Source organism: Artemia sp. Qi Xiang Cuo, chromosome 3, assembly GCF_049724085.1.
Source record: "Artemia sp. Qi Xiang Cuo chromosome 3, ASM4972408v1, whole genome shotgun sequence".
In the NCBI taxonomy this organism is placed as follows: Eukaryota; Metazoa; Arthropoda; class Branchiopoda; order Anostraca; family Artemiidae; genus Artemia; species Artemia sp. Qi Xiang Cuo.
Genome location: NC_142796.1, coordinates 42,116,917 through 42,179,550, shown reverse-complemented (window position 1 = coordinate 42,179,550; position 62,634 = coordinate 42,116,917). Strand labels below are relative to the sequence as shown.

Genomic DNA, 62,634 nt, shown 5'->3' with positions numbered 1-62,634 from the left:
CATGCCGGACAAAAACCCGAACAAAAGAAAAACACTCGAAAAAAAATATAATATTTTCTTTTATTATCTTTTATTTCCTCGGACCCTAATATAACCCAACCCAAATACCAATAAATATCTTCTCTCGCCTTCCTCTCCCACTCCTCCAACAAAACAGCTTCTTTATGTGTGCAGTTGATAGTAAGTACGTACTAAAAGAAACATGTATATCATAAATACATATTTAGTAGTTAATCTGCATGGGGTAATGATATTTGTAAAACTTGGAAAGTAATAAATAGGTATATCTAAGAGAAAATTGCATTCAAACGTTGAAAGAGTCATAGGGGACAATAGCCAACTCTTATTTGTGAAAATTTCTACTCGTCCCTCCTTGTATGAGTTTGCCTCCTAGTATAAGTTAATTTCTTGTTAAAACAAACCTGTAAATAATAAATACATAGTTGGTAGTTAATCTGCATGTGGCAACGATATTCGCAAAACCTCGAAGGTGACAAATTTGGTCGTTAAATCCATTTATCAGCCTAATTCTGTACCTATCAGGTTGGTCATTGATGACAAAGCTGTGAAGGGTAAACCTAACGTCAAGGAGGCATTCACTTCCTTTCTCGCTAAAACTGGTGAGATTTTGCTTGAAAATATGTCATTTATATATTCGCTAATATTGCTTCTACTGTGTCCTCATTACGGTCTAACTATGACTTTAGACTTTGTATCGGGCCATCTTGCTCCACGTCGTTGTTTCTGAAGTCGGTATCAGACAGGAAAACTACTGACATTATTACTGGCTTTAAAAAACTTTAATCAGATCAAAATCAAGTCATTTATTTTAAACAAAATACACTCTCATTGGCAAGCCTAAGCATGGTATCTCTTAGTCAATCAATTAGTTATAAAATAAAACTAAAACAATTAAATGACGGTCATGACCAGAAGATTTGTCATCAAGCACAAAAGTTGGAGCACATTGTTAAAACAAACAAGTTACTTGTTAAAAACACGAGCAAAACTCGGCACAGAACTTCGAGGATAACTCTATGACCTGGAGCAAACTGGTGACAGTTTTGAAACTATCACAGTCTGCTTCTCTGGGAAGCCAGGATCTAAGAGGGATGGAGGGAGATGGGAGAAAGTTTCTATAGATGGGATGAAGGAGGATCGAGCCAAAGTTCAGGCACAGTTCCTCATGATTCACAAAAAGGGGCTCTTTTCAAATACTTAAAAAAAAGAGTAAGGCAACGGAGAACATCCGTAGATTACTCGTAGCGACTCTTCTGATTCCGTTCAGTCTTGTTACTGCCTTCTTTTGTTACAGCGAAATACCAAACAGGACATGCATATTCTAATAATGGGTGGATGAACATACAGAAAATTAATTTTAGTCTACCCTTTGGAACCAGGAATTTCTGTAGTTTCCAGCATTTGGGAGCACCTGTGAAGGCAGAGTACTATCAAGATGGAGGAAATCACTGGAGGGACAACTGAAAAGGAAAGAGAGGAGTGGCTTGTCACTGTCCTTGAATAGCCTTGAAACCTTTTTCTTCTAAATATTATAGATAAGTTGAATACAAAGAGAACGAACCGTGCTGCCACCTGGACCACGTCCAGGGTGATCGGCGGAAGCCAAGATTTAGCTGCGGATGATAGCGTTACTGCGTACGGGAAACCAACGATCTGACGACTTCAGACGATGATATGTAATCTCAGCAGCTAATGACGAATCCCATAGACGATGAGTGTGCTTTACCAAGAGAAATTCCTATTCTAACCCAGAAAACCCCGTGCAACATTGGTACCTTAAACGTACAGACTTTGGCAAGGCCTGGAAAACTGAGCTAATGTCCAAAGAACTTGAGAGGTACAGAGGAGACCTTATTGGCCTTTTAGAAACATAACAAGCTGGCACAGGAGGGCGACATCATACTCTCATACTCGTGAAAGACACGATGGCAAACAATGACAAAGCGTTGGCTATCTGCTGACAAGAAAAGCACGCACTCATAGCCGAAAAGTAAATTTCAGAGCGCCTAATGGTGATTCGTCTGCGAACGAATATACAAAACATCACAGTCATACAAGTGTTTGCAATCGACTCCTCTAGGATGGATGGGCAAGTTGACACTTTCTACTAAAATACTTTCTCTTTATAGTTATGGGTGACCTCAATAAAAATATAAGAGAAGCAACACAGCTTGAGCGTGATGTTTCAGGCAGATTCGGTTTTGGGAGACAAAACGCATCCGGCGAGCGTCTATTTTAGTTCTGCAGGGATAATGATTTCCCTGTTACGAACTTCATGCTCAAACATAGTCCCCAGCGTTTACCAAGTGAGGTAAAAGAGGTCATTCCCAGTCTCGAGAACAATAAAGCTCCAGGGCCTGATGGCATACCCTGTGGTGGCACAGTGTATTGGTGCTCTGCTAGGCAATACGAGGCGCAGGGATCGATCCCCGCAGCGGCAAGGTTTGGCGACAGGCTTGCTTGTCCCTGTAAAAAACCAGCAACTGAAACATCGATTTGACGCTCTAGGCACCGGAAATGGCCCTGGAGCAAGTTATTCTTTATCCTTTTCTTTTTACCCCCGATGGTACAAAGTCTGACTGTACAAATTCAAGAGCCAATCAAAAGCTTTGACATTAAATTTAAAACTATACAAGATATGGAAATTATCACTTCCTATCCAAGAGGTTCACACATTGGAGGACTATCTAACACTAACCTAATTCACTAAGGTGTTTTGTACTATTTTTCAAATATGGAAAAAACCAATCAACATCAAAATTACATACCTGTATTGTTTCATAAGATCAAATTTTTCCCAAGGTTTCTCATGTCTAGCAGCCTGCATAAGCATTTTCTCAGTGATATGTGAGTTGACATCTTTTACTCCCATAAGGTTTGCTCGCTCCCATCTTGCATACCAAGGTCTAGGCTTCAATTCAACCTAGGTGAAATAACTACGTAAATAACTTCATATTATATACTTTTCTCCACTCATACAAATTCCTCGTCAATACAGCTCATCTGGACTGTTACTGAGAAATTATTATAGATTACTATTTTGAAAGGGGATTCGCTTAAAAGAAGAAGAAGAAAATTGTAAATTTGTAACTAGAATTGACAAACATTATGCAACTTCAGTCCCTTAAACCGGGAGCTCTTGGTCTAAACACCTCCTGCACAACAAATTTCTGGGTCAATCCATGTGCATAAGGTTATGTTGAAAATGCAGTTATGTACGCACAATAATAATGATTGTTGTTTTCATAGCTTTAGAAGACGGCAGGAAATACTCAAGGAGGGGGGGATGGAGGCCTCGGTAGAAAAGAACTAGTGATACCCTAAACCCCATCTCCGCATGCATTTTTTTTTTATTTGAAAAAAAAAATCAGCAGAGCTTCTTAGAGGGTAAGGTATTCCTAATGTGTTCTGTCAGGAGGTATGATTGGATTCATGGCTAAGATATCAATTGAGCATAGAAGTTCTTACCAGCAAAATCATATTATAAATATATTATAATATGATAGTTATAATTGCGACCAGACGTGGCTGAAACATAAGAAAAAATCTACTGATCAATAAAACACCTAAAGATCTAAAGTTATATTTTTTAGTTTTAGCTTCTAGTTTTTTTTTAAGCTGAAGACACATTGTTATATACGAGCGAAATATTCGTTGGAATTTTTGTTGTTTCTCTTCGCTTTCATTTACTGGTCATAGACCCGTTTGTCGTCTTTATATTCATTTCTTTGTTTTTGTCTACTGATGAATACAATGTGCATCTACAATGAGTATTCTGTAGCATTCACTGCTTGAAGTGATAAGTACGCTTTCCCTAATTTAGGCCTTTCAACACGTTTTCAATTTTATCCTAGAAAAAAAAATAGAGAAAAAGTGAAAGAAGTAAATGAATCCAAAAGTCAAATGGAAGAACAGTTAGAAACTTTGGCTGATGATAAATGGATAAGAACGGTTTGGTTTGACTAATAGGGACAACAACAATTGATTATCTCATAATTGTATAATTAGCAAAATAAAAGTCGAACTACTTGAAACTGCAGATGGATCCGTCTCAATAATTATATCCTGCCACCTACTACATCAAAGTTAAAAATGTTCTTCTCCATTAACAACTAGACATATTGAAGTCGCAAATAATTGTTACCAATTTAAGTTTTGAGTCTTCTTTTTGTTAAGAGCTAAATTCGTTATATTTAGTCATGGGATGCACGAAACATTTAGGCCTTTCTCTTTTTAGCATCCAACTCATTCTGTTTGCTCATTTTTCACTCACTATTTCACACTAGCTGACTCGAAGGGGTCAATTTTCCAAAATAATATAAATATCAATCTATACAGCTTTACTTCTGTTTGTTTGGTCACTGCCAAACTTAGCAGGCTTCTGGCACGTATGGACACGCTACCTACTTCTTAAGGTTTACTGTAGGTCCCATCTTTACTGTTTTGATCATGTGGGAAGCTTGCAGAAGAAAAGCAGATGATTAGAGATTTCGTTACCAGTCAGTCAAAACTGGCATGTATGTGCTTGAGGGGGCATACCATTGCTGTTAGGTATTTGAGACACATGAGTGTGCTTGTTAAACACTCTGGCATTAGCTCTGATTCTGTAGCAGGAATTACTTTTATCCTCGCTAGTGAAAAGGGCTATTTAACTGGTCAATTGGGGCCAGATATTCTTACAAAGAGGATGTCTTGAATAAAGCTTGATCTTCCACTGGACGGTGTGGCACGAATCATCCTTTCCCTGCTTCATCCGCTCTGGTGTCTCAAAGTTCCCATGACACTAGGCGTATTCGGAAAGGTCGAGTTCAGGTTTGCTATGAGTGATAGTGCAGATTTTGAGTCTGGGAATACGGCATAGCTGTTTACTACCAATGTATTACTTAGTTGGGTTCAAGTACGAGGTTGAAGTTCAGGTACATAATTTTTGAACTACTATATTTGTCATAAATACAAATAATACAGAAAAAAGAAGAAAATTTGCTTAAGGATTATTTAATTTAAAGGTCAATCAAATAAAATTTGGCTTTTTATGTAATATGCACGAGTATTTTGTAGATACAAACATAACATGAAAGATTTTTTTTTATTGATATCCTTTGAATGGAATTTTCAGGTTACTTTTTTTCTTTTTTTTGGTTTAAGTCATTTGACATAGCTAGGAGAAATCGAGTTAAAAAATTCTTTAGTTAAGTTTCACCAAATTTTCATATACAAAACATATGAGCAACTGCTACCATATGTTGTGCATCTGTGTTCTTGTACCTTTGACTAGAATGAGCATATTTCGTCCTGGTGTTTTTGGGAACTGATGTCCCTTATTCAGCTCTGAACACTAGTAATGGGATGATATCGACATTTTCCCAATTCTGCTGTTTTGATTCCACTTCGTAGTCAGTACCGACATGATACCCAATTCTCAAGACCTAAACCTGCGACTCCCATAAACATGAGCTTTGTTGTTCCCGTGTGACCAACATAACCGTTTTTTCTCTATGAGCTAAGATATTCAATAGTGGGCACACTAGAGAATCTGTATCTCTACCATTACTCGAATAAATGAAAACGTTTAAGAAAAGCTTTGTAGATCAAAGTGAAGGAAGATAGTGAAATCTGAAACGAACAGAGATAGTAACAAAATAAGTCAAAAAACAACAAGGAGAAATTATGATTGGATAAATGAAACCTAAAACAAACAAAAATTAAAATTAGCTCAAAATCGAAACACCAAGAAATCACCTTACATAACTGTTGGGTGACATCTCAGCATTTAGCCTTTAGGAAGTTATCAGTTCAACTTATATTTATTGAAAGACCCTTCGTTTTAAGTTTTGCCAATTTTTAATTTATATTCATTTTGGTTAATTATTTTTTTTGTATTGATATTTGTCGATTTATTCATTAAAATAAATTTCGGTTTGTCTTCTAAGCATGACTTACTGCTTGCTTGTATTTGCTGGTTTCAAGTTTCAATTGCTCTTTGCTTTTCTTGGGGATATTCTTTTTAAATGTTTTTGAATTTTCTATTTGTTTTTAATATACATTTAATAATCCTTAAAAATAATGTTTTTTGAATTACTGTCTGTTTTTTAATATTCATACCTTTATCTTGTGCTAATTATTGTAATATTTGAGATTTCTTCTTTGGAAACTTACTTCGCTTAAGAACTAAGATGTTGGATTGTAATTAAAATTTCATAATTTTGTATATGCGATTGAAGTGAAAATAATAAATTTATGGATAGGAATTGTTTATATAAATATAAAAAATAACTATAAAGGTGAAATAACTGAATAAGAAAACTAGTAAGTGGTCAGAAATCACAATAATGTTTTGAGGTGCCTGTCTTGAGTTTCAATAGGTTTGGAACAACTGGACTACAGACTATACAACTACTCTGTTGAAAGTCAAACAGTATTTCTGAATGTGTTTTGGTTTTGTACATCTATACTGGTATATTAGCTCAGATTTGTAATCGGCACCTTCAGAAATCCTCAGATACCAACTTTTGTGAAAATCAAACACTGTTTCTGAAATATTTACGCAATAAGTATAGACTTTGCGGTTCTCTATTACAACATTAGCCTCAGATTTGTTATCGATAACCAGTTAAATCGTTATTTACGAGCTTTGGAGAAAATCAAACGTTATTTGTGAAATGAGCATTCAATTCAGGACAATAGTCTCGACCAAAGGGGGCGAGAAACCCACCTTCGGGTCAGTGACCGAAAGGGCTCAAAGATTAAATTTACTCTGGGTGGGGCTTCACCTCAGGGCATCACATTCTATTGATCATAAGTCTTTTGATGAGAATATGTTAAGCTTCACTTTAAAGGTACTATTTTTCTTATATTTTATTATTGCCCCTGGGACTATATGTATCCTTTCGCCCCTGGAGGCACTTTTTTATACCCCCTAATTGTTCTGATTTAAATGTTAAGCAATTTTGATCAGATACCATATGGGGCAGATGGGTTGTTGAAAGGGCGTGAGGTTGGCTTTTGATTGTTTTTAGCCCTAAAAGGTGTGTTAGAACTATTAATATGCAATCCAATGAACTCTAGCCAGTTTCCACCACCATCTGTTCTAGATGAAAAAAAAAACGACATGAAATGAGAAAATATTGAAGACTCATCACTCTTTGTCAACAGTGCTTAAGTTGGCTATGGTAATCCAAACTAGTTTTATTGACAAAAAAAAATGCTTAGTGCTGGGTCGTAGTTGATGAATTCAGTAACATGTTACTTATCAAAGTTACAGTTTACTCAGACACGTCTTTTATATTTAGATCAACATAATGTTTTTCAGTTAATGAATATTACTCAGTAAAAAATACTAAGCAACCAGATCTATTATGTTAATTTTTTTCATTGCTAAATATTTTTAATAACTTTATTTTTCTGCTGAAACATTTTTGAGTATTGATTTTGTTACTATAATGATTTGTTAATACCATAATTGTTTAAAGGACAATTGTAGCATTGTGATAAGGAGCATTTATGGGCAAGTCTAATCCAAAATAATCTCCTATTCACTATAAAGAAAAAGGAAATTAAGATGTACTGCATATGTTTTTGACCCCCTTCCTTTTAAATGCAAATATAAATGCGTGCAGCTGACAGAAAAATAGTAAACAGTACAGATCTTTTGCAGAAAAAAAGAAAAAAGTAAAAAGAAAAAAAAATTGCTCGAAGGATAAAGTTGTAGTTTTTCAGTTACGTTTTCAAATGTTACTATATGCGTGTATATGTTTGTATGAATATATATATATATATATATATATATATATATATATATATATATATATATATATATATATATATATATATATATATATATATATATATATATATATATATATATATATATATATATATATATATATATATATATATATATATATATATATATATATATATATATACATATATCTATATATTTATGATTTACGAGTACCTCCATAGGAGCCACGGATCAAGGGGGGACCTTGTTCCTGGGGTACCCTCACCCGGGGCCATAAATACAGGTGGAGGATGGGCCCTCAAATGTACACAACCGGGCCCACCGATGTGTGCACACGCCTTGTGTGTTACAAACCTTCTCCCAGTAATGGGTTAAATTGTATGATGACGCAGAACACCATTGCGGGAGGATCCTCTATTGGAGGATAACTGCGGCAGAGCATAAGATCCAGATTTATGGACAACGGCCTCTGCAAAGGGCAGTCTCGACCCTTTCCAGGTACCTGCAGGACCAGGGGACCTTGCGGTCAACTTTATCCTCACTTGAAGAGTGGCACCACTCGAGGAAATTTATACCCTAGTTAACGACACAGCATTCGCACGGGATTCTGATTAATGGATAATTCTTCTGGGCTTGGCTCATGATGAATAAGGAAGCTGCTAAGTCTTGTTTAGACTGGGAAGGTATTAATAATAGAATAGTAATCGCTCATTTTATGACTAAAAGTTCAGGGTATCAGTTATAGTAGTATATGCTCCTATTGAACCGACTGACGGAGATACTAGTGACTCAGTTGAATTTTAATTACAGTTATAGGAGCAAATAGACAGGGTCCCAGGAAGGTAGAAATAGGGATAAACGGTATCCTAGCCTAGGTAAATTTGGTGTAGGAAAAGAAAACAGTAATGGCTACATACTGCTGCAATTTTGTAGGTATAACAATCTAGGTATAACAATCTAGGTATAATTAATACGGTGTTTGGTCATACAATGGCTCATAAGTTAACATGGTATTCACGTGATGGTGAGACAGCAAACTTTATTGATTATATTACTGTAAACCAAAGACTGGCAGGATCAAAAGAATATACTAGGACATATAGGAGTGCTTTTATTGATGTTAAAAGTAAAGATCATCATCTAGTAGTGTCTAGGGTTAATTTAAAGCAGAAATTTCGGAAGGGTAACTACCTCCCGGGAAGTTATGATGTTGGTAGACTCCAAGATAAGAATTTGAGAGAAACTTACCAGGAGCAGTTAGATACTAAACCCGACAGTTAAATTTTGATAATGTGGAAGATGGATGGAATAATTTTAGGAAAACAACTTGTGAAATTGCTGATAGTGTCTTAGGGAAGAAAGTTAGGAGTGCAGCTAGGAATATTAGTGAAAAAGCTTTATGTTTAATGGACAGAAGAAAGGACTTGTACAAGAAGTATCTGAGTGATAGATCATATGAAAACAAAAGGAATGTAAAGAAAGTGGAAAAAACATTAAAATATGAGCTAAGGAGGTGTGAAGTGGAGGCCATAGATAAAATTGCCGAAGAACTGGAAGATGCACCGAGACAGCATAAAAGTAAAATATTGTACTGGCATGTCAATAAATTGAGAGGGAGTAGTCACTCCGGACTTGTCCCAGTTAAAGATAGGAATGGGGCCACAATTAGTGATAAGGAAAGAGTTAAAGAGAGCTGGGCAGAACATTTTGAGACTGTGCTAAACCAATATACAGTTGCAAGAAATGATATGGAGGAAAATGAAAAAGTTTGTGATACATTGGATGTGAACTAAGTTTTGTTTTGTGAGGAAGAATTAGCGACAGTACTAAAAGGATTAAAAAATAATAAGGCTCCAGATGCTGAGAGTGTGGTAAATGAGTTTCTTAAATATGGTGGCTCTGAGGTTAGAAATACGTTACTGAAGTTGTGAATATGTGATTTTTGAAAAAAGGGAAGTACCTAACGATTTTAGGAAAACTTTAATTAAACCACTGTATAAGAAAGGTGATAAGAATGAATGTGGTAATTATTGAGGCATTAGTCTGGTCTCTGTAGGTAGCAAATTACTTAGTAATATGCTACTTTTAGACTGAGAGATGCTGTAGACAAAGTTATACGAGAAGAACAGTGCGGTTTTGGAAAAGGTAGAGGATGTGTCGACCAAGTTCTTACTCTTGGGTTAATAATGAAGAAGTGCCTGAGTTATCAAACACCTTTGGTCTCAGTTTTAGTGATTATGAGCAAGTGTTCGATTCTATTGATAGAAGTTTTTAGCAAAGATCTTATCCTTGTAAGGTATACCAGACAAACACATTAAAGTGATTAGTGCTATGTACGAGAATAACACTGCTGTGGTTAAGGTACGAAATGAGGTTAGCAACTGGTTTCGTATTAAATCAGGAGTTCAGCAGGGTTGTGTTCTACCGCCCTTTATATGGATCATCTTGATGTACTTTGTCTTAAGGAGCAGAGGAAAGACAATCGGAAAATACGGACTCAAATGGAGAGAAAAAACTCCTGGACTTGGTTTATGCAGATGATTTAAGAATCTTAGATGAATATTTGAGCGAAATGAATGCACGTTTAGAGGTTTCCCGATTTCAGGGTGCTAGAACAGGTTTAAAAGTTAATGTTAAGAAGACTAAGTAGCTAAGGCTAGGAATAAGTGAAGATGAAAAGGTGACATTGGGTAACGAAAAGACGAATTAAGTGGGTACCTTTACTAACTTAGGTAGTATTATTGGCAAAGACGGTGGGAGCAGTGAAGATGCTAAACGTAAAATACCCAAGGATCAGGGTGTTTTTTTACAGTTAAAAAGAGTTTGGAAGAATAGCAAAATAAGTCCACAAACTAAGATTAGAAGTTAGGAAGCTACAATGAAGAAAGTAGTCAAATATGGCTCGGAAGCATGGGCGCTCCGAAAAGCGGATGACAATTTGCTAGATGTATTCCAGAAAAATTGCCAACGGATTGTATTGGGTACCTGACTGACTGGCCGTATTTCGAACAGTAAGCTATACGAAAAGTGTGGTTCTATTCTGCTTTCTAAGGATATAATGAGAAAAAGGTTGAGATGGCTACGGCAAGTTCTGTGTATGAAGGATGACAGATTGCCAAAGATTGTCCTTTTCGGCCAACTGTCTAGGGATAAACATAAAATAGGTCGTCTGCGGTTGGGGATAGGAGAATGTCATAAAGAAAGATTTAAACAAAATGGGAACTTCCTGGGAGGGTGTAAAGAGGGAACTAAACTAAACTTCTCTAAACTTCTTTCTAAGATGCCCTATCTCTATCATTTTTATTCTATAGTTCCTGGAAAAAAGTTTATTATCCACATTTCTTAAACTTTCCATCACTTTTACCTTTTAATCTGGTCTTTTCATTTTCGAAGCACCCCATCTCTAGATTTTTTGTATAATTGCATATAATGCATATTCCAGCGAAACACCATTTTCTAACTTGCGAGGTATTTCGGAACGGCAACTATGTATTCTACAAGTATATGGACAGATCAAGGGGGAGACACTTCAAGAAAAAAAACCTCCTAAGATGTGTACACCTGTATAAATGAATTACTCTCTTTCTGACCAAATTTCCAAAAAGATTCCTGCTGGAATGAGTGAAACAGAAAGAGCCTACATACATCCTAAAACTTGTGGGTTGGAACCAAGGAGTACCAAGAGACCCATTTATCATGGAGCTGTTCCCAGCACCCATTGTAACTGACAAGGTAGATGGATCGCGTTATTCTCTGACCAAAACCATCTGTAATAAATAGCCATTTTCTAAAAAGATATATTTAAGAAAGAGAGAGAGAGAGCGAGAGAGAGAGAGCGAGAGAGAGAGAGAGAGAGAGAGAGAGAGAGAGAGAGAGAGAGAGAGAGAGAGAGAGAGAGAGAGAGAGAAAGAGAGACAAAGAAAGAAAGAGAGGAAGAAACATAAAAAAAGAAAATATATACATACATTAGAATAACACGAGTACTAACCTGTTGAGGGTTGATAGGAATAGGTGCCCCCTCTATCCTTGGTTCTGGTTCCATATCAAAAGAAAATGTAGAATATTGTGGAAGTGCGTCTCTTAGATAATATAACGTACTGTCAAGCCGTTTCTCAAGCCTTAGGACTTCGATACGTTTTAGTAACGGATTATATAGTTCGTATTTGATTTCAACACCTATAAGAACAATACATATTGTAAAATAGTTAGTACAAGAAAAAGGTTGATGGCTTTGCACCTTAAAATTCTTAGTTGTGAATTCAAATTGTCAAAATCACATTTTCATGCTTCCCAACCGGTATGTACTTGATTCTTCTACTGGGAGGGGGGGGGAGAAGGAATAAAATAAATATAAACAAAATAACTTCATTAATAATAAAAAATAGGCGATAAATCTCATATTATATAGGGTTGCTTACTTGACAAAAACAAAGACAAATTTTATGGAAAATATACAGTCAGATGGGATACTTCACAAAACTCCGAAGGTTACTCATATGTATCTCTTCCCATCTGCGTACATACCTTCTTAAAAATGTGTTTATTTAGAGTCTAGTCCACACACTTGGATTATAAAATCCCCCAGCCTTCTCTACCCGGAGCATGTGCCGACAGAAAATTTGGTAAATTATGACTGTGCAGTGAAATTCCATCAATGAAAATCTAGAAAAGCTATAGGTAAATCTCTGAATAGGTCTGAGATATTACCCGTTTTCATTAGTTTTCCTTACTCTTTCATCTAACCTACAATATAAGATGGTCAGGATACTACTAGTGGATGATGATTTCCCTTTTCCCCTTCTCTCTCATTTTAGTAGCTGGATTGGGTGGGCACCACTATTGCGCAGTCCGTCGCTAGTTCTTTACCTAGTATAGACCTAAAGTTTTATGCAACTGGCAAACGTTTGCTTGACAAAAATCAGCAGATGGCTTAGATGAAATAACCTCTTGAAGAAGACATTTCAATCCCGTTCCTTAATTAATGTGAACAGAGCAAGGTGTGTTCCTGCTTAGAGACTTTCGGTAAAGCACGATTAATATTAAATTCAAATCTTTGTAGCAAACATTGTAACATGGTAAACATAATAGTAAAGGCAAAGATCTATTAAAATCAATAAAATAACGAAAGCTAATGATTCATTCACATACATGGAATTTTTACTACACTTGAGGTACGAATGAAAAATAGTTCAGTAAGACAACAATAGAATTGATATATATGAAGGCACAGCCACTCAAGTCTTTTTTTGTACAAGCATAAAGATGGAAAGGCAAAGAGTTAAAATGAGACTCCTGAAAGTATGAACACTTTATAGGATGTTAATAAAGATATAACTGCTATTTTCTTTAAGGAGTATTGTTGTTTTTTACTTTTTAATACGAAAATTCATATTGTTCTTCCAGGTACAAATTGTGACACGCGTATGTTCAAAATCTCTCGTAGAATTTTTTTTTCAAATGTGGATACATGGCGATTTGCATCGATGTTATGATACCTGATGAACTTAAAAAGGAACTATCCACACGCAATAAAATAATGAATTCTTTTTGTAGCCCCCTTGAAGTCCTGGAATGGATTCAGCAAAATTGGGATCTTAAATAATCAATCATTTCAGCTGAAGCTTTTTTTTCTACCTTCGTTTTTAAAACTGGACAGCCCTCTCACCCCACTGGAATTTCAAATATACTTTATTTTGTATCTTGATAAAAGATACCTTTAGAATTTGCATCATTCGGATCCTTTTTGCCAAAATATCACTTCAGCAAAATAGCTAACTTAGTTCAAGTGTTTCTACTTATAATGATTTCAAATGTAAAATAAATATCAAAATGATACCCTGACATAACTTTCACTAGTTCATTCATGTACTTCATGTCGAAGCTTCTTATTTCAGCTAGGTAAAGGAGATACAGGAGGCCGTAGGATAAAAATATTTCTTTCCACCTCTTTGGCGGGGAGCCTCTGAGACCAGAACCGTGAATTTGCTCATCGAAGGCTAACTCCGGGAGACAACTGCCATTCATTTGTTGTATGGGGCCCAGCCATCTAAGATGTTGCGGTTTTGTTTTATCCAGTATTGCATATTTGCTTTCAAATTGTGCAGAAGTTTAGAGTTGAAGACTCTATCGTGGTAGGTGATATCAGCGATGTGTCGTAGGGATTTCGTTTCAAAGGGAACTAAGCGACATCGACCGCCTGTTTTAAGCGCCCATGACTCACAGTCATAGATGGTGATAGGAATAATGAAGGGTTAAAAAAGTCTCATCTCAAGAGCAGTTACTGTAAGAAACTCAAGAGCAGTTACCAAGAGCAGTTACCTCCAGATGTGTATCAAGCCTCTACAACCGAAATTCGTAAGTGACTAGCGTCCCTTGAAGAATGGATTGGTTATAACCAGAGGAAGGTGAAATCTTCTACCCACTCAATGACATCCCCGATAAGCCTAGGGCTGAGATTTAGCTGTGAATAGGACTTGCGTGAGCAGTAACTGGCTTTCATTTATGAGGTATTAAAGGAACTTGGCAATTAGGTCAACAACATCGGCATATGCTAGAGTATCTATCAATGCTCCTTTTACTCGTACTTTGTACTTGTGGCAAGAATCAAGCCCAGCATCGAGGATCTTCGAGAATTGTCAGGACTATGAAGTGTGGTCTGCTGCCAGCTGCTCTGCAAGTTGAAGCCAATGGTTTTCCATTTGTTTTAAAACTTTTTGAACTCCCCGATAGGTTCAAGATCTGATCTAGTCGGGTTCCACCAGTTTTTTCGATGCCCTCCTTGGCGTCTCTTCCGTGAGCTGAGGCACACCTCCAACCTCCAATCTAGGCAACGGGAAGGTTGTCCGTGAGTGAAAGGATACCATTTGGGTAGAGATTGAACAGCTCTGGTGACAGTAGGCAAACACTAGTTGAGGGTCCGAGACTTCAGGTAAGTACTTCTCTAGTCATGGAGCGCCTGCTGAACTTTTTTATACATGTCTTTAATGAAAGAGAAAAAGTTGAATGAGATTTCAAAGTGAAGAATGATGTGCCAAAGACCTTCTCTCTAGGCGATATCAAAAGCTTGTTTAACTCTATGAAAAGGTGGCAGATACAGCGGCTAGTTCACCATACTTTTCCATGATCTGGTGGACAGTGAATATCTAATTAATTGCCGATTGTTTAAGTTCGAAGGCGGCTTGGTATTCCTAAATGACCATTGAAGAAATGGCTCATATCGGCTCGAGCATGATTCTTGTGAGAAATTTTGTGGCGTGTCTGGTAAGATTTATTGGGCAGTAGGGACCATCATGGCTCTCACGCCAGGGAGAGGGAAAATGACACTTTTCTCAATCAGCAGTGGCGATTTTGTGGTAAGTCTACAAAGAGTTCACAGTTTATTTTCAGGATTTTTGGCTGGATTCTACCAGGGCCAGTAACTATGTTTTTTGTTTTTTTTCTGATGGCTGCTTATATTTCTGAGCAGAAAGATGGAAGACTTCGGTTTGTAAAGGTTACAGGAAAGTTGTCAAATATTATTGGGTCTAGATGGACAACCAAATTCAGTTTATTGTTAAAATGTTTTTTTTTTCTTCCATGGAAAGCAGATTCTGACAGTGGATTGCATTTAGTTTTCGTATTCGTCAAGAAGTAAATGCTTAAATGTTCCTGTAAATTAGGTTAAAGCCACCAGGAGGACCTTTTTTGGGCCAATTTCCGCACTCTTCTGTATATAAAGAGAAAATATCCTTCCTGGAAGGCCCATTCTCATTTTCTGAACTTCCCATTACTTTTTCTCAGACAAGACAAGGGGATTATTTGATAGTAAGTGGAAAATAGTGTATTGCAATTTACTTAATATACTACTAGATCTTGTAGCTCACACAAATTTTTTGGCCCTTCTATTCAAGGGGTAAAGATAGATAGAATGTCAAAAACGATACCAGGGAGTCATGATCCTCCCTCAGAAGCTGGAAGTTTTAATTATTAAAATGAAGTATCAGCAACTACATGGAATTTGCATCACAAACAGCATATTATCATGGGTTAACACAGGTCCAACCCTAGATGACAGGATAACTACATAATTATATATTACCGAAGGGGTAAAGGGGAATTATAAGAAATAGAACGGTACTCCGGAAAATATTTAGAAGGAATTCCTCCCTCCAGTGTTTCTCTGGCAATTATGGAAACAAAAAACTCATCCTCCTTAACAAAGGAACACAGACCTTAACTACAATGAATCTTAAATCTTAAAATCTAAACTACATAGATTGTAAAAATACTCCACAAATTTTACATGAAGGATATTTGAACATTTTCTCAAGAGAAATTTGATGCTTCAAAAAATAACTTTAGGACCAACTGTCTTCCTAGGCTTAAATATATGTACCCCTTCTGTGTATACATGGAATAACAAGCATTAACATTTCCAAACGAGTGTTAAGAATACATTCCCTCTCCATTCTGAAAATACAAACTAGAGATCATCGCTATAATTGAAGAAACCAATACGACGTAAAGGATCAAACTTACCATGACCATCGACCATATTCCTTAAAATACAGCTCGTTCGTAGTCCACAGCCAATTCTGTCAATACAAATTCCAACAAATCGGTTATTCTTTGATGGTGAATTAGGATCTGCCACAGTAATTGCCAGTATACTACCTAAATACAAGAAACATACGTATATATATATATATATATATATATATATATATATATATATATATATATATATATAGAAAAGTTGCTATTAATCTTTACTGGCCTATTTCAGAAGAATTGTCTGAAAATATGGCAGCAGGAGTATGGGTTTATTGATTTTGAGTGAAAAATTTAATCCTCTACTGCATCACTATTAACCATTAGCCCTGTCTCAGAGGGATGGCCAAAAAGTTCACTTTTTCGTAATCAATCACCCGTCATCTGTAAAACATGGTCTAATCATCTAAACTTTTCAGTCTTTAAACCCTCAGAATGCGGCATCAAACCAGATTTTTCATTCAGTTTATTGTCTTTTATACAGTTAATCGAACAGATACAAGAAAATATCCTTAGAGAATTCCCTACAAAACATCCAGCATATCTTCTTCAAATTTTCAAATTCCCCGTCCTTCAGATATAACCACTGTTATTATCTTGGATTTCAATATTCTATTATCAGTTACGACACTTGTCTTCCTATATTTCTAAATTTTTTTCGACTACAAAAAAAGCAACAAACAACCAAACACCCTGCTCCTCGGCTATTCTGATTTCTCACCTTCAATATATACACCATATTTACTGATAGTGCAACTCAAGTAAATGAAACTATCCCCTTCACTAATTGTCTTGTTATCCATAATCTACTCTTCATCCTTTTTTATTCCTAGTCTAAACAACCCAGTCTTTCAAACAACAGCTTTTGAACCTATTCGCATATCTTGAACACTCAAAACCTCCAAACATTCATTAATTTTGCTTATATTTTACCTTTGACACCCAAATTAGCTGCATAATTGAAGTTTAACCTTCTCATTGGATACCAAGTTCTCCCATAGCCTTTGCTGTGCTGCTCAGGACAAAATACATCAAAATAATCCAGGGATAAAGCCCAAAGGAATAAAGCCCAACCTTGCTTATGCTTATTTCCCGATTCGACAACGAATCAAATACCAACCTTAATTCCTACCTCAATCGCAGCAATGCTATTTTCGTACATAGCACCAATTACCTTAATGTACTTATTTGGAATACCATACAAGGATATGTCCTAGACTAAAGCTTTACTATCAGCTGAATCAAATGCCTGTTCATAACCTACAAAACTCAGGGACTAAAAATGTCCTTGCATGTGTCTTTTTTTTCAGGAAAATAGCTTTTCCAGGAGCTAATTAATTTGTTTTTATCAGTCCTAGGCCTTGGACCAAACACATAATATTTTAAATCTTTTACCCAATTTAGAAGAAAATTGTAAAATATCTTGAATCCATATTCAATTTTTCTGTCTTAGGCTCGGATATATTGGAGTATTCTAGGTTTTCAATGTGAGCAGTATAAACTATCACCTTATCAGATTAAACTGTTGAATATATATTTTTATGAAATCCCATCACTCTCTCTTCCCATTAACTTTGAATCCCCCTCCCCCTTTATAGCCTATGGAGCCTTTAAGGGAATCAGCTCTATTTGTCTTCTGTTTAGATAAATAAATCTTGTCTTAATCTTTCATTTTTCTATAAAAAGGCAATTAAGAGAAAATAGACTTAGATAAAAAAAAACACAAGAAAACGAAATAAATAGAAGAGAAAGAATAAATAGAAGAATCAGATAAAAATAAGTCAAGTAGGGAGTTGCACAGGCTCACAAACTTAATTCAACTAACTTAAAATGGCACATATTAGCTTTCGAGCCTTAGATAACAAATTGAAGCCAACCAATCGCTTTGGTTTCACATGGCAACTTTCCTTCATTGAAAACCAAAATAAACTGATCAATATACAAATAAATTCCAACTGCATACAAGGCAGGATATTATCACAAACAAAAAAAAAAAAAAGGAAAAAAAAATCCTAACCAAACAAAAGCCCCACAACCTTTTAAAATCCATGACTTTAAAATAAGCATAGCACAAAAAAACTGAAACAAACGTCTCAGTTGTGTAGAATGTAAGATATTGTCCACCACATTTTTAGAGGACACTATGGCCCAAAGGCTCTCTGGATGCGTACCAACCTTTTTGCAAGAGAGGGAGGAGGAGGGCAGTGAGTTTAAAAATGCTATACTGTCTACTTAATCAATACAAAAACTTATTTGATGAAAAAGGAAAATACTAGTGAATATTTAGAAAATTTCATAATTTATAGGACCGCTAGTCTTGAATTACCAACCAACTACGAGAAGATAGATAAAATTTCAGCTATATTTCACTAGGATGAAAAGCTGATTTAATTAGAAATATCAAAGCAGATGATTTCTGACAGTCTCCAGTTAAAAGAAATCAAAGTAAACAATGTATACCGAATTAATATATATACCAAACATGAAATATTATGTATATAATATGTAATACATAAATGGTATGCATAACATGTAAAACACATAATATATAATACAAGAATATGTAACACCTTACAATCACCGTCCCTTCAAGAGCGTCACTTTAGCTTGATTTGCAACTTTGGCTGATTTCCAACCAGCACCGATAAACTAAAACATACTGCCATTACTCATGAGGATGAAAGTAAATCCAAGATTCAGACCCCCCTCCATTCAAACGAAACACTTTTCAGATTTATTTGTGTCATATCATAGGTCATTTTTTTTTATAAATGGCAAACCAGTGTTTTCTTAATTGTTAAAGTGTAAGTGCGAACACCATTTAGTCAGAATTTATTCTTGACTGTGACAGCTTATGTAGATGAAATGATTCTGATACTCAATTAGAAGGCATCTATCCAGAAGTATGTTATGCTGCACATCTGAAGTTCAAGACATCACAGATTTGGTACAATAATAAGTTGATGTTCGATTTCTTACATTATATTTGCAGCATAAAACACTTTACTGCGCCAAGTTTCGAGGATGTAGCTAATAGTAAACATGTATTTTAACTCTTATCTGTTGCAGACACATATGTATGAAGGCTATTAATTCTAGAGTACTCCCCTTTGGAGGGAGGGGGTAAACATAACAGCTAAAAATCATAGAAATCAAGGAGAAAACTAATAGTAATCTTTATATTTAGAGGGACATGTGCATACATAAGCAGACATGTATGCAGGAGTTTTTCAGATGAGAACCCAACACTTTGATTATAACTAAAAATAGGAAATTAGATAGAAAAATACAAGGGGCAATAGAAAAAGCACAAGAATCACCAGATTTTGTTTGGAAGGGGAGGGGGAACGAATCCAAGGGCCTCCTCTTGCTTGCGTACTCGATATTATTAGTAGCTATGTTGATTATTCAAAAAATCTAATATTGTTGTACTTTATCAAAACAAAACTAACTGTTGGATTTTACAGACCCTGTGACCGATTCAGGGAGACAAGTACTAATCTTAGCCTGGGTCTGGTTTCGTTTTGTGCAGTTTTAATTAAATTCTTATTAGTTTATCAGGCAAAAAAAAAAAAAAATAAAAAGCAGGTTTGGAAAATGTAAGCCTATGAACCTGACAAGATAAAAAAAAAGAAAGAAAAAAAGATATGTTCTCGCCCAGGCCGCCATGAGAACTAGGCCTTGGTATTTTCCCACCTTGTCGTCCCCCTTTTTGGGGGGCCCTGTATGTGGCTCCATATGTCCGTACAAAAAAAAATTGAAGAATAGTAAAAATATTTCTAGAGGAGGTTCAACGCCACCTAATCTTGCTGGATAAGCAATTTAAGGTAATCTAAGGTAAAATAAAATTCAGGAGCACTAATGGTTGAACTTCTCTCTCAACCATGCCTTTCATAAGTACAGAGCACAAGTACACTTAAGTACTGTACAAATATACTTAAATGCAACATCCCAAGCATGTCCATAGAAAAGAAATTTAGGAATGTTACCAAAATAAAATTCATGGATGCTAAAGTTTGATACTACCCTAAGCATGTGCAGATATTGTGCAAGTACGACACGCATATATATTAAAGTACAAACATACTTAAATACAATGTCCTAAGCATGCCCAGAGAAATAGAATTCAGAATATTTTTACCAACATAAAATTCAGGAATACTAATATTTGATCTTCTCCTAAGCATGTCTAGTCTCTCCAATTTTTCTCTTAGCTTATTTCTAAATGCTGGATTGGGATCTGGCAAGAACTCAGGGTAAACAAATCTGTAATCTGGGAGACTCGTTCTTTCTTTAGTTGGCTGATTATATTTAGTTGTTTCAGCTTTTGGAAATACAGATGTTGAATACTTTCCTGTAAGAAATTTGCAAAGTTAGACTAATAATGCAGGAACAGGTTCCTTATTAAAACTTCTGGTAACACTCTTGACTTTGTCCCCTTGTGAATCAAATATTATGATAACAACATTCTCGTTTTATAATATGCAAAAAATGTGTTACATGGATTTTCTTGGTTACTTCTAGTTTAACCTATATTTTGTTAATTTTTAATCTGATTGTTACATCTTCTGCACGCAATTTCATTTGAAATATTATTGATATTAAACTCACACTATATCTTTTTCACTTTGACAAATAATTTCAGAAATAACAAATTAAAGTTAAAAAAAGCCAGCACTTATACTTTATACTGCCTAACTGAATATATCATCAAAAAAGCCTTTCTTAAATATAACAATCTTTGAAGCTGATGTTTGCAAATTTTTGCTAACACAGAAATAGATGACACACACCACAAATATTTAAACACAGGAACACACAAAAGATTAAAACAGAATAACTACATTTTTTCAAATAAAACATAAATATAGAAAAAAAACGCGAACTAAAATGGAAACAAGCAATAGGACCAGTTCAATATAATTTTTGTGTACACCATAATGTAAAAATATTGTTATTAAAGTGTTTTCTTTAGAACAAGGCAAAGACAAAAGGGTTACCGTGTTTGATTAGGTAAATACTTAAAACAGCATTCTATTCTTCATATCTGCTTTGCTATCTGAAAAAAAGGGGGGGGGGGAGACTTTTATAGACAGTTATTAGCAAAAATTACTTTGCTTTAAAGTCCCATTTATTTTCATTTTTCTTCTAAGATTTAATGTATCATACTGCCTGTTTAAGAGTAAATCTCGTTTTTTAGCCTCACCCCTGTTTTAAGTATATGCTGTTTTCTGCCACAAAAAAGTTGACTCTGTAAAAACAATAATTAGTGGATGAAGGTATGAGATCGAAAACATATCCCTGGGTTCTGGTAATAGGTATATCTCTTTCTAAATATTCAACTGGTATAGTGCAATTGATAGCTTTTCCTATCAATAAGGCTTTTAATTATGCAACGTATACTTACTTATGAGCACTATCCATCCTCCCTGCAGACTATGTTTGTGATATATTAGATGCACCTAAGCTAGAACCTGAGGACGTTGCATTATTTTCTTTGTTCAGGGTTCGAGTCTCAAACTCATATAAAAAAATTGACACAATCAGATTCTTGCTCAAATAAACTTTTAGCTGGTTTGAGAGGCTGCTGCACTTCAAAATATCTAATAGTCTGTTGAAGTTAGTAAATCTTACTCAAATATGACAAGGTGCCAATTCAATTGTAACAAGTTAGTTCTGAATTCCAGGAGAAATCATCAACAGTTTGCAGATCAAGGAAGGTGGGAAAAAGCAGTAACCTGGACCTAAGGCTAACCTAGAAAATCCATAACTTCCTAAGAGGTTCAAAAACGTATTTCAACTGCAAGTGTGATTTCTCAAGAAGCTTCTATTTTGTGATTTTATTGATGGAAGAATTGTGGATAAGAAAGACTCATTTCCTGCATTTCTAATACCTCAATTTTGAAATAATTATCTCATATCCTTCCATTACAACTAGTGCTTGTGTGTGTCTGTGTAATGGAAAGCCATAGTAACAAGCTAAAACCCTCTTAAAGCAAGTAAATGATTGATGGAATACTAATTTACTGAGAAGCAACCGTCAAGCTTACATTACGCATGCTTCAGCCTACTAAGGTAAATAATCCTTTGGCAAGCCTTTGCACTGCAGATGTCATGATTTTAGGGACGGTTCTGGCATCTCTTCCGCTGGGGTAAAATATTGATTAGCACCCCCTCACCTGTCTCCCAGAAATCCTCACGCTAAATTTTAACAAAATTTTCACTTATTAACAAATTTATTTTCAATTAATTATTTGAATTATTAAATTATTTATTTACTATTAATTATCTTAATTATTATTGTAAATTATTCTTTATTCTATTCTTAATTAATTGATAATTTATGAATTGTTTTCATTTATTAACTGCACCCTCTACTTTATTTTAATAAAAATAGAATTTCAAAAAATATAAAATGATAATAACTGCTAAATTACTTATTTGAAATTTTGTGCCCCTAAAATTTCCATGCCTGGTGCAAGTGCATCCTCTGTCCCCTCCCCAAAACCGCCTCTGCATGATTACATCCCTGATAAGTATCAGGATTTGTTATGCTTGGTAACCTAGAACAGCTGGTGGCGTCTATTTATTCTTTAAGATATAACATAGAGAAAATGAAGAGTAAGGACTTTCAAACCTTTTTTTTTTTTTATTGCAACCAAATACAGTAAGCAAAAAAACAGCTGAGAGGAATAAATAAAAAATAAAAGGGGAGTTGAACTAGCCAAAAGGCACTATGTACATACTACCACTGCTGCTGCTTCACTAATGCTAAGGCAAAGGATGTGAGGGGGAAAATCTCAAGAAATGTTGAACTGAATCAAAACATGTTATGTGCATGCAGGTTGTCAAAAGGGCATGTCAGCAAAATCCCAGTATGTGTATACTACAACTCTTACTACTACTAATGCTGCTATAGGTATATACTAAGGGCAGTAAAGCGAAACTTTCAGGGAGTGTTGACCTAATTAAAATACATTATGTACATGAAGGTTGTCAAAAGGGTGTATCTGCAACATCTTAGGAACATAGCTTAGATAATTAAGTTGAAACTTTTTTGCATGTTGAACACAACCACTGTGCATACTACTGCTATACTACTACTGTTAACACTACTACTACTACTTCTACTGCTACCACTACAAACAAGGCAAAGTCTATTAAGGTTAAAATTTCAGAAAATATCAAGGAGGATTTTGAAATAAATGAAAACACAATATATGCATATGCAGACTGTGAAAACAATCCATCAGCAAAATCTCAGGAATAGCTTAGAGTATTAATTTGATACTTTTAGGGTGTGTTGAGGACGTTGAAAAAAAAACAACAAAAAACAAGGTGCTATATGCATAATACTACTAGGTCAATATTACTAGGTCAAGTTTTCAACACTCTGGATCTGATTATTCCCAGCAATCCAAACCTTCTTATTGAGAATGTAATAACCACACCTGCTGGCAATAGTGACCATGTTGTAATTATTTCTTGGTTATGTTTGCCTACTAAACAACTTTCTTCTAAGTAACGAAAATATGTCAAAAACAAACTAGTCTCCAAAAAACTTGCCGGGAAGAATTCAATCTTCGATACCTTTTGTTGTATGAGCTTTGTACGTATCCCCCATCCCTTTTTGGATCCTATGAAGTTATGTGTCCTGCTGACAAACCATCTCTGTCAAACGCAATCCGAAAGGCGTCAGGGGACTATTTGGATGAGCGCTTAGACTCGTGCCACTATGTCGTTGATAGCAGCTGGCTGCTCCAGAAATTGAATTGGCAACCCAACTCTACATTTGACTTCATTTACGAAAGTTATGTCAAGTATGTCACCACTAGATTTGAAAAGCCTCAGTAGTTTTTAATGGATATGACAATGGTCCTTCAACGAAAGGTATGGCTCACCTCAAACGTTCCAGGGGTAAACAGTGCCCAGTGGTAGAATTCTTTGGTACAACAAATTTAACAAGAAAGAAGGAAGAGTTCTTGCAAAACTGCACAAACAAGCAGCAGATAATTCTTGCAATAGGAGAAAAATTGTCCTCAGAAGGTTGTTTGGTACAACATGCCTCTGCTGATGCAGATGTCCTGATTGTAACTACAGCCATTCATAGTGCAAGAACTCAGTTGACGTCCCTCATCGGCAACAACACTGACCTCCTTATCCTTTCATGTCAGTGCCACCCAGAAAGGCCTGTATTTCAGATCCGGGACGAAAGCTTCAAACAGACATAAGCTATGGAATATTTGCTCCATCAAAGAAAAACTAAAGGACATGTGTGGTGCAATTCTATTTCTGCAAGCATTCCTAGGCTGTGACACCACTTCAAGATTACAAGGAATTGGTAAATCTGTTGGACTGTCATTGTACCGGTCCGATCCGTCTTTCCGTGAGGTCGCTAAGGTCTTTATGGACTCGAAGGCTACAAAAGACGAGCTCATTGTAGCTGGTGAACAAGCTCTTTTGAGAACTTATAAAGGAAAGCCTGAAGAAACTTTCGTGTCCTTGAGACAATGTCTGTTCTTGGCCAAGCTCGCTTCCTCTTCCGCATTTGTCTGCCCTCATTGGATGCCTCCCACACCCTCAGCTGCAAAGTTTTATTCTTTTGGCGTGTATTTGCAGGCAATGGAATGGAAAAACAAGGCTGCTGCGATGAAACAGGAGAACTGGGGATGGCGACTCTCTGCTGATAGTTACATCCCAGTAATGACAGGGAAGAAACCAGCTTCCCAAAGTCTTCTTCAAATTATCCACTGCAAATGCAAATCAGGTTGCAATACGGCCAAATGCACTTGCCATAAGAATGGCATGCCCTGCACACTTGCTTGCAGAGAGTGCATGGGAAAAAGCTGTAATAACTCTGAGCCTACATCTCTAGAGGCAGAAGAATTTTAGTGTTTTGCAATAACAGTGGTTATGCTCTTTTGCAGTGCTCATTGATGAACTAATGATTCTCAATATTATGTGATCTAAAAATGATGATTACCAAAACTGTGATTTATATATAGACGTGTTAATGTTTTTGTTTTCCAACTGTAAAAGAAGCCAATAATAAGAATGATTTTTCAAGTTTCTGTGTGTCTATGCCTAAAGTTTCCCTTTTTCTTCAGTCTGGTCTTCACACAGTTGATTCTCGTTGGATAGCCAGGTTTCCAACGATTAGCAAAGCAACAAAGAGTGGGGTACTTCTCTGCTCCTTTAAATTGCAGTTCGAGATTTTCCTGTGTAGCTGTTTGAAGTATTTCAGGCTTCCATTGATCTGATCTTTCTAACACTTAGTAAGAAAAGCTATTTCCTTTACTTTTGCGATGGAGTTACTAAAATCTTATTTATAGTTTAATCTATGCTACAGACGTGTTACAATAAAAGTAACATCATTTTGGTTTCAGCAAGTTGATTTATACCAGAATTGAATCCCCAAACATACAAAAATAAAAAATTTGAAAAAAAATCACCCCTTTCACCCTCCTTTAAGCAGACCCAGAAGGTTTTCCTGGCGGGCGATTTTGGATATGTTGTTCAGCAATTTTTCCTGAACATTTTAGTGTAAAAAAACCCTTCCTAATTGTCAAAAAACAAAAAACCGATTTTTTTTTCTCTTCCACCCCCTTTAAGCAGCCATAGAAGATTTTTTCCGATGGGCGATTTTTAGCAGATTTTGGATGTGTTGTTCAGCGATTTTTTCTGAATATTTTAGTGTAAAAAAAGCTTCCTAATTGTCAAAAAGGAAAAAACCATTTTTTTTGTCTCTTCCACCCGTTTAAGCAGCCGTTGAAGATTTTTTCGATGGGCGATTTTAGCAGATTTCGGATATGTTGTTCAGCGATTTTTTCTAAATATTTTAGTGTAAAAAAAGCTTCCTAAATGTCAAAAATGGAAAAACCTATTTTTTTGCCTCCTTCCACCCTCTTTAAGCAGCCCCAGAAGGTTTTCTCGGCAGGCGATATTAGTGGACTTTGGTCTAAAAAATACCTTCTGTTCCGATTTTGCCCCAGTCAAACCTTACTTTTACTGGACTAAATTAAGTTGAAACTTTCAGGGCATGTTGAAGGAGATTATTGATTAATATTCCTCTATGTTTGCTAACCTTTCCATAAATAGGGACACGGTTAATTTAAATATTGACCCAATTTATGATAAACTTCTAAAGAGTGAATCAATTGTCAATAAGGGAGTAAACATTTTAAATAATCACCAGGGGAATATTTTACCTGCTAGACCAAAACGATTTGCTTCAGTAATAGCTAACGAAAGGATTATTTCGCATCTGAATAATTAAAGTAATTTAAAGTTTTTTTATTTTTCCTCAGTTACTCTGGTGTCCTCACTGAAGTAACTCTATATTGCATCTTTTCCCTACGTGGATCAGTTTGCGCCGATTGTACATTTTTTTTTTTTTGGTGGTAGTTTTATTGGTTTTTAGTTTTATATTGTTTTTTTTGTGTGTCTTTCGTGCTGAAGACGCCTTGTTTGTATACAGGCGAAATATCCGCGTTGTTTTGTTTTTGTTGTTTTCTTTTCTCTCCACTGGCCACAGTCTCGTTTGTTTTTTTGTTTTTAGAGATTTTTCTCTTTGTTGGTTTTTTGTCATGGCTGGCCAGTTCGGCTTAAGATCTTTCATACTCAAGATTGTAACACAATGGGGGTCAGAATTCCTTCAGACCTATGTAACTCCAAAGGTTTTGTAGGTTTTCAACGCATTTATTTGGATATTATACCTGATACACATTCATCCAAAGCATTATGATACAACTATTATTAAATCTTGTTGCAAAATTTTGTCCAAAACATAAAAAGTAAGCCAAAATCTTGATTTTTATGGAGAAAAACCAAAAAGGTTTAAAATATTCTTTTCTCGACCAATGAAAATGACTATGTCAATTAAAAACAAACTAAAATGAACCTTAAAGTTGTTGAGATTTATGTTTAGATCCATAGAAACCACAGGGGGCATTAGTTCTTCTACTCTTTGGGGTAGTTTCTGCTTGTTTTGGATTTCTTTTATGTGCTAATAGTGACTTTTAATTATTTTAAAATGAAAAAATCATTTGACTTTGTTACAACTTTATTATTTTACTTTCCCTTGAAAAACTTCTCTTACCCATGCCAAACAAAATGGCCATTTAAAAATTTTGATTGTAAAATCTTGGGAAAAAGAAGGGTGGTTGCCCTCCATTCTTTTTTGTTCCTTAAGAAGAACAATAGAACTTCCAATTCCCATTTGCATGAGACTTTCCCCAATCTCCTAGGACCATTGGTTCAATATGATTACCCTTGGAAAAAAAAAATAAAGAAATAAACGCACACCTGCAATCTTTCTTCTAGTATAATATACAACCTAAATTTTTTCAGAAGGGAGTTTGAAACCTTCATCTTTTTAGATCGTTTTAGTGGCCAGATATGTCAATATACCAGTTGAGAAAAAAGAACTATGTAGCCTATTTCAAAGCCTGGCCTCAGCACTCAGCAGGTGGTAGGCTTGTATATATTGATTCTTGTTGTAATTAGCAACCTCAAAATGAGTCAGCTTTGTTCAGGTACTCGGGAAAATGGATGACTCTCCAGGGAATACATAAAACTTTGAAAGTTTTTGTCATCTAACAGCATAATTCTTTGTTTTTCACTCCATTTTTTACACATTCTGATACTTGATTTCTCACAATTGCTGATAATTCTCATTGCCACTTATTCTTTAACTGCATATTCCCTTGTTCTTGCTAGAAGCAATCTAAGGATTTCTCCTTGTAGAGCTCCAGAATGATGACTTGAGTTGTTTTCAAAGTTCTTTAGTGACCAGGTGCAGTTGGATGATCAGTAGCATCCCAATTGAATTTACATTCTCTGGAGGACCACTCACCATCCAGCATTTGTTTGAAAACCTCAACAGATTCAGCAGTAACTGTTCCTTCAAATAGTTTGTTCCAACTGTTGACAGTTTGTGAGGAAAAGAAACGAGTGCTGAAACTGGATATGGTAGACTGCTTGACAAGTTTCAGGTGATGACCTCTAGTTCTTGAATTGGGACCAACAGTAAGGAATAATACTGGGAGACCTTTAGCCCTCATTAACTTATGGGCTAAAGTGGCATCCCCTCTATTTCTTCTGTAAACAGGTGTAGGCAGATTCAGCTTTGATAGTCTTGCAGAGTAGCAAAGCTCCTGCATGACAAATATCACTTTGGTGGCATGTCTCTACACATCTTCAAGACTTTTTATGTTTTTCTTTTAAATAAGGGTAGGCTAGAGACATTCCAACTTCAAGCTTAGGATCCACAAGTCCCTTATATACAAGAATGATGACTTTAGGGGAACAAGTGGAAAGAGTACACTTATTCAGTCCTATAATTGAACTAGCACCAGCAGCAGACCTCTCAGCATGAGTGCTGAATTTTAGTTGATTGTCAATAGTGACACCAAGATCTTGCTCATTATTTACAGGGGAGAGTGGGTGGCTTAAAAAAAATAAGAAAAACAAGGATTCATTTTGCCAAAGTGAATGATATGGTATTTGGCGCCATTGAATTCAAGAAGCTAAGCCTCAGCCCATTGACCAAGCAGTCCAAGATTATTTTATGGAATTCTTTTTTTTTAATCAGTAACAAAAAAGAGTAATATGATTTGACTCCCTTTATTTCCAGATGCAACAGTCTCAACTATGAAAATTATCCATCCCCTATCTCTGTAATACCTGGGTTACACACAAAACAGCTGTTTTGTTGGTGTACCTTTGCTTATATCTTGTGAGTAGTCAGTTCATAAAGCAAAATAATGCAAACTTGATATAAACAAAAAATCAGCAAAGGTTTGTATGAAACTTAAGACTATAACTGGCCCAATTAGGGGAAGGTGGCTGGGGCACAATTATCACAGAAGCAACCATCCTAGATAATGTTCTTGTGGATGTCCTCTCCCAAACTAAACAGCATAATAGCAAAAGAGTAGCTCCACCAGTCTAAATCTTGACAAAAACATTTTAGGCTACAATTAGGTTTTCAGTCCCTATTTTATTGACCTTAGTTTTGGAAAAGCCATTCCTATTATTTGAGCAGGATTTTAAGCCATATTTAAGTTGTGTTCCTTATGAGGCTTAAAACACTTTCCTTGTGCTACATTTGAGGTGTAGATCTGTTTCTTGAGGTTTTGCTTTTATAACACAAAGAATATGACGTGTCACTAAAGGTCACTACCCTTTAGAGGGAGAAGAGGTAGAAATAAGCACTCTCAAAATATCTTCCCAGGGAATTATTGAGACTTTGAATGTGTCCTTAATAATTTCATTCACCTGACACAGCTACTTTCTAAGATAGACATAAGGCCCTCATCTAGAGTTTACATTCTGTTTTAGCAACAGTCTTGAGCATGGCTGCTTCTAAACTAAGCATTAAAATAGCCTAACAAGTACCAATCAATTCCCTATTTAGACCTAAAACTGTGTATAAAAATAATCATCATTGCCATGACAATTGTGTCCAAGCTATGGCCTTAGACTACAAAATTTATTTTGTTACTAGGCCATATTGCTTTCTTCAATAGGTAAATGAATGTGTACAATTACCAAAAAGAACATAATCATCAAATTATGTATAGCTTAGGGCTAAAGCTAGCCTCATTAGAGGGGCAAATTTTCAAGGGGTCTATTTGTAATTAATGTTAAAGATGCAATCAAAGGTAAAAGGTGAATAATACAGCATTGGACTTTACAGTCCCTACTGGCAGTGCTGATCTCTGTTTCTTGGCCCTTAAGCCAGGAAGTGCAATGGGAGGTTGGGGCCAACCATCCTGTGCTTTCGCGCACCCTTCCTCTTTACCTTCCCCAGATTTCTCCAGGTACCCATTTACAGCTGGGTTGACTCTGGCTAAGCTTACAGAGTCACACCACTGACCTATCCCACATGATGCAATTAGTTAAAAAAAGACCAAACATCAGCAATAGCAAGAAGGAGAGGATTTATTAGGCTATTTTATAACTTAGAACAATGAGCTCTACTCAGATACAAAACGTTTGAGCCAGGGATGCACAAGCATGCCAAATCTTACAAGCATAATTTTTCAGTACCATGTTTGCAGTTTATTTCAGATTTGCTCAAATAGGCATACCCAGGTAAGTAAGGCTGAAAGCAAAAGCAACTTCAGAGCAAGATAGACTTATTGAACTTCTGTCTACTTTACAGTTGAATGGCAGAACAACTCTTTTATATGTGTTGAAGTTCAGACCAATGTGGTCATACTCTTCTTGGAGAAGCTTGAAAGTCACCATCTTTGGAAAGTTCAGTAAGTCACTTACAAATGTAACTAGCAAGAGATCAACTCTTTTGAAGATAAATATACAGTTCAATTAATCCTGAGCACTAGTAACACAATTATTGAACAAAACTGGAGAAGTCAAAGCTCCTTGGCATATGCCTTTCAGGATCCAAAATAGCAGATCACCATATTTAATTTTAATTTTCAGATTTTTCTATATATATCCCATACAAAATTTACCATATCTCAGCATCAGCACCTTTCATATGAGACTCAAGCAAAACCTGAACAAATGTACACAAGTCAAAAGCTCTTGTGACATCAGGAGTACCTAAAGTTAAGAAATCACTTTGGTTTTCAATATCTTTTTGCAAATTAACAAGTCAAAAGAAAGCATGCTCTCTAGCTAAGCCTTGCTGGTGCCCAAAATGGCAAGGAGGAGCAGAACATTTATCTTCAATGTTTCTTATCAAAAATGACTTGAAGAGCTAAAGCACAATGCACAAGAAAGTAATAGGACAACAAGAACTGCACAATGAAGTGTTTTTTTTTCTCGTTTTAAGGATAGGAGTTATTTGTCTGACACAAAATTGCATAGGAACTACACTACAGACCAGGATTATCTGAAACAGTAGGACTTTACTACTACTACTACTACTACTAACAACTCATTGCAGCACCAAGCCGCCTGAGGCCAATACAGCTACGCACGCTCCTCCTCCACCCCAATCTATTCAAAGCCTCCCTTTACACCCACCCACGAAGTTCCCATTTCCTTTAAACCTTTCCTTATGACATCCTCCAACCCCAAACGGGGACAACCTGCTTTCCGTTTAGCCATAGATGGATGGCCGAAAAGAACAATGTTCGGCAATCTGTCATCCTTCATCCGCACAACATTCCCAAGCCACCTCAACCTTTCTTTCATTATAGACCTACAAAGCGGTATTGAACCACATTTGTCGTATAGCCTATTGTTTGAAATACGGTCAGTCAGCCGGGTACCCAGAACAATCCTTAAGCAATTTCTCTGGAAAACATCTAGCAAATCTTCATCCGCTTTTCGGAGCGTCCATGCTTCAGAGCCATATTTGACCACTGTCATCACTGTAGCTTCTAAGATTCTAATCTTGGTTTGCAGACTTATCTTCCAATTCTTCCAGACTTTTTTTAACTGTAAAAAAACACCCTGAGCTTTGGCTATTCTATTTTGAACGTCTTCACTGCTCACACCATCTTTACTAATAATACAACCAAGGTAAGTGAAACTGCCCGTCTGGTCAATCTTTTCATTACCCAACATCACCTTTTCATCTTCACTTATTCCTAGCTTTAGTGACTTAGTCTTCTTAACATTAATTTTCAAACCTATTCTAGCACCATGAACTCAAAAAACCTATAAAACTTAATTCATTCTGCTCACACTTTTCTCTAGGATCCTTAAATACTCACTATAACCTAAGTCCAAGTGAGTTTTTCCGCTCCATTTGATTCAGTGATTTCCCACTATCATTCTTATGTTCTTTAAGACCAAGCCAATCAAAATGATCCAAATAAAGTGGGATAGAATAAAACCCTGCTTAACTCCAGATTTAATATAAAACCAGCTGGTAACCTCATTACCTACCTTAACCATAGCAGTGTTATCCTTGTACATAGCACTAATCACTTTAATGTATTTGTCTGGTATACCATACAAGGATAAAACCTTTATTAAAGCTCCTCTATCAACAGAATCGAACTCTTGCTCATAATCTATAAAACTGAGGACCAAAGGTGTTTGAAAACTCATGCACTTCTCAATTATTAGCCTAAGAGTGACAATTTGGTCAACACATCCTCTAACTTTTCTAAAACCGCACTGCTCTTCTCTTAAAACTTTGTCTACGGCATCTCTCAGTCTAAAAAGTATAATATTACTAAGCAATTTGCTACCTACAGAGACCAGACTAATGCCTCGATAATTACCAAACTCAGTTTTATCACCTTTCTTATAAAGTGGCTTAATTAAGGTTTTCCTAAAATCGTTGGGTACTTCCCCTTTTTCAAAAATCATATTCATAATCTTCAATAACTTATTTCTAACCTCAGAGCCACCATATTTAAGAAACTCATTTACTGCCCTATCAGCACCTGGAGCCTTATTATTCTTTAATCCTTTTAGTACTGTTTCTAATTCCTCCTCACAAAACAAATCTTCCTTCACATCCAAGGTATCACAAACTTTTTCATTTTCCTCTATATTTTTTCCTGCAACTCTATCTCGGTTAAGCAAATTCTCAAAATGTTCGGCCCATCTCGCTTTAGCTTTTGCCTTATCGCTAATTGCCACCCCATTCCTATCTTTAACTGGGACAAGTCCGGATTGACTACTACCTCTCAATTTGTTAACGTGCCAGTACAATATTTTACTATTATGCCGTCTAGCTGCATCTTCTAAATCCTCGGCAATTTTATCCATGGCCTCCACTTCACACCTCCTTAGTTCATATTTCAATGCTTTCTCCACTTTCTTTACATTTCTTTTGTTTTCATGTGATCTATCACTCAGATAATTCTTGTACAAGTCCTTTCTCCTTTCTATTAAACTTAAAGCTTTTTCACTAATATTCTTAGCTGCAGTTTTCGCTTTCTTCCCTAAGACACCTTCAGCAACTTCACAAATTATTTTCCTAAAATTAATCCCTCCATCTTCCACATTGTCAAATTTTAAAGTATGCAGTTTAGTATTCAACTGTTTCTGGAACGTTTATCTCAAATTCTCATCCTGGAGTCTACCAGCGTTATAACTTCCCGGGAGGTAGTTACTCTTCCGAAATTTCAGCTCTGAAATAACCCTAGACACTACTAAATTCTTATCTTAACTCTTAACCTCTATAGCGATTCTTCTGTGGATCCTAATATTCCTTATTTATCGGTCCAGCCCTTAGTTTAAAATAAATTAATAAGTAAGTGATTCTGTCCAGTCGTTACATAAATGTCATGTTAGCTTATCGGCGATTTTATGACCAAACACTTTTTTGGTTATAACTAGATTGTTATACCTACAAAATGGCAAAAGTCTGTATTCATTATTGATTTCTTTTCCTAAACCAAATTTACCTAAGCTGGGATACCATCTATCCTTATTTCTACTGACCTGGGCGTTAAAATCTCCCAGCAATAACATCATATTTCTACCTGGGACCTTGTCTATTTGCTCCTGTAACTGTAAGTAAAATTCATCTGAGTCACTAGTATCTCCATCAGTCGGTTCTACAGGGGTGTATACTACTATAACTGATACCCTGAGCTTTCTAGTCATAAAATGAGCAATTAGTATTCTATTATTAATACCTTCCCAGCCTAAACAAGACTTAGCAGCTTCTTATTCATCATGAGCCCTACTCCCTGTCTATGCACCCCATCCTTCCTGCCTGAGTAAACAAATTGTATATCACCTATTTTCAGGCTTCCTACCCCAGGGATATGAGCTTCTGAAACTACTAACATGTCAAGCTCGAATTGTCTGAATTTGAAAGTCAAAATGTTAATACGATGTTCATTTTTTAATGTTGTAACATTCCAAGTTTCAATTTTCATGTTCTTTAAATCATTGAATTTTTTTTTGCTTCAGGAAAAGCAATGATCCCGGACAGTAGGACAGTAGGACTTTAATGTTACTTAATTAAAGGAAACAAAGAAGATGAAGTAAACAATGATTCAGAAGAGGAAGAACTCAAGCTGGCTTTAGTCTCTGGGGATTGTAACTGTATCAACAAAGATATGTTTCCCTTTTTTTATTCAGTTCATGATTTTTTTTGTAGTTCTGATAATTAAAAAAATATTTTTATAATTCTGTCAATTGATGCATTGAATAATTTAGCTTCTTTTCTATCATTTTTGAGGAAGGACAGCAATTGGTTATGTTTTGCTCAGTTTTTCTGTATGCTATAGTTATGTTACCACAAAGTATATTGCACAGAAAATGCACCCTTAAATAAGGTCATTAGATCTATATTAAAATTTTACCTTTGTCAACTTTAGTCCTTTTTTAATTAGATTGTATACATTTTCAATGAATCAATGCTGTTTGAATATATTACTTCAAAGTAATAGATTCAATAATTGAACTGTGAGTTTAACTTTATACCAAACAAAAAGAGTTCCAAATAGGGACAGGTCCTTATATTAGGCAGTGAAACAAAAATATATACAAAGACTCTAGATATTTTGATGACACAGTTGGTCACCGTCATCAGCAGAGTTATTAACGTACATGTCAAAATTAAAACAAACTATATTTATACTAAACAAAATAATCCCTTCAGGGTCAAAGCAAGTTACCTGTCCATCGACTTAAAAAGTTAACTAACTGTTCTTGAATTTTGTAATACTGTGTTGAATAAAAGTGAACATTTTTAATAAAAAGAATATTCAATACAGTATTACAGAATTCAAGAACAGTTAAGAGAACTTTTTAAGTCAATGGACCAATAACTTGCTTTGACCTTGAAGTGATTATTTTGTCTAATGAAAGGATGTGTCTCTATTTGGAACTCTTATTTGTTTTGTCATAGAAAAGGCAGTGTAGTCTTTGAGAAAAAATAACTTTACACCATTGTCTAAAAACTATAAACAAGTTTGGAATATTCCCCTGGAACAATTATTATACTTGGAAAGAGCATCAAGTGATGTATTCACTTCCTAGCTAAATTATATGAAAAACCAAATATTACCAAATCAGAAATCTAAAACTGCACCTTTTTTGTTTTAGCATGTCTCATTCTTGAAATTTGCCACTCTGCACCTTTAACTAGACAGCATGGTAAATTTTTGGCAGTTCATATTATTGACTTACAAATAAAGTGAACATACCACTCAATTCCTTTTTTTTGTGGTCTTTACAGATATAATAATCACTTCTATTGGAAATTCAAAATTACCCACCCTCACCCACTTAATGTGCAAATATATACCCTGAATTGGAAAATTCTATGAATTGATGATGACAAGTTTCAAATTGCAAAATTCAGTGCTATTTTTGTCAATGGCATTCAAAAAAATTGAAACAGTAGGATAATGTTTTATATTTGAGTTGCCTAATAAATGAGATATGAACTGTTATAAATAAGTATTTTTGGAATATGTTACTCATGAAAAACTTATTTCTAAACTAGTTAGACTGTGTTTTAACCACTTTTCAATAACTTAACTAGTATTGATAACTTCTTTGTGTGGTTACAATTCAGGGTATTTATTTGCACATTAGGGGGGGGGGGGTGGGTAAATATGGATTTGTGATAGAAGCTAGTATTATATTTGTAAAGAGCATAAAAAAGGCATCAAGTGGTATGTTCACTTTATTCCTAAGTCAATAATATGAACTGTCAAAAACTTACCAACAACCTTAATGGTGAAACAACCTAATTCAAGTTGGCACAAAAGGGACTTTGCAGTAGGCCTAATTTAACTTTAAAAGTGACTAGACCTACTGGGTATTTTACCCTAGCCTGTGTTCATCATTTTACAAGCATAATTAACTGAACATCAACAAATATAGCCCATTATGTAAGAAGATAGCCTAGCATTTAATGGAGAATCCACTGGTAGCCTAGGTCCTTTTGGTATTAATGTTTAGCTCAAAGAAGACAATGTACACAGCTGTTACCTTTCAGTACTAGGCAGATTTTCTGAGATACCTGCATACATATATCCTTATATTAATAGTAAATTTCTACCAAATCATAGCCTAGTATTGACTTATGCATAAAGTGAATATACCACTTGATGCCTTTTTTTTATGCTGATTAAAAATATAATAATAATTTATATCGGACAAGATTTTCAGCCCCCCCCCCTAAATATGCTAATTCAGGGTTTATATTTCTGCACTAGGGGGGGGGGGTGGGGGCTAATTTTGTTTCTGATGTAAATGGGAGGTAAGCTTAAACTTTACCCCCACCCCCTCTAATGTAAAAACATATACCCTGAATTGGCATATATAGAGAGGGGGGGGGGGCTGAAATTCATTTCTGATAGAAATGATTAGGCCTAGGCTAGCCTATTAGGGTAAGACACCCAGTAGTCGGACACTTTAATCACTTTGAAAACTTTTTGACATTTAAACTACTCTAATTACTGTATTATACCTCCTAGAAACTTAATTTTTTTACAGTTAAAATTCTGTATCTTTTGTGAACAAGTAGGTTACTAATTCAAATAGTTAAGCCTAGTACAGCACTGCCTATTTTTGAAATACTAACAAGTGACAATTCCGCCTAAAGTCGGACATACAAATGGCTCATTGTAAATAGTTATGACGCAATATTGCCTAGTCCCGACCAGCAGTCTCCCTATTCACGGACACCAGCAAAAAAACTGGTTTTCCCAGTCTTGTTTTCTATATACTGTAATCTGGGCCAAGCTACTTTCGAAAGAGCTGCAGTTTGTAAATCAACATTTAGCAAATGACAAATTAATTTTTAAAGGTTTATTACAAATTTGTATCACTAATTTGATTTTTAGAGAAGATAATAATTCAGATTTGACTTATTGATAAAAGGTTTTATCCGTGTTATGAAATGTGAACATGTGCTGATCAGGGATTTTTTTTTTTGGGGGGGGGGGACGAAAGAGGACAAGATAAAAAAAAAAATTAATGGGTGCAAAAGAGGTTGTTCTGATACATTTTGATTAGGCGTAAGTTTAATTCACGCAAACTTGAGTTAATTAAGTAAATTACGCTCTTTAATGCTCTTTTTTATGCTCTTTAAGAATATAGCAATTATTTTTATTGGAAATGAATTTTAGCCCCCACCCCTATATATACCAATTCAGGGTATATATTTGCACATTAGGGGGGTGGGGGTAATTTTATTTCTGTGTAAATGAGAGGTAAGTTTCAACTCCCCCCCCCCCCTAATGTGCAAATATATACCCTGAATTGGTATATATAGGGGTGGGGGCTAAAATTCATTTCCAACAAAAATGGGTAAATATATACCAAATCATATTATTAAGTTAGGAATAAAGTGAATACACCTTTCGATGCCTTTTTTTATGCTGATTACAAATATAATAATCATTTCTATCGGAAATGAATTTCAGCCCCCCCCCCTATATATACCAATTCAGGGTATACATTTCTACATAAGGGGGGGGGCAAATTTTGTTTCTGATGTAAATCGGAGGGAAGTTTAAACGTAAGTTTAAGATAAATATTCAGATTGAAATTATTGAGAAAAGTGATTTTCTTTGTTATTAAATGGAGACAGGTGCGGATCAGGGAGTTTGTTTTTTTTTTGGGGGGGGGAGAATAGGTGGATACAAAAAAAAAAGTATGTGGGCGCAAAATATGCTTTTACCATAAACTTGCATAAGGAGTTAGTTTAATTATCGCACACTTGAGTAAATTACACTACTTAAGGCTACACTAGGGGGGCGTGCGCCCCTTCGCCCCCTCTCCGCTGGATCTGCCACTGAATGAGGGGAACTGGTATTCCCCTGTACAATGTTTTCAACTATGCAAGATTCCAATGGTGCACTTTTCATATTGATCTGACACTATTTTTGATGTGTTTTAGGCTTTTTTAGAAATCACCATAAACTTTTTTTTGGAATAAACTTTTACTTTTAAAACGAACCAAAATAATAGTTATCATTCCTGAATCAATGTTCCATGGCAACTTTTTCTTAATAGTAATTTTTTTTCAAAATGTTTTTAACTTTTGGTTACTATGGGCTGTTGTTTGTTCTTTACTAGGTTACACCTACCTCTGCAACCATGACAGTAGTGGATCCAGAGGGGGGAGGGGGTTCATCCCCTAGTCAGTACCTCACTCTTTAAGCCAAATAGTCTTTAGTACTTTTAAAAGAGCTATTTGCTCTACATAAGGGTCTTCGTGATTATGGGATCATTTTTAAAGAATTGGAACAAAATTCAAACTTAAGCTTAAAGAGCGAGGTATTGACTAGTAGGCGAGCCCCCTAATATAGGCCTACATAATAAAAATATATGAATGTAGAAGTTCGTTAAGTAAGTTAATTCGTAAGTTATGTATCTTTATTACTAATAAAAACGTTTGTAAATAAAATTAAATAAGTTTTGAGAAAGCCATTTAACCAAATAAAAGTAAAATTGATATGCAAATTTTGTTTTAATTATTCATGTATGGTGACCCAAGATCAAAACCTGCATCAATTCAAAAACATTCAAAAATTAAATAAAAAAACAAGTTTTTTAACTGAAAGTAAGGAACAACGTTAAAACTTAAACAGAAATTATTCCGTATATGAAAGTGTCTGTCCCCTCCTCAACGCCTCGTTCTTTACGCTAAAGTTTGACTTTCTCACAACTTTTATTTTTGTTAAAAAATAAAAAATTCGTTAATCCCCCTCCGCGTCAGAAGCTAAACCCAAAATATTCTTTTTTTGATGGGTTTTTTTTTTTTGCTCTGGCATTCTTCAATACAAATATTTAACTTTATAACGTGAAAAGGCGCCTTTGATTATTTATTTGCTTTCAATCTTTCATATAAGTGACTGAAATATAGCCCCGTATAGTAAAGAATACTCCATAATCCTTCGTCCCGATGTCTTAATTTAGCTTAAATTCATTTTTATTATCGGAATTCAATCAAAATTAAGTGAACATGCCCCATCAATATTGGTCAAACATGTCACTTCAATACCTGACAAGTCTCACATCAATTTTTCTAAACGGCAAAAATAAAGAAAAAAAGGAATCGATATGTGACTTCTCAAACGAAAACAGCTGTCAAAAGCAATTAAGAAATCCTTTCTGGTTTCAAATGATTTGCATAACCCACTTTCCGAATTTTGTACCGCAACAAATGACCATCTTTGAAAGTATTAGCCTATTAAAGATTTTGAGGATTCTATGGAGGGGCATAGTCTTGTCAACTTGTAGAAACATTGGTACTGGTGCATTATGTGGGCACTGCTAAAGAAATCAAGTTTGGTTCATGCTAATGAAATGAAATAAAATGAATATGCAATAATTTGTTAACAAATTTGGGCTATATATTTCGGCTCAACGGACTTGTTGTTGTCATTTTAATGACAAAAGATATCATTTTAATAGCGGGGAACTTGATTTTAATAACCCAGTAATGGAAAATTTTCTGCGGGAGCACATGTGTACTAGGGGGCCAGTTATTTGTGGGGAAACTTCCAAAAAGGATGGAATTTCTGTTTTTTTTCTGGGGGGAGATGGGTTAAACAAAAAAAACTAAAACTCTTTTTTTGAAAACAATTTTGAAGTTTTTGCCGCAATATCAGCAATAAGTGTTTTCAGCTATGGGTTCAAATCCCGGGCTGTGGCTCTGGATCTAAAACCTATTTTGTAAAGGGCTTGATTTACTACGCAGATACAAGCCCTACTTGAGCCTGAAAACGAAGCTAACACCAATTTTGGCTCCCAAATTTTCGCAACGAAATTCTATTTTGTTTTTCCACGAAAAATCCCCGAATCTTGAAGACTTGTCCCCGAAAACTCTCCGAATTGTGAAGACTTGTCACCGAAGTTAAATTTTCGAGAGTGAAAGCCCTGTATATTATATCTGTTTGAGCCAAAAACACAAAAACTTGTTTACCTACATTTTTGTTATATTTTTTCAAGGCAGACAACCATTTTGTTTTTGGGAGGGGGGGGGTGTTCCACTCCCCCCCCCCTGGGTACAGCCTTGTCCAAGGAAAAAAATTTGCTATTGTACAAGCAAACCAGTAACGAAAAACCTGTCAAATAGGCTATTTGCAAGAGACCGCTATAGATAAAACATTGCAAAGCTGTGGTTTCTCTTGGAGTTACAATATTTAAACGAGTGTTGTTTGGTTTTTAAGGGGGGGGGCGGGCCCTAGGTTAGGTTAGGTATTTAACCTAAGTGTTTATTGTTTTAAAAATTAAGTTGTGTAACAGATTAAAAATTTAGCGTAAAGAGCGAGGCATTGAGGAGGAGACAGTCCCTTTCATATACAGAATAATTTCTGTTCGTTTTAAGTTTTAATGTTGGTCCTTACTTTCAGTTAAATTTTTTTTATTTAATTTCTGAACGTTTTTGAATTAATGCAGCTTAGATTTTGACTCACCGTACATGAATAATTAAAACAAAATTTGCATATAATTTTACTTTTTTGGATAAATAGCTTTCTCAAAATTTTGCTCTGACGTAACTTACGAATTAAATTGTGTAACGACATTCTATATTTATTTTTCTTCATTACGTAAATTGGGTAGTTTACATCCTAGACAATATCTTGCTCATTAAACTAAAATTCGGGTTTTGTTCGAATCAAAAACCCATGAATCACAAAATACGGTTGATAAGAATATATAGCTCTTTTGAAACTACTAAAAAAAGACTAGTGAAAAGGGTGAGGTCTTGACTAGGGGGCGCCCCCCCTCATATACATAATAATTTCTGTTTGTTTTAAGTTTTAATGTTGCTCCCTACTTTCAGTTTAAAAAACTATTTTTTTATTTAATTTCTGATCGTTTTTTAAATAATCCGGCGCTCCCTTAATAGAAATGTCCCTTCCCCCAAGGACACATCGTCCATGGACGAATCCTCCCCCGTAACCCTTTCCGCCCCCCCCCCATCAGAAAAGAATCCCTCCTGAAAGCACAAAAATTCAGCTTAAAACTTCCATAATGCATACTCTACTGTGACATCTTCCCCGGAAATTAATTTTTAAACCCTCTCTCTTAAATAAAGCTTTTATATGCGCCTAATTTGACAAAATTATATTCTGTCTTGAAACTTCAAATAAAGTATCATCACCCTTTCTTTATCATACGTTTAAAATTATTAAAACATCAATGATACCACTACCTAAAACGTAACACCCGGGATAGCTACGCGAAAATTTATCATTCTTTGGTTTTTACTTCGAAACTTCATATTTACACAAGTAAATTATTGATACAAGTTTTTTTCCTTGTTATTCAATCAGGACAGGTGCGGATCAAGGATTTTGTTTTTTTTTGGGGGGGGGGGAATAGGGGGATTAAAAAACAAATTAATGCCGGTAAAAATAGGTTGGCCCGACAAAATTGATTCAGGAGTAAGTTTAATTAACGCAAACTTGAGTAAATTAAGTAAATTACACTACTTTCGGCTACACTAGGGGTGCGTGCACCCCTTCACCTCCTCCCTACTGGATCTGTCGCTGAATGAGGAGACCTGGTTTTCCCCTGTACAATGTTTTCAACTATGCAAGATTCCAATGGTACACTTTTCATATTTATCTGATACTATTTTTGATGTGTTTTAGGCTGTTTTTAGAAATCACCATAAACTTCTTTTTGGAATAAAATTTTACTTTTTAAACGAACCAAAATAATAGTTACCATTCCTGAATCAATGTTCAATGGCAACTTTTTCTTAATAGTAATTTTTTTCAAAATTTTATCCTTTGAAACGAGGCGGGATTTCTTAATTGCTTTTGACAGCTGTTTTTGTTTGAGAAGTCGCATATTGATTCCTTTTTTTCTTTATTTTTGCCGTGTGTCAAAAATGGAAGGTTGTATCAAAAAGAAATCAAGTTTGGTTCATGCTAATGAAATAAAATAAAATAGGATGAATATGCAATAATTTGTAAACAAATTTGGGCTATATATTTCGGCTCAACGGAATTGTTGTTGTCATTTTAATGACAAAAAATATCATTTTAATAGCGGGGACATTGATTTTAATAACCGAGGACTGGAAAATGTTAGGCGGTAAAAAATTGGGCCGCGGGGGCCGGGTCGGTGGGTGGACCCTGCCAGACGGGAGGGACTGTCGGAATGGCTTGGGGGGAGGTGGGTTAAACAAAAAAAAAACATAATTGGGTACGTACGCATTATGCGGGCCCCGCATATTTTACAAGTCTGACCATTATTTTTTTTTTTTTGGGGGGGGGGTCAAACCCCTAACCCCCTCCCCCCTGGGTACTACCTTGGCCAAGGGAACAAATTTGCTATTGTACAAGGAAACCAGTCACGAAACCTGTCAAATACGCTATTTGCAAGAGATCGCTATAGATAAATGACTGCAAAGCCGTGGTTTCTCAATGAGTGTCAACATTTACACGATTGATTTTTGTGGTTTAAAGGGGGAAATGGTACCTAGGTGAGGTTTGGTTACGTATTTAATATATGGTATGATTCCCCCCCCCCCCCTAATGTGCAAATATATAGCCCAAATTTTTTTCTAAATTATTATAAATTCATCCTATTTTTTTTTACCTTCGTCCTATCTAATTTGGGCGGGGGGCTGTCCCCCGAGATGTGTCTCTCCGTTTTGCAAAACCCATACGCTAACGGATAACAGCTAATGGTGGCGGATCCGGGCAGTGGTGAGGGGGGCACGTAACCCCTAGCGAAGTCTGAGCATATAAGATTCTTGATGCTCTACTTGAAAGTCAAGTAAAGTTTATTCTAAATAAAATTTATTTTAAAAAACAAAGTTTTCCCAAAGGAATCAAAGAGCAAAGTTGAAACTTAAAATGAACAAAAATTATTACTTCACAGCCTATCTAACATATATCAATAAAACTAGCACAAATAAACCAACTAATTAGGTTTCTCTAGGCTTTTAGTATTATAAAAAACAAGCGCTTTACTGAAAACACAAAAGGCAAGGGTTTTAAGGTATCCCCCGAGGGCATATATGACACCGTCATTCAGCCAGGGGTGGGCAACCACCCCCTTGACCCCCCCCCCGCCCTTTATGGGTGCCCATGTAACAAGATAATATTTAACAAGTACCAAAAATAATTTATCGTTATTGTTATGTTGTATTACAAAACAGAGATCAGGACCGCTGGATGGGCCCTAAGGGTCTAGTGCCGTCATACTTACATATACTTACTTATTTTCATTTTGGACTTGTTCTCATTATCGCTTCCACTTTTCAAACAGTTCGTGGTAACGAACTGTAAGTAAGGAGCGACCCGGCTCAATGGTAACCGAACCTCTAAAAAACGGGATTTTGATACCAATAGATACATCAAAACAAACAGATTTTAATTCTGATTTCAAATATATAAGTTTCATCAAGATTAATCTTAACCATCAAAAGTTACGCGCCTGAGAAAATTTGGCTGATTTTCGTAAAAAGGTGGATAGGCCCCTTAAAAACTATAGAACCTTAATGAAAATCACACCATCATATTTAGCGTATCAGAGAACCCTAATGTAGAGGTTTCAAGCTCCTATCTACAAAAATATGGAATTTTCCATTTTTTGCCATAAGAAAGATCACGGATGCGTGTGTATGTGTTTGTTTGTTTGTTTGTTTTTTTTTTTGTTTTTTTTTCCAGGGGTGATCGTATCGACCCAGTGATCCTAGAATATCGTAGGAGGCCTCAATGTAATTAGAATTGAAAGCTCTAGCGTCCTTTTTCAGTGACCAAAAAAAATGGAGTGCAACTAGGTTCCCTCCAACGCTCATTTTTTTCCCAGTGATATAATTGAAAATTTGAGAGTCCGTATGTTTAGCCTAGTCGAAAATATTATAACTATTTCTTTTAGGATTACTTAATCATCCAAAGTCCCCAGGGGGAGGGCTGAAAGTTATGAACTTTACTCAATGTTAACATATAGTATTGGTTATTGGGAAGTATACAGACTTTTTCAGAGGAGATTTTTTCTGGTAGGTGGGGGAAGGCGCGTGTCGGGGGCGATAGAGAAGGATCTTTCCACGCAGGAAGGTTTCATGGGGGAATGGACATTGCTATGAAGGGGGCGCCGGATTTCCCAGAATTATTAAAGAAAAAGATCAGGAATTAAATAAAAAAAAAAACAAGTTTTTCAACTGGTCAACTGATTGTGATTAAGAAGTCATTTTTAAAGAACTGGAAAAAAAATTTGAACTATAGTTTAAAGAGCAGGGTATTGACTAGGGGGCGAACCCCCTAATATACGTGTTAAAAATTTATGAATATAGAAGTTCGTTACGTAAGTTAATTCTAAGTTACGTATATTTATTACTAATAAAAACGTTCGTAAATAAAATTAAACAAGTTTCGAGAAAGCCATTTAACCAAATATAATATGCAAATTTTGTTTTAATTATTCATGTACGGTGAGCCAAAATCAAAACCTGCATTAATTCAAAAACGTTCAAAAATTAAATAAAAAAACAAGTTTTTTAACTGAAAGTAAGGAACGACGTTAAAACTTAAAACGAACAGAAATTATTCCGTATATGAAGGGGCTGTCCCCTCCTCAACGCCTCGCTCTTTACGCTAAAGTTTGACTTTCTCACAACTCTATTTTTTTAAACAATAAAAAAACTTTAGCGTAAAGAGCGAGGCGTTGAGGAGGGGACAGCCCCCTTCATATACGGAATAATTTCTGTTCGTTTTAAGTTTTCACGTCGTTCCTTACTTTCAGTTAAAAAAACTTGTTTGTTTTATTTAATCCTCTAAAGGTGCAAACTTGGCTCTTCACTTTCATTTTTGAAATGTTCTGATACTCGATTTTGCATGCTTGTTAACCAGACAATCATTTACTCTTCCCTTCCCTTTCAAACCGTTGACTTAATTATAAATTCATATTACGGGAGTTCTGGGCAAGTGAAACAATTCTATCATTCTCGAATGAAAAATGACAGTTGACCAAATTTTAAAACCATCGGTGAAACAAGCCATTTTAGTCAGATAGCAACAGTAAACATTTCTTATGGCCTAATTTCATCATGAATAAAATAGTAATAAATTAAGGGGAAAAGTTGAGGTTCGCCTATAATAGGCGATAAGGGGGGGATTACTGATTACTGATACATCTGTATCAGTAATCTGTATGTTATGGTAAGTGACCAATTGTTAAAATTTAAGGTTTTTTCAAACAGTTCGTGGCAACGAACTGTAAGTAAGGAGCGACCCTGCTCAATAGTAACCGAAATTCTAAAAACCAGAATTTTGATACCCATAGATACATCAATAGAATCAGATTTTTACGCTGAATTCAAATATATAACTTTCATCAAGTTTAGTCCCACCCATCAAAAATTACGTGCCTGAGAAAATTTGCCTTATATTCGAAAAAAGGGGAAAACACCCCCAAAGTCATAGAACTGTAATGAAAATCACACCATCGGATTCAGCTTTTCAGAAATACCTGTTGCGGAAGTTTCAAGCTCCTATTTGCAAAAATGTGGAATTTTGTACTTTTTGTCAAACAGTTCGTGGTAACGAACTGTAAGTAAGGAGCGACCCGGCTCAATGGTAACCGAAACTCTAGAAGACGGGTCTTTGATACAAATAGATACATCAAAAGAATTAGATTTTAATGTTGATTTAAAATATATAACTTTCATCAAGTTTAGTGTTACCCATCAAAAGTTAAGCGCCTGAGAAAATTTGGCTGATTTTCGAAAAAAGGGGGAAAGACCCCCTAAAAGTTATAGAACCTTGATGAAAATCACACCATCATATTCAGCGTATCAGAGAACCCTACTGTAGAGTTTTCAAGCTCCTATCCACAAAAATGTGGAATTTTACATTTTTTGCCAGAAAAAAGATCACGGATGCGTGTTTATTTGGTTTTTTTTTCCTCAGGGGTGATCGTATCGACCCAGTGGTCCTAGAATATCGTAGGAGGGCTCATTGGAACTGAAATTAAAAGTTCTAGTGCCCTTTTTAAGTGACCAAAAAAATGGAGGGCAACTAGGCCCCCTCCCACGCTTATTTTTTTCCTAAAGTCACCCGATCAAAATTTTGAGATAGCCATTTTGTTCATCATGGTCGAAAATATGATAAATATGTCTTTTAGGGTGACTTAATCCTCCGAAGTTCCCAGAGGGAGGGATAAATGTTATTAAATTTACCAATTTTTAACTTATAGTTTTGTTTTTTGGTATTTATACATATTTTTCAGGTGTTTTTTTTTGTGTTTTTGGGTGGTATGGGTGGGTCGTTGGTTATGTTGGAGGATCTGTTCATGATGGAAGTTTTCATGGGGGAAGGGAAATTGCCATGAAGGGGGCGCCGGACTTGCCAGCATTATTTATTGGTTATTGGGAAGTATACAACCATTTTTAGGAAGGATTTTTTCTGGAGGGGGGGGGGCTAGAAGAGGGGGTTACTCTGGAGAATATTTCCGTGGAGGTTGTTTCTTTGGGGTAAGAGACACTTCTATGAAGGGGGCGCCGGATTTCCAAGCATTATTTAAAAAACGATCAGAAATTAAATAAAAATAACAAGTTTTTTCAACTGAAATGTAAGAAGGAATATTAGAACTTAAAACGAACAGAAATTATAACGTATGTGAGGGGGTTCTCCCCCAAGTCAATACCACGCTCTTTACGCTACATTTTTTTTTTTTTCTTTAAAAAAATAGCTCTAGTATAATTAAACGGCATTTGTTATTAAGGTTTTTTTTAATAAATTTTTTTTTTTACTTTTAACTTAATGTGCGTGGTATTGACTAAGGGTAGAACCCCCTCATATACGTAATAACATATACGTAATAAAAAAAACAATAAAAAAAACAAGCGATACGGCTCAATGGCAATCGAAACTTTTAAAAACGGAATTTTGATGTCAATAAATGTATCAAAAGAATGTGTTTATAATGCTGATCCTAAATATATAAAATTTATTAAGTTTAGTATTACTCATCAAAGGCTACGAGCCTGAGAAAATTTACTCGATTTTTTAAAGAGGGGGGAACATCCCCTACAAGTGAAAGAATTCTTATGAAAATCTCACCGCCAGATTCAGCGCATCAGAAGACCCTATTACATAGGTTTCAAGCTCATATCTGAACAAATCTGCAACTTTGTATTTTTTGCCAGAAGAAAAATATACGAATATAGAAGTACGAGACGTAATTTAATTTGTAAAGACATCCATTTAGCAAAAGAAAAGTAAAATTTTTATGCAAATAAAAGCTGCATTAACTAAAAAACGATCAGAAATTATATAAAAAAAACAAGTTTTTTAGACTGAAAGCAAGGAGCGACATTAAAACTTAAAACGAACAGAAATTATTCCGTATATTAAAGGGGCTGTCCCCTCCTCAACGCCTCGCTCTTTACGATAAAGTTTTACTCTGTCTCACAACTTTATTTTTTAAAACAATAAAAAACTTTAGCGTAAAGAGCGAGGCGTTGAGGAGGGGACAGCCCCTTTCATATACGGAATAATTTCTGTTTGTTTAAAGTTTTAATGTGGCTCCTTACTTTCAGTTTAAAAAACTTGTTTTTTTTTTATTTAATCAGAAGAAAGATCGCAGATGTGTTTATTTATTTATTTTTTTTTTATTTCCCCAGGGGTGATCGTACCGATCCAGTAGTCCTAGAATATCGTAAGAGGGCTCATTTGAACGGAAATTAAAAGTTCTAATGCCGTTTTTAAGGGGCCATAAAATTGGGGGGGAACTTGGCCTTCTCACACGCTAATTTTTTTCCCAAATTAACTCAATCAAAATTTTGAGGTTCAGCATAGTAGAAAATCTAATAAATATGTATTTGAGGATGACTTAATCCCCCATAATTCTCAAGGGAAGGGCTGGAAGTTATTAACCTTGCCCATTGTTTACATATAATATTGGTTAATAGGAAGTATAAAGACGTTTTAGGAGGGATTCTTTTCTGATGGAGGGGGGAGGAAAGGGTTACGGGGGAGGAGTCGTCCAAGGAGGAGGGGGCCGTGGGGGAAGGGACATTTCTATGAAGGGAGCGCCGGATTTCCCAGCATTATTTAAAAAACGATCAGAAATTAAATAAAAAAAAATATTTTTTTCAACTTAAAGTAAGGAACAACATTAAAACTTAAAACAGACAGAAATTATTACGTATATGAGGGGATTTGCCCCCTAGTCAATACCTCGCCCTTTTCACTAGTCTTTTTTTAGTAGTTTCAAAAGAGCTATCTATTCTAATTAACCGGCTTTTGTGATTCAGGGGTTTGTGATTCGAACAAAACTCGAATTGTAGCGTAAAGAGCAAGGTATCGACTAGGGGGCAAACTCCCTAATATACGTAATAAAACATACGAATATAGATCTTCGTTACGCAAGTTAATTCGTAAGTTACGTTAGAACAAAATTTCGAGAAAGCCATTGAGCAAAAAAATTAAAATTAATATGCAACTTTCGTTTTAATTATTCATTTACGGTGAGCCAAAATAAGATCTTATAGCTCACTGATGTTAGCAAAAAGTGTGAAGACCACCACTGTTTTGCCATATAGAACAATGATGAGAGAACTTTGATGATCTACTCATCATTGTTCTCAGACCGCTGATCAGAGCAGCATGATGAAAGACGTTTGCACAAAAACGATCAAAGATGTAGGATCTTCGTTCAAAGATTTCACTTTTAAGCGTTTTCTGACAAAAGATGTAAGAACTTAGCACATTGATGAGTGAAAAAACAGGCCTTATAGCGGTCTCTTGCAAATAGCCTATTTGACAGGTTTTTCGTTACTGGTTTCCTTGTACAATAGCAAATTTTTTTCCTTGGACAAGACTGTACCCAGGGGGGGGGGATTTGAACACCCCCCCCCTCCCAAAAACGAAATGTTTGTCTGACTTGTGAAAATGTAAAAAAAATGTAGGTAAACAAATTTTGGTGTTTACGCATCATACAGGTATACTATACAGGGCTTCCACTCTCGAAAATTTAAATTCGGGGACAAGTCTTAAAAATTCGGGGATTTTTCGGGGAAGTCTTCAAGATTCGTGGATTTTTCGGGAAAAAACAAAATGGAATTTCGTTGCGAAAATTTGGGAGCCAAAATTGGTTTTAGCTTCGTTTTCAGGCTCAAGGAGGGCTTGCATCTGCGTAGTAAATCAAGCCTTTTACAAAATATGTTTTGGATCCAGAGCCACAGCCCGGGATTGGAACCCATAGCTGAAAACACTTATTGCTGATATTGCGGCAAAAACTTCAAAATTGTTTTCAAAAAAAAAGAAAGAAAAATAGTGACTACATGTGAACTGTAGATACCAGTAGCAATTTTTTATTAAGTCATTAATCTAAGAAATTCATTATAATATTTAAAAACAAAACAAATATTGTTTGCGGTTTCTAGATAAGTAAATTAAATAGACAAATTCAATCTATAAGTACGGGGTATTATTAAAACTTAAAACAGATAAGAACTAAACTAAACAAATAAATTTAAACTTAAATTAAAAAGGGAATTTTTACAAATTTGAAAAATTTAAAATTGGAATTTGTAATTTTTAAAAATTATTGACTTTTCATGCTGCTTCTAAGGACTTATTTGTTTACCCCCCCCCCCTCCCATAAAAAAAAATCCTCCCACAGAAAAAAACGGGAAATCTCCCCCCCACCCACACAAAAATTTACCCCGCAGAAAATGCTCCTCTGCCGAAAATACTCCCCACGGAATACCCCTCCCCCCTCATATATGCAATAGTTTCTTTTCGTTTAAATGTTTAATGTCACTCTTTACTTTCATCTTGAAAAATAATTTGTTTTTATTTAATTGTTATCAAGCTCAAGGCATGCAATGAACAAAAATAGATAAGCTGGAAATAACAACTAATCAGTCTGTACTGAAATGACGTATCTTGTTCATCTTTTGGCATAGCTTGTTCACTGTATTTCTTAATGAACTAATTCAAATTGAAATTTTGAACTAGTTAAATACACAAATGAAATATTCACAAATAAAAAAAATCTGGAAAACATCAAATAAAACAACCTTATCGCTTTTCTTCCTTGTACACGACAATGTAAAATAAGAATTTTGTAAATAATTTCTGAGACCACACGGGCTAATCATGATAAAACAAAAAACCGCGAAGACAAACAAAACTTTCTTTTTTTCTTCGCAATTTTTGTTTTATAAGAATTTTGAAGATATAAAAGGACCAGAAAAATTTATATGTGTATATTTTATGTGTAGTGCCGTCAATTGGGGAGCAGGGGTATTTGCTTCTTTAAGTTTTTTTGCCACCCTCCTATGTTTGGAAAAACATCCTTTTTGGTACTTTCATTTAGGAATGGCTTTTTCTTGAGATTTTCATCAAGAAAAATAAAAAAAAAACGTTTTGTGCCCCTATATTTCAAAATTATTTTACCCCCAAGCATTCATTCCACTTTCTAGTCTTTTTCGCCACCACTCTCCCCGCGCAGGCTTTGAAAAATTCTTAATTTGGCATTTTCGATGAGAATAGTATTTTCTTGGTATTTTTATTAAAAGTTTTCGTGACTTTGACCTACATTTTCGTGAGTTGATACCACTACTTTCTTTTCGAAAGGCGCGAAATAACTATACACCTTTCAACATCTTCATCGAAACTCGGCCACCAAACACGGCTACGAACTAGAGCTACGTACACAATTACTGTTTGTTCGATAATTAGTAAACTTCTTGAAAGGGTTGTGTTCCCGCAGCGACAATCAGTTTGGGTTCAGATGTGGCATTGGAGTTCAAAATGGATATTCTGTTTTCCCTGATTAATTTAAAAAAAAACGAAGTTTTTCCAAGGGAAGTAAAGAGCGAAGTTGAAACTTAAAACGAACACAAATTAGTACTTCACAGATTATCTAACATATATCAATAAAACTAGTACAAACAAGCCAACTAATTATGTTTCCGTATACTTTTAGGATTATACAAAACTAGCGCTTTACTGAAAACGCAAAATAATATAGGAGTTTTGGTACAGTAAAAGCAAACCAATTAAGGACGCGTTTTACAGAATACAAATATTATCAATCCTTTTTTGGATCAATCCCTTTTAAGATAAAGTAACAATCCAGATTTGGATTTTGCTTTATTTTTTTTACATTTAATTTAGTATTAGTTCTGCACAATGGCTCAGTTCAATGACTGGCTCTCGTTTTGGTTCTGCAAAGGACATATAATAAGTTTGTAAACAAGTTGAAGTAAAGCCATCTTGATAGTATTGGGACTGCTGTAAGACTAGGAAATGCCTTTTCGATTCGTTTAGTGTTGTTAGGATACATGCTCAATTTTGATTCTTAAATCAATAATCCTGTTTTTTATACTTGACTTTTGTGTTTTCAGTAAAGCGCTAGTTTTTTATAATAATAAAAGCATAGAGAAACACAATTAGTTGTTTTATTTGTACTAGTTTTATTGATATATGTTAGATAGGCTGTAAAAGTAATAATTTTTGTTCGTTTTAAGTTTCAACTTTGCTCTTTGCTTCCTTCGGAAAAACTTTGTTTTTTTAAATAAATTTTCTTAAGAATACACTTTACTTGACGTTCAAGTAGCGCATCAAGAATATGATATGCTTAGACTTCGCTAGGGGGCACGCGCCCCCCTCACCACTCCCCGGATCCGCCACCATTAGCTGTTATCCGCTAGCTTATGGGTTGTGCAAACCGGAGTGACAAATCTAGGGGGAAAGCCCCCCGCCCAAATTATATAGGACAAATGTAAAATAAAATAGGATCAATTTATAATAATTTAGAAAAAAATTTGGGCTATATATTTGCACATTAGGGGGGGAGGGACTCATACCATATATTAAATACGTAACCAAACCTAACCTAGATATTTTCCCCCCCTTAAACCACAAAAATCAATAGTGTAAATATTGACACTCATTGAGAAACCACGGCTTTGAAGTCATTTATCTATAGCGATCTCTTGCAAATAGCGTATTTGACAGGTTTCGTGACTGGTTTCCTTGTACAATAGCAAATTTGTTCCCTTGGCCAAGGTAGTACCCAGGGGGGAGGGGGTTAGGGGTTTGACCCCCCCCCCCCAAAAAAAAAAATAATTGTAAGACTTGTAAATTATGCGGTGCCCGCATAATGCGTAAGTACCCAATTATGTTTTTTTTGTTTAACCCACCTCCCCCAGAAAAAACAGAAATTCCATCCCTTATGGAAATTTCCCCACAAATAACCAGTCCCCTAGTACAAATTTGCTCCCACAGAAAATTTTCCATTACTCGGTCATTAAAATCAAGTTTCCCGCTATTAAAATGATATTTTTTTGTCATTAAAATGACAACAACAATTCCGTTGAGCCAAAATATATAGCCCAAATTTGTTTACAAATTATTGCATATTCATCCTATTTTATTTTATTTCATTAGCATGAACCAAACTTGATTTCTTTTTGATACAACCTTCCATTTTTGACACACGGCAAAAATAAAGAAAAAAAGGAATCAATATGCGACTTCTCAAACAAAAACAGCTGTCAAAAGCAATTAAGAACTCCCGTCTTGTTTCAAAGGATAAAATTTTAAAAAATTACTATTAAGAAAAAGTTGCCATGGGACATTGATTCAGGAATGGTAACTATTATTTTGGTTCGTTTTAAAAGTAAAAGTTTATTCCAAAAAAAAGTTTATGGTGATTTCTAAAAAAAGCATAAAACACATCAAAAATAGTGTCAGATCAATATGAAAAGTGTACCATTGGAATCTTGCATAGTTGAAAACATTGTACAGGGGAATACCAGTTCCCCTCATTCAGTGGCAGATCCAGCGGGGAGGGGGCGAAGGGGCGCACGCCCCCTAGTGTAGCCTAAATTAGTGTAATTTAATTAATTTACTCAAGTTTGCGTTAATTAAAATTACTCCTGACGCAAGTTTATCAGATCAACCTATTTTGCGCCCCCTTAAATTTTTCATTGGATCCACCTATTCTTCCCCCCCCCCACCCCCAAAAAAAACAAAATCCTTGATCCGCACCTGTCCTCATTTAATAACAAGGAAAATCACTTTTCTCAATAATTTCAATCTGAATATTTATCTTAAACTTACGTTTAAACTTACCTCCTATTTACATCAGAGACAAAATTTGCCCCCCCCCCTATGTAGAAATGTATACCATGAATTGGCATATATAGGGGGGGGGGCTGAAATTCATTTACGATGGAAATGATTATTATATTTGTAATCAGCATAAAAAAAAGGCATAAAAAGCATAAAAAAGCATAAGAAAGAGCATTAAAGAGCATAATTTACTTAATTAACTCAATTTTACGTTAATTAAAATTACTCCTGATGCAAATTTATCATATCAACCTACGTTTCACCCCTTTATTTTTTTATAGACTCAAAATATTTGGCCCCCCCCCCCAAAAAAAAAAATCCTTCATCCGCACCTTCCAACATTGAATAACACGGATAATAACTTTTCTCAATAATTCCAATCTGAATTATTATCTTCTCTGAAAATCAAATTAACATAAAAAATTTCTTATATTAATAAACCTTTTACAATTTAATGTTTTGTTTGCCATCATGAATCATGAATTTGCCAAAACATGAATTAGCAGGTTCTGCCTATAGGCCTAGCAACAAGCGGTCGAAAACCCGACAAAAGCGATAACAGGAAATCAATGAATGGAACAAAGCAATATTGCGTAATAACTATATACATGAGCGATTCCTATATGTCCGTCAATAGGAAGATTTGACACTTCTTAGTAAATTTAAAAATAGGAAGCAATGTACAATTGAAACTATTTGAATTAGTAACCTACTTGTTCAGAAAAGAAGCAGGATTTTAACTGTAAAAAAATTAAGTTTCTAGGTGGTATAATACAGCAATTAGAGTAGTTTAAATGTCAAAAAGTTTTTAAAATGATTAATGCATCGCAGGTGACCGGGAATTGGAGACTTTTGTCCGTGAATAGGCTGAGGATTCATTCCTATCAAAGATTCTGTCCGAGAATAGGCAGGTGGCCGACTACTGGGTGTCTTACCCTATGGCCTATTTAAATAGGCCTAGTTACCATCTAAATTATATAATCCACATATAATCCTCAACATTTCTTGTTTGTCATTCAATTAATTTGAAGAAAATTCACATTTGAAAAATTCATAGGTTTAAAATTTGGGCTTTGAATTTGACTATTCAGGGGAAAGTGTTTCTAAAAAAAAAACAAAAGCCTAGGCTAGCCTAGTTTTCAAAATCTTATCGTGATTCCATCTGAGGGAGAATACAGCTAAACTAAAACCTAAAATTCAACCCAAAAAGATAATAAGATAGGTTTAAATTCAACTCATTCCTGAATCTTGTACCAATATAAGAGAGTCTCAGCAAATATCGTTGAACCATCATGCTTGAAATTTGAAAAAATCTATGAAAAAAATGCCATCTATAAAATTTTGCCGTTTCCGTCATCTCTACCAAATACCAAACTGTTGGTCCTCATTGATTCAAACTGATTTTTTGTGACCTTATATGACATACGTACAATGAGTGCACGGAAACATATGTGTTAGTACTTATTTTAAGACAAAAAAAATAATTTTTGTTTTCGATTCATTCTCATATGTAAAACTGTCTATGTAGTAGTTACAGTTTACCCTGGACATTTTGTCTACTTTTGTGAGCAAACCTGCGTTTGTGACGTTAATGACACGCAAGGCTGGCTCATTTAGAGGAATCCTTCACGTTTGTTTGCGTAATTGAAATCAAATCCAAGACTGTCCACATCAGGCATGAAACTTTACAGAAAATATGAAAGGGGCTGTTCCCTCCTCAACGCCTGGCTCTTTACGCTAAAGTTTGACTTTCTCACAACTCTTTTTTAAACAATAAAAACTTTAGCGTAAAGAGCGAGGCGTTGAGGAGGGCACAGCCCCTTTCATATACGGAATAATTTCTGTTCGTTTTAAGATTTAATATCGCTCCTTACTTTCAGTTTAAAGAAATTTTTTTTTTGTATAAAGGCTGCGAAAGCAGGGGGTTTGGGGGCGGCAGCCCCCCAACTGTGCCTCCTAATCCCTGTACGTTTTAAGGTTCGACCTTGTAACTCAGCCTCTTTAAATTTTTAGAAAACGTAGTTTTTTTCAAATAATTTCTGCACGTTTTTGTACATTTTATTAATTATTATTACTTTACTAACTGTTCGCTGATCGTGTCAGGAGCTAAAGTGGGGGAGCTGCCCCCCCCCCCCCAACCCCCCCGCTCTTGAACATTCTTGTGTTAAGGCTTTTAATTCCTGAATACTCAAATCACGTCGTACAGGGTGCCTCCTAATCCCTGTACGTTTTAAGGGTCGACCTTGTAACTCAGCCTCTTTAACTCTTTAGAAAACGTAATTTTTTTTCAAATAATTTAAAATGGGAACTGAGTTTCTTTTTTAAAGTTTAAATTCAGTATTAAAAAAATTTGCTCTGACGGTGAATCGAACCCGGGTTGTCCATCCGACAGTTTGGAGTTTAAGCCGCTGCACTAAACATACACACTTGTAAGAGTTTTTTAGTAAATGGAATCTATTTTCGACGCAAGCAAATTCCCACAAAACTTGATATTTGTTTTTTGGAAAACAGGGAAGGAGTGATCAGATTGAGCTGAAATTTCGAGGATAAGCTCCCAGGCCCCAGGAAAGCTTATCCTCTAAATTTCAGACAACGTTAAAGGGGGGTTGTGGTGGGAAAACTTAACATGGGCTATTATAGGAAAACGAGGTTTTTAGTAAATGTAAATTCGGGGGATAGTTTTTTCGGTCTGAAAATATCAAAAGGCCCTAACAGGTCGAATTCTGCTTCGAATGAGTCCTCAATCACCCGGATCAGTTGCCAACTGTGGCCTGTAGGTGTGGATAAGAAAAAAAAAGAAATGAATTTTAAGTGGCTATATTTGGTTTTTTGAAAACAGGGAAGGAGTGATCGGATTGAGCTGAAATTTCGAGGATAAGCTCCCAAGCCTTAGGAAAACTCAACCTCTAAATTTCAGCCCAATCGGACAACGTTAAAAGGGGGCTGTGGTGGGAGGGTCAAAACTTCCGGCCCAGTTTACCCCATGAAGATAAAGTCGGAGGAGGATGAAATTTTGCAAGTTTTTTAGTTTGAGCTTGGGCTACAAAATGCGATTGCTGCCGTCTCTCTGCGACCTCTAGGACCTGAAATCGCTTAACATTGTGGTGGGTTGCCTCTTTATAGAGGCATAGGTGTGCCTCCTTGATATATATATATATATATATATATATATATATATATATATATATATATATATATATATATATATGGCTTTTATATATATTGATTTGATTTTCACTGTCACTTGTCTTCTATCTGAGCCTGTTGCCACAGTGAAGTAACAGGATGCTTTAAATCATCCTCCACTTTTTGTGTTTTCATGTAACCTTTGGCATATTTGATTCTGTACCACAATATTTTTTCCAAAAGATCCATTGAAATACAAGAAATTAAGAGAGATTCCATAATTTAAGGGATTTGCAAGGTGTCCTTTGACGGCTTCATCGGGGTCCAAAAAGCACATTTACCCATATGAATATCATTCAAAATTACCTTCAGGAATCTATGATGGATATGCTGCTATATTGATTTTGTGATAAATACGTTCAGCTGCTTTGAAGCTGAAAACATTAAGACTATTGATGGTTCGATCATCGCTTACGTTGAATGAAGCTAGAGCAAAACGTGAGTTCAAGATTTGTTTTAGTTTGTGGAATTCTATAGAAATTAAGTGATATCTTATAACAGGCCAAACCAATTTATTTGGAATTTATTGCGGTGGCAATCCAATTCAACCAACCAGGCAGCAACCTCCAAATAAATCCCTTTTGTTGCCTACTTTTCAGGCGAGAAAAAGGAGGACACCACAGTGAATATATACAAAGTTAAAGGGTCCAATGACTTGTAATTAACACTGACGCCGTTGATGGCATCTTTTTGAATTGTTACTGGTGTTTTCCAAAACAGTTTGTTGGTGTTGAAGATTGCGATGCCGTTGTTCTTCTACTATCATCTTTCTTTTTCACTTTCATTTTTGACTCGTTCTGAGTTTCACTGCTGCTTGTCTTCTAACAGCACAATTCTTTGCCCTTCATTGTCATTTTTGATACTCACTGTCACGTTTCTGCTAACCCTACATTTCTTTGTTTTTCACTCTCATTTCTGTCACGTTCTGATTCCCCCTGCTGCTTGCAATTCTCGCTGCCATTTATCTTCTAAATGCATATTTGTTTGTTCACGCTGTCGTATTTCTTCTAACCATATATTTCTTTGTCCTTTATTAACATTTTTGGTTCGTTCTGATCCTCATTTTCAAATGTCTTGTAACCACATATTTTTTTCGTGTTTTAATTTTGTGTTTAGTCGTTGCTCGCAGCCACTTATCTTTTAGCCTCATATTTCTTTGTTCTTCAATTTTGTTTTTGATCGTTGCAATTGTTTTCGCAAGTATTCTAACCAAATATGTGTTTGTTTTTTATTTTCATTTATCATTGCTTCGGATGTTTTTTAATGCTATTTGACTTAGCGGCTCGAATTGGTCTAGTCACTTTTGATGGTCTAGTCACTTTTGATAGTCTAGTCAGTTTTGATTGTCTAGATTGTTCATTTTCACCCGTACACTTACATTTCTCAGGTTGTTCTTTTCATTTTGTCTCATTTGATAGTTCAGTTTGTTCATTTTCAGCTTGCGTAATGCCCTCTTTTGTCCTTTTTAGTTCTCATTTTGAGATTACTTTAATTATTTTTTGTCCTGTAGATATTGTGAAACTGGTAAAAACACCTTTTGAAATTTACATCACCGATTATGAATACATGAATTTACATATTTCTAAATTTTTGTTCAATAAATTCTTCTAAAACTGATTGAAAATCGAATTTCCTTGAGTCTTCACTTTCAATAGATATAATTACTAAACAAATCAATCTATCCTGATTCACTATTGATATAGGATAGTTTTTTTATTGGTTTTAACCTTCTCTCCAAAAACAACGCTTACTGAAATTGTCAAGAATAGGCTATTTCAAACATAGGCTATTGTGGAAAAAAACTGGTCATTTTGATGCCAGTGCGGGCCTTTTCAAACGCAAGGCCAGAATGGGCTCAATCGTTTCAATTGCCCTTTATCTAGCCTTGAGCCCTAGACAGTTGGTCAAAAAGGAAAATTATTGGCAATATGCCATTCTTCGTTCACAGAATGTGCTCCAGTCATCTAAATTTTTCTCTCGTTTTAGCATCAGTAAGTGGAATTTCACTACACTTTACACGTATAGCCTTCTGTTTGGAATTCCGTCTATTTTTAGATTAATGTTTTCTCAAGATATCAATATTTTTGTTTCATTTAATTCCCCTTTTGCTCATTTTTATTCTCTCTATTAGCTAAGATTTTGTTAGATGTATCGGATTGTTTAGGTATAGCTGAATGTGACAGTGATCACTGGTCAGATGAATTTAGTTTTGTTTTTGCATGAAAACCACAGTACACATATTTAGGCAGCAGGATCAAACTGAAAAATATCTGTAACCAAGGGTCTAGGCACGTATAAAAGCTTCTCTCATTTCCTTTGGCTAAGCTCTTTATTGTATATTTCTCAATAGCTCGATCAACTTTGAGAAACGATGTGAACCTGTGTTATTTATAATTGCGAAACCCGAAAGAAAGGGGATTAGTCGGTGAAGTGGTTCGTTACTGTTCCATCTGAAAGGTATGGCTTATGACTAGACTGAGTTTCGGATCCAGGATATCTAAAAGGGGAATTTTGATTAAATTTTAGCAAATGCAGAAAATTCCAGTGCTAACTTGTGATCAACGCTGTAACAGGGATATAGCCAGAATTCCATAAATAGTGGGAGAGATCCGCGAAGTGGCGGGACTATTTGAAATTCGCCACAACATGTTTTACCATAAAGGGGCAACCTAATAGTTTTAGAACAGATTATCTATTAGGTTTCCCACTAATCTGCGGTTTTAGATAGTAATACTGCACCACGGAGCGTAAAAACTTTTTTCTTCTTGGTAAGGAAAAATGTTCTCTTTGAACTTTCCCTATTTTATACTCCCTTTTTGGGCCATAAAAATGTCCTTCGAAATTTGATGTAGGACCTTTGTTTTTCTTCTAATAACTGGTGGAAAAGCCCTATCAAAAAAAAAAAAAAAAATCAAACGTCTGTTAAGAACTGTTTACCGTGAAATTCTAAGTGAGTTTTCCGAAAATTGAAGGACATCAAAAGAATTATATTTGCATTACAAGATGAATATAAAGTACTACTTGTTGTAAATACTCCGCTAAGAACTTGCAAATTACGTAAAACTTCTCATCAGAAAGCTTTTTTTATTTTGACTCATTAAGTTAACTTGACGAATCTTTTCATTATCTTTCCAGTTTAAGGTTAAGTGCAAATTTGGTAGAAAACTTAGAATGTTTTAGAATTTTATTAAGATTATTTAAAATTATTGAATCATTCTAGTTACCATTTTTATTGTGGGTTGCTTGACATGGTTGTGTTTTGGCCCCGGTTTGTTTGGAACCAAAGGGAGGGGGTATTGGAGGGGGAGGGGGTATTAGTTTAGATATTTGGTAATCTTTTTTTTAGAAAGAGGCAATTTTTTAAAACTATTATTTGATTATCTTCTTAATGGGCTCCTCAGTAGGCTACTAAAACAATAAAAATTAAACCAATATCTATAAACATATGTGAAAAAAGGAAGTGGCTAAATTTAATTTAGCAGCAAATCCGCATTCATGCAGACCACGTTATTTCCCTTTGAGAAAAATAGATAAAACTATAAAAATGAAATATCAATGCGAAGTGCCAAACTTCCTAATCAAATGTCATCACGTTGGGGCATGGTTCAAATAAAACAAATTCATTCTTTGTTTTCCTTTCCATTCTCAAACCAATGTTATTTTTACCTTTTGCATTATTACAGGCAGACCAATTATTTTCCTTTTTTCTTTTTTGTCTCTTCAACGTATTGCATTCTTCATTACCTCCTAGACACTCGATTCGTCTTATTTCTTTTCCTGTCCTCCAAGCTGTGAATACCGATGCTAAACGCGTGCTACCCATTAAAAAAATCTAATCTCGCTTATTTTCCTCTTGGTTCAAAGTTTCACCGGAGAGCTGCACCGTGGTCCGGCTTTGTCTAATGGTTGAGATAGGAGATGATCGTACTGTCTAGATATGTGTTCTGTGACGACAATGTACAAACGTTACCTTAGGATTTGAAGTCACAAGGTTTTGCGTCATTCCAGCTTATTGGATTACTATTCAGCTGAATAATTGACCTATTACAGAATTAAAAAATATACAATTAATTGGTAAGAAAACTTGAGTTTTGCAAAACTAAAGATTCCAAGTTCCTATTTTTACCGCTCAAACAGATAAGTTAAACTGACTTAAAACACTTTTTCGTAACGCTTCATTTATTAATTGTTACCCTAAGATCACATTATTGCACTTGCGTAGATAAATAAATGTTTGTTGTTACGTAAAAACTAGCCCAACCAGCTACATATTTATGCATGTTAGTGAAAAATGCTGAGTTTAATATGTTAGCAGTATAAGAATCTTACTCTTAATTTTTAAAGGCCGTTGAAATTATTCAGGTACCATACGCCAAGTATTGAATAAACATATGTCTTATCACTTAATGGTAAAACTGAGATCGGTCCTTTGCTGGGTGGGTCGAGCTTTTTTGTATCTGAAGACAGGACAGTAGCTTGCTAACGCTAGTACCCATAAAATTTATAGATATCTAAAATTGTTCATTTTCGGTAGCAGGGAAAATCAGTAAAAAAAAATGTGGTTGGCAGATAGTGTCTACATGGATAAAAGTCACCAATGGTATTATCAATTGCTAAAAACTTTACGCTAGGAAAACAGAAGTCAAATTGGGTAAACTTGGGCATAAGTTTTGTTGATGCTATACGTATCCCATATTCGGGTCTCATGTCATTCAAAATATTTAGTTTCTTTCTAAAAAGAGTCATTTCTTTTTTTGTCACTCGGGGAGATTGTTGGGAATTGAATACATGTGTGCACATGCTATGCGAAAATACACATAGACTGCGAGATTTTCGACGAACCTAGTAGCCATTTTTGCCCTGAGCCATTTTTGTTAGGCAAACAAGGTTATAGAAACCCATACTTGACGGTATTTACTTCTATTTGACAAGTGCAGGTATAATAATAATAATAATAAAAAAAAATGTCGCATAGAGTATTTTGAATACCATTCTTTAATGAAGAGTTCAAATAAGTAAACTGATATTTCTTTACAGAAATCTGATCTATAGCCTATGAAAGTGTAATCTTTCTCGTGTTCAAAATAAAATTAATTTGGTATTCTGAAGTTGTTCCTAGTAATGACAAGTATTATAGACGCGCCCTGGGGGGGGGGGTTATATATTACCCTCTGTTTTATTATGTTAGCTACATTTGTGGTCTTTCACCCTTTAAAAAAAAAGAAAGAAAAAGAATGGTATTAACAACCCATGGTCATTCGATATTAGACATTTGTAAATTTTTACTTTAGTTCCTTTTTTGGTAAAGAAATGGTAGAAAATTCAAAAATTTAATATCCTAGATGTAACAACAAAGTTGACTATGCTGCACAGAAAATTATCGGTTTCAACATTCTCCTGATTCTTATCACATCGTAATTCAATTTGTTTGTTTTATTAATTGAGACATTTTTTTCTCTCACTTACTTCACGTGTGTCATAACTTTTGTATGCTGAAGCTTAAAAATAAATTGTTATTGTTGTTAAATTATTATTGGTATATTGCTGTTATTATCATTATTAATATTATAATTACTATTATTAGTATTTATCCGACGTAAACTTAATGATATATTGCTAAAATCATCTAATCATTAGTTTTATCAATTCGCCAAAAATTAGGGAGGGGCAAAATGTATTTCCAAATCTAAGCGAGACACATTTGTTGTTCTTTTTCAGTTTTCACAGTGAAAATACCAAAAAAAAAAAACACATTTTAACTGAAAACATCCCCCCCCCCAAAAAAGGTATTTTTCAAATATAGAGGAATAATCTAAGGGGCTACATGTCCCCTGACCCTCTCCCCCAATTAATACTACTGCTGAAAACAACTTCGGTATCCCACAAGGTACCCCGATGGTATCTCATATTAAAAATTTGAATCAGTATCTATTTTTAAGAAAAAAACACATAAAGATATATTTGAGGAAGAAAAAGACATGGGAAACAAGTAAAGTAAGAAATAAGATAAATACGATATGGTAGTATACGAATGTATTTATAGAAACATCATAATATAGTAAGAATACTCAAATATATCGATATATAAAATTATCCATAGCGTTTGACAAGAAATCATAAAAGCTCAGTAACATGACAAATATCAAACACTATGCGATACCCAACTTTTAAAAAGGAGTGACTCCT

General features: G+C 35.2%; 1 protein-coding gene across 1 annotated transcript; it reads right to left on the bottom strand.

The window, feature by feature from the left end:
- Positions 1-1,918: 1,918 nt before the first annotated feature.
- Positions 1,919-54,562, bottom strand: LOC148954110 (large ribosomal subunit protein bL19m-like). The gene is made up of 6 exons (XM_089086155.1): positions 54,517-54,562; positions 20,436-20,648; positions 16,283-16,417; positions 11,754-11,941; positions 2,790-2,944; positions 1,919-2,042 (listed from the first exon to the last, which is right to left on the bottom strand). Exons 1-6 carry the CDS (start codon positions 54,554-54,556, stop codon positions 1,919-1,921), a joined length of 855 nt encoding a protein of 284 aa, XP_088942281.1. The 5' UTR covers positions 54,557-54,562.
- Positions 54,563-62,634: the final 8,072 nt, after the last annotated feature.

Excerpts from the sequence above, each read along its gene's own strand:
- LOC148954110 (XM_089086155.1), bottom strand. The coding sequence starts at position 54,556 with ATGATGGTTCAACGATATTTGCTGAGACTCTCTTATATTG. Across the intron at positions 20,649-54,516 it reads GCTGAGACTCTCTTATATTG|GAAAGTATTCAACATCTGTA; the intron begins GTACAAGATTCA and ends AATTTCTTACAG. Across the intron at positions 16,418-20,435 it reads TATTCCTGAATTTTATGTTG|GTAGTATACTGGCAATTACT; the intron begins GTAAAAATATTC and ends TCTTGTATTTAG.